Source organism: Cryptomeria japonica, chromosome 1 (genome assembly GCF_030272615.1).
Source record: "Cryptomeria japonica chromosome 1, Sugi_1.0, whole genome shotgun sequence".
Classification (NCBI taxonomy): domain Eukaryota; kingdom Viridiplantae; phylum Streptophyta; class Pinopsida; order Cupressales; family Cupressaceae; genus Cryptomeria; species Cryptomeria japonica.
Window position 1 is genome coordinate 601878387 of NC_081405.1, and position 72089 is coordinate 601950475.

General features: G+C 37.9%; 1 protein-coding gene across 6 annotated transcripts; it reads left to right on the plus strand.

The window, feature by feature from the left end:
* Positions 1–10439: 10439 nt before the first annotated feature.
* LOC131048135 (crossover junction endonuclease MUS81) lies at positions 10440–48298 on the plus strand. Of its 6 annotated transcripts, none has more exons than XM_059220161.1 (14): positions 10440–11161; positions 12141–12219; positions 12306–12484; positions 12613–12738; positions 14092–14380; positions 15513–15603; positions 15776–15882; positions 16073–16236; positions 17755–17815; positions 25060–25218; positions 40042–40121; positions 40228–40465; positions 40566–40652; positions 47806–48298. In XM_059220161.1, exons 3-14 carry the CDS (start codon positions 12327–12329, stop codon positions 47926–47928), a joined length of 1683 nt encoding a protein of 560 aa, XP_059076144.1. In that variant the 5' UTR covers positions 10440–11161; positions 12141–12219; positions 12306–12326; the 3' UTR covers positions 47929–48298. The 6 variants fall into 6 exon arrangements, with proteins under 6 accessions (XP_059076144.1, XP_057837987.2, XP_057837988.2 ...); XM_057982004.2 differs by having other exon boundaries at positions 12380–12484; XM_057982005.2 differs by having other exon boundaries at positions 10441–11161; positions 12398–12484.
* The last annotated feature ends 23791 nt before the right edge of the window (positions 48299–72089 follow it).

Here is a 72089-nt window from a genome sequence, read left to right on the forward strand (position 1 = left end):
GAGCCATCAAAGGACAAGCAATTGCAGATCAGTTGGCTGAAGCACCACTACCAAGCAAACACACCATGGAGATCGAATTTCCAGACAAAGATGTTCTTGCTCTTTCTACTAAACAATGGACCCTATAGTTTGACGGATCCTATACACAACATGGTTTAGGGGCTGGCATTCTGTTCATCACTCCTGAAGGACACACTATACCAAGATCGTATAGGCTTATGTTTCCATGCACAAATAATGTGGCTGAATATGAGGCATTGGTTATAGGCATCAAAATGGCCGTAGAATGGAAAATCACAGAGTTAAAGGTCTATGGAGACTCGCAACTGGTCATCCATCAAATCAACAACAACTATCAGACAAAGGATGACAAGCTACTACCCTACAAACGAATGGTGGATGACTTCAAACAGTATTTTGTGCACATCACCTTCGAGCAAATACCAAGGTTGAACAACAAAGCAGCCGATGCAATGGCTACAATCGCTTCATTACTACAAATTCCAGAACAATAGAGTCGTTACAAGTTCCTGGTAGAGCAACTGTTCTCCCCCGCCTATGACCACTCTGAATCCCAGGTTATCTATGCCTTGACTGGTTCAGATTCTCCGTTATATGGACCAATATACGACTACCTCAAGCACAATATCTTACCCATTGACCAATCCCGTAACCAAAAACGTAACTTTATCCGACAAGCTGCCCGTTACACTCTTACCGCTGATACTTTGTATCGTCGAGGTCTAGATGGTACTCTTCTTCGTTGCCTTGATCGTAATGATTTCGATTCTGCTTTACACGAGCTTCATGAAGGTATTTGTGGCACACATTCAAGTGGCACTACTCTTGCTAAAAAGCTTCTACGGATGGGATACTACTGGCCTACAATGGAGAAAGACTCCTATTATTTCGCCAAGAAATGTCCTAAATGCCATATCCATGGTAATCTCATACATGCACCAGCACAGGAACTGCAACCATTTACAACATCCTGGCCTTTTTGTCAGTGGGGACTAGACTTGGTAGGCAAAATTCATCCTTCATCTTCAAATGGACACAAGTTCATTATAACAGCCACAGAATATTTTACCAAATGGATTGAAGCAGTTCCCATGACCACAGTGACAGGGAAACAAATTGCCTCTTTTATCCTAAATTATCTAATCTGCAGATATGGTATTCCAAATTCAATCATCACAGATAATGGAAGACCTTTTAAGAATCAAGATGTCCAAGAACTATGTGAAAAATTTAAAATCCAACATAGGTTCTCTACACCATATTACCCATAGGGAAATGGTCAAGCGAAAGCGACAATACTGAAAATCCTCAAGAAAACAGTGAATGATGCAGGCAAAGATTGGCACATACAACTCAATCCCGCACTTTGGGCATACAGAACCAGCATCCGCACACCTAGAGGAGCAACACCATACTCATTGGTATATGGATCAGAAGCCATTTTACCCCTGGAGGTAGAAATCTCATCTCTTAGAGTCTCTTTAAAAGGCTTAATCCTAGATGAAGAGTATCGACTTAACCGACTGCAAGAACTTGAACTATTAGATGAAAGACGCCAACATGCTTACACTCATCTCAAAGCATATCAGCAACGCATGTGCAGGAGCTACAATCACAAGGTCATTCCCCGCAACTTCAAGATTGGTGACCTAGTCCTCAAAGAAAATCCAAGAAATCAGCAAGATCGAGAAAAGAAAGGGAAATTTAAACCTAACTAGTTGGGTCCCTATGTTATCATATCAGTTTATGGTTCAGGTGCCTATCAGCTAACAAATTCTGAAGGAGATGTGCTCGATGAACCAACTAACAACATCCATCTAAAGAGGTACTACACTTAAGTGGCCTAGTGCACGGAAAAAACCAAAATAACCAAAAAAAAAAAAAAGTCCAGAAAAAGCAAAAATATAAAGTACAAATAAAAACAAATGGTGAAAACCTGGTAAACAGGCGCTCTTGTGAAGGAACGACTCCTCTATCTATTTCCATGCCATTTTATCCATCAAACACTATCGGCCATCGCCCGACACTTAGCACATATCCATTCAGGACATACTTAGCGTAGTCACTATCCTAGGTTATCCATCTATATCTATCCTCTTACCGCATTCCATAATGGCTTGAAAATCACTGTACAGATTCCTATCAAGAGGCACACTCAGCTAGGGGCATTAACTTGTTCAAAAACTTGCAAACATTCAAGACATCACAACTATTGCAAAAACTCAGAAGCATGACATCCAACAAACAAAACTACGCTTCATCGCAAAAACCAAAACAAAACAATTCACAAAAATACCAAGGATGGATGATTTTCTGAAGTACTAAATGTTGCATTCTTGCATAAAGTCTTGCCTAGTTTTGCATTTTGAACTTTTTGAATTATTGGATTCTCTTCCTTGTCTCACTAAATGCTTCACAGCTAGAGGTCAAGGGGAACTTCCAATATTTTCTTAGTCTTCTGTCTGGGAGGCGATCACTTGTACTGTGTGAATCCTTGCCTCGAGACGTGATACATCGAATATCACTGAAGGCCTGATTCCACTTCACACATACAAATGATCTAATCTGGTCTGTTTACGCAATACACACTCAGGTCGTCCTGGTTCAATTATACCTTGACGCTTGTGCTATCTTGCAAAATAAAAAATCATGTAAATTTTTCTCAGGTCATTATGGTTCAATTATACCATTATGCTTGTATAAATTTTCAACATATCCTAAACAAATCAATGCTCAATGATGAAGCCTACAAAGAAAACAAACGAATGGCTATATCGGATGGCAAATACAGAATGAGGGATGCTCCAAAAACATTAGTTGCATATCATTTAAGCATGTTTTCATATCATTTTAACATCATTCCATATCATTTTAACATCATTGCATATCATTTTAAACATCATTGCATATCATTTAACATGTTTGCATATCATTTTAACATCATTGCATATCATTTTACATTTAGTTGCAAATCAAATCATTTATGTCATTTCAAGATATATCACACCGCATATCCAATCATACATCTCATTTTCAAGATACATCTCACAGCATATAAAAAACATACATCCTGCATCATACATTATATCACCTATTTAAAGCATTGCATCACATAAACAAAATAACCCAAATAAATGCATCCATATAAACACCCCACATGATCAACAAAAATGGTGCCGTAGATATATATATATCTCAAAAATGATCCAAATGTACAAAATGTGTCAAAAATTGTGTCCAGTACAAAGAATACAATGCTAAAAAATACAACAGAGACCATGTCTCTCAAGTATGACTATCCCCTGACGGAGATGGTCTCACTCCAGATGCACCCGCCCCTGGATCCCCAAGAGGGTCCTGTCTCGGTGGCCCCGTGACACCTCAGCTCTCAGACCGTGACCCGGTAGCTCGAGATCGACTAGATCTCGACTGTGCAAAACTCTGTACTCGGCGATCCCTGGGTACTGCAGCCTCATAATGCCACCTATAATACTCCGCCTCCTGAGCTCTCAGCGCCAGCTCTCTCAGGGTGTCTCTCATTGGACCACCCGCTGCTGCTCTCTGCATGCTCGACACCACCTCCTCTGCTCGTCCCCTCCGCTCTATCTCGGTATCTCACTCAGTGGTCAACTAAGAAATCTGCCGCTGATAGGTCAAAATCTGTGTCTGCAGCTGCTGAATAGTAATCTGCATGGTCCGGATCTGAGCATCCTCCATATGACCAGGGACCCGAACCCGTAGTGGTACCTGTGCTGGAAGAACCCCCCCCACTCGGCCCGTCCTTGGTGCTGGAGGTGGAAGTACATCCGTCCTCCTCCTCTGAGCTGGTCGCCTAGGCTCATCATCACCCCCCACCGCAGCTAGCACCTCCCCCACTCTCCCCTCTCCACCGGCTCCGATAGCCAATCCACCTCTCCCCCTATCTATCCTCGCCTGTCTCACCGCTCTATCCACACCTCTATCCCCTCTCCTCCCTCTATCTCCCCGCCTCCCTCTAGCTCCTCTCCCTCGTCCTCCTCCTCCATCATCCCCATCATCTCCGTCATCCCCCCCATCTCCCTCCTCCTCATCTGAATCAAAAGCTGGCCTCATCTCCTCAGGATCAGATATCTTGGCCACCGCCCGCGCAGCAAACAATCGAGCAAACTCATCCGTCATGCCTGCATCGTGAATCTCAAGGGCATAATCCCATATCTGCCCTACTAACCCCACAAACTCCTCCACCGCCACTGCACTATCAATGGTCGGTCCCCAATCTGCCACATCCTGCCGCCGCCGTGCATATAGGCACGCTCCCTGTGGAATACCATGCTGGCACCCAAACTGCCTCAAAACTCGAGTCACCACAAACCGCTCAATCACGAACGGGGTCCTCCCAATCAGGTACCTGGTCATAAATACAAAGGGCATCTCCAGCCCATCCTCGGCCCACACCTCACATCCTGTATACGGTCGCCATGTGACCGTATCAATGTCATCAAGTACCCTCCTCCAGTGCTCTAGTTTGCTCAGCTTGCGCTGGACAAATAAACCCCTGTATCCGTAGGCATATGCTGCTCCTACAGGCCTGTCCCTGTCTGCTAGTGGCCTCGCTGCTGGAATGTGCTCCCAGCACCATACTTGTAATAAAGTCACGCCAGCTGACAAACTGTCGTAACCGAGGTATACTACCTCATGCAGACCCCTGTATAAATGAGCCAGCATAGCTGACCCCCATGCAAACCTCCGGCCCTGAGTGACCATCTCCTCCAACACCAGCCCCCATCCCACCGAAAATCCCTTTGACCTGCGATCAGGACAAAGGAATCCACCAATGAACCCTGCTAGTACGGATGGCAGCGGTGCATAATCTAGGTCCAAAAACTCCTGCCATGGGATCTCATAGCCGCAGACGGTATCATCCTGAAAAATACGGCGCAGTGCCTCTGTACCACCCTCCTCTGACTGCTCGTAGGGTAGTAGTGCCCCTACTACAAGGATGCGCAGGATCCTGTAACAGTCCTCTGGTGTGACTGTCATCTCTCCCGTGGCAAAATGGAAGGTGTTCGTATCACTGTGCCACCTCTCCGCAAGTGCTGTTAATAGCCCCCGGTTCACAGTGAACCGAGGCATATCCAAGAGAGAAGTCAATCCACATCTCTCAATAATGTCAAGGTCGGCCTGCGACAACCGCGGTATCAGTGTCTACGGTCTAGGAAATCTCTCCCGTGACTGAACCACACCCAATCGCTCCTGTCAAACAAGCAAAACAAATCCAATATTAGTTTCCACATCAAAACAAAGATATCAAAATCAAACTTACATCAACAACATGAAACAATTTGCTCATCTATATCAAAGTTCAAAATCCTATCATTTCATATCAACTTGTAAAACAACTCAAGTTCTCAAAAACCATATCAAAACTTGTAACACAACTCAAGTCTCCACAATCATATAAACTTGTAAAACAACTCAAGTTTCCCACCCATATCAGCTTGTAACACAAATCAAGTTTCCAACCCATATCAGCTTGTAACACAACTCAGGCTTCACACATTGAACTTGAAACAAAACATGCAAACAAATCATATTTTGATCAACACAACACATTGATATCTATACATAACTTGGAAAATCGCAAATCCAAACAAGTTATATCAACACTCATATTGGACAAAAGCATAAAATCATGACAGACAGACCAAAACAAATTTTCAAATCAGCTCATCTCGCAAAATTTTTCCAGATGCGCTAAAACAGATACCCAATGCGCTAAAAAACCCCCACGCGCTAGGCTGTCTTTCCTACGCACTATTCTTTCTACCCTATGCGCTAGGTTAACCCTACGCACTAAATCTGTCCCCCCATGCGTCACCTAACCTACCCTATGCGCTAGACTGACTCTACGCGCTAATCTACACCTCCTAGGCGCTACCCGTTTAACCCTATGCGCTAGGTTATCCCTACGTGCTAAACCCCCTTACCTATGTGAACCCCTGCGACCCCTATGCGCTAGGTCTACCCTATGCGCTAACCTATTGACCTCACGCGCTACCCGACAGCTGCCATGCGCTATTCTACCTATATGCACTACCCTATTATTTCTATGCGCTATCTTATCTATTTCGGACGCGACCCCTGAAATTCGATTGGATGCGCTACTCTAAACTTCGTATGCGCTAATCTACGCCCTAGACGCGCTAAACCGTTAAACCCAAACTTTGAAAATCAAAAAATGACTAAAAATGACCAAATGAAAAGTCAAAAGAGGGTAAAAAATGTTGACTTACTGGTGGTCCACGCGCTGCAGGTCTCTGGTACCTCCGAATGCGCTCAAAACGGTGTCTATGATACGGAATAGGCATTTTCTCTGCAGACCAAATTCTCTTTCTCCAAAGTCAACAAAGCACAAATGAATCTAATTCAAGCCCTTTTCCCCTTTTATAGGAGAAAAATGAAATTAAGGTTAGCCAAATGGACCTGTAATATGGTCGCGGTCTCCCCTATACCATAACATTTGTAACTTATCGGGAGATGAATCAATTTGCACACATTTCACATGCATGAAATCATACACATCATACGCAGCTCATCACATTAAAACAAAAATTTTCAAAAAAATTGATTCATCTCCCGAGGGGGCATCACCATCAAATATCGAATCTGGGGCATCACACATCAAATCAAATCTGGGGCACGACTTGCAAATCAAAAGAGCGACACAAAAATTGCATTTGATCATAAATCATGATAAGGCATCATTTTCTTTGAAATAACATGTGCACACACGTCACTTCAAAGAGGGGCAAAATGTAGACGTATAAAAATGACCATATTCCTAAATGAATATTTTATGTTCATTTCTCTATTTGATTAAATCCAATTTAATTAAATTATCCACATTCCTCTATTTAATTAAGTAAATTACTCAATTAAATTCACTATACCCATTTAATGAATAAACCATTTTATTCAATTAAATTCCCCCTATCCACTTTTAATTAAATTCAAATTTAATTAAATAGTTATCCTAAATTGAATAAATCTAATTTATTTAATTGCAACCAAATTGAATGAAATTCTTTATTTCAATTAAATCATATTATCCCTCCATCCACTTGCAAAATCCCAAACCCCTTTCTAATCCCTTCTAGAATCTTCTAAATCACTTCTAATTAGCCTAACCCATCCTCTAAACTTTGTCACATTCCTAAGCAAGAGGAGGTCACTTCTCAAAACCTCAAAGTCTTTGATAACCATTAAAGGCTTCAAGTCTTCAACCACTTAATTCCTCAAAGTCTTTGATAACCATTAAAGGCTTCCAACTTTCAACCACTTAATCCCCCAAAGTCTCCAATAACCATTAATGGTTAACTCAAACCCTCTTACATGGTTAAAACATTTGTTTTGACTCAACCTTCATCCAACCCAAGGGTCTCATCAGGCCTTTAATGCTTTGACCATGATTATCTCTTAATCATTTGCACAAAGGTTTATCCTTGAATTAACTCTTAATCCAGTGGGTAATCCTAATTTAGACTTGATCCTTACCCTTTAGATAACCATGAGGTCTTCCCAGGCATTTAATGTCTCCAACCCCTTCTCTCAACCCAACCCTATGTTGACACTTGTCACCATTTCATTGGTGCCAATTACAAATATGGATCCCCAACTTTCAAACTCAACCCTTGATTAAACCATTCAATCCTGACCATCCATTGCCCTATTCTTGCTATAAATAGAGCTCTCATTCCTCCATAACAATCAATCCAAGTTTGTAGTATCTCACTTATGTTCAAATACATTCAAGCTTTCTTATATCATATATGCTCATCATTTTAGTCTCTCTTTTAACTAGAAATTAGTCTAAATATGCATGTTTAGAATACTTTCTTTATCATTTAGCTCAATCATAGACTAAATATATCATGTTAGGATAGTACTCATACTAACCTTGTCATCTTATCATCTAGTTTATTGCATTTTAAAATCATGCATAGCTTATAATGCATCTCATACTAAAATCTATCAAAACATCCATCGTTCTTGCATTTGCCATCCCTAAACCATTTTGCTCAGTGATCTGAGAGCAAAAACATTGGTTTAAGGGACATTGTAGGATAGAGAACCATGGGACCAACCTTGGGAAGCTGAGTAATATGTCGTTACTCCATAGCTTGCACCAAGAAGTCCTGTGTGTGTGTGTGTGTGGACTAGTATTTAACAATATTTTCACATATTAAGGTTTATCAGCCCACTTTTCCCGCATACAGTTGTCAATGGTAGAATCCAAGGGGTGAATTACAAATTTTTAGCGAAGTGGGATTTTGATATGGAGAAATCTTGGTCCTTCAAGTAGATTAGTGATCACAGATTAAATGATAGAAAAGCTCTCAGAAAAAAACGCCTCGTGGCAGGTCTTGCCGGTAGGTTGGAAGAAATTAAATTTCGATGGAGCTAGTAGTGTTAATCCAGGTCAGAGTGTTGTGGGAGCTATCATAAAAAACAAGGCTGGGGAGGTGGTGCATGCCCTTTCGGGTTCGGTTGGCATAGCTACCAACAACGTGGCAGAGATTGCTACGTTGGAGGTAGGGCTGCAATTGAGTATTAATAATGGGATAGATAAACTCATCATCGAAGGAGATTCTCAGATCATCCTCAATGGTGTGTCCAAGTCCATATTCCAGAACTGGCGTTTGGCATCCTGGATCCCAAGGATAAAATCTCTTTTGAATCTTCTTGGTGAATATCACATTCAACACACGTTTCGGTAGGGAAACAAAGCCGCAGACCAATTGGCGAATATGGGGATTGAGGAGGGTTCTGCCAGAGAATTTGGCAGGGCAGAGTCCATGCCGATTGTACTTCAGGAGATCATATCCATGGATAGGGGATCTATCACGAAGATAGGAGTAGGATAGTTGTGCTGTTTTTGACGACGTAGGCAGAGGGTGATGGGATCCTTGGAGGAATACTAGTGGATTTAAGGGAAGTTCGGGAGAGGCGGTGGTAAGTTTTCATTCATGTCAGTACGTATGGAATCAAATTGTCTGATAGTTGGATCGATCCAAGCTTCCTTGGATGGGGTGGCGTTGACAGAAGACCAGCTAAGATTATTATTTATAGATCCATCCTTGGTCTCATGTCCAGAATCAGGGAGAATAGTAGATTATTTAGGAATCGTTTGCAAGTGTAGTAAGATTACTAGTTTGGAGGAATCGCCTAAGGAGCAAGTGGAGCGACTATTTAAGAAGGCAAATGAGTAGGAGAAAGACACGGTAGTCGACATTCTGGGACCCGACTACTGGTTTGGGGGTCATGTCCACGACGGCTGGCTGATGGAAGATCTGTTTCAGCCAATCATCCAGGTGCTAGGCCACGCTATATCGGCAAACGAAATTTTGCGCAGGACGGTGGAGGATGGGATCTACCTAGAGGTAATGAGAGCTTTGGATGGAATAGTTTCTAATCTCGCAGATGGGTGCATGCTGGGTTATTTCTATTTGCAGGTAGAAGGGAAAAAGAAGAAGATGCAAAAGGCTTGGTCCATCTTCAAGGCTGGCATTGTGAAGGAAAACAACATGGAAAGGTTTGAAGCCTTCCTCCAGGAAAATGGTGATCTCTTTCTGGAAGGAGTAGGAGACAGGTTGGTGGTAATGGGTAATGGGATTAAGTATTTGTATAACTGATTCCTTTGGGATGTAGTTTAAGGAGTGCATCTCCTTCACCCTTTGTAAGTTTTTTGGTGGAAATATAATGGGTACTGCCCCCTAGGCAGAACTTGCTTTAAAAATAAATTAAAAAAAAACAAAAAAAAAAAAAAAATTTCAGCAAATGCATTTGCCTTATCTATTAATATTGTAACGTCCCCATTTTTTCAGGTTCTTTAGCAAGCTTTAGTAGCTAACACTCGGGGTTCACGTTAGCTTGTTCAGATGAGTAATTTGATGTTTTCGATGAACTCAGTTGGTTTAGTGGAGTTATATGCCACTTTTCGAAGTGATTTTTGGCTTCTGGATTGGTCTCCAAGAATCTTGGAGAAGCCGTCTATTTTTAGTAAGTCGCCCAATTGACCTCGTTTTCTATTATTTGTCATCAGGATCACTTCGGTGTGATCGGAACTTGATTCTGATGTATTCTGACAAGTTTTCGCAAATTTGGTGCATTAATGAGTTATTTTAATTATTTTACTAAGGTTGCTTAAATTTAATTAAAATATTTAATTCCAACCTTAATGTTATAGCTCATTGAAATCAGAGCAAAAAAATTTAAATTTTGAACGCATAAAACAATGACCTTAATTGTCAAAATATTATTATATTATTGAAAGAATCATTTTCGAAAAAAAAGAGACTATTAAATTAAAGTCCATTTATATATAAAATCATTTTATTTTAAAAGGTTCACTTTATTCACGAGAAGTGATATTTTAAAATGGAAGTCAGGAAATGAGAATTATAATGAAAGCATTATATGCAGATTAGAACATGTTTCTTGATAATTGTGTTTTGGAAATTCTTCTTGGCTTTTGAAGGACGAATCCCCTTGAATCACCGTGAAGGCAGCATTCTCTACGCCATAAATACAAAATTGAGCATTGAATGAGTATGAAATAGGTCAATATATGATCAGCTGGAGAGAAGAATCGCAGGGTTTGTAGCTAAAGATTTGTTAATACATAGCGCTGTCAGGCAGCACGATTTTGAGAGGGAGACATTGCAATGCCTAACAACTTGTGGGAATCATTTTCATTATTGAGCCAGCGTGTTATACTTGGTTTGCTGTCAACTCTTCCAGTTCGACAATGAATGAGCATCACTGCAGAAAACGTGAGGTGTTGCTGCTGGAGACTGCGCCTTAGGCATTGCAGCATATACAGAAAATTTGAGACCTTCACACATAACAGCAGCACGTAGTGGAGAAAAAAGAAAGTTCAGGCTATCGCAACCCCCAGGCACAGCGTGAGGCTCTAATGCTGAACGGATTCATTCCATCTGACTGTACATTTACCATAATATCGCTGCAATATGGAGACATGAGAGGGAATTGTTTAGGCGTTGGAATTGATAGTTAGTGCATTGCGTGACCATTTGAGAAGCTGTCGTGCGTGTTACAAGAAGGGTGTTCGCAGTGGTGACTTACATGGAGAGCAGTCAAGGCAAGCCGACTCAGTCACAAGAAATCCCATGTTCTCTGTATTCGCTTCACTACTAGTTGTTCCACTTCAATCTGAAAACTCTTGTATTTTCACGTATATTGTGTAGTGACCAGAGGAAATAATATCTGGAAGGAACATGTAACTTGGGTTATCTGAATGTCAAAAAACTTTATATTAGAAAATTCATTCTGTGTTAAATTGTAGCAGATATTTAGTTATGTCTGGAAAGTTATTAAAGATTTTATCATGTTAAAAAAACAAAACACACCAGGTATCAACTTAACATTCAAATCAGAACAGGGTAGTTGTATGACAACTGTTTGACATAATTACTTCTGAGTTGTAGCAATCAGTTTAGAGCAATTACAAATACTTTCGCATGATCTGTCCTTATTTTAAAATCTGCTTATTTCTTCAACATAAAAGTTTGAAAGAAGACAAAAAATCCATGAGAATCTCCTTTTTCTTGGACAGTTATTGAATTCCATCATTTGGATGCTGAGGTGGATGATGAGCTCTGCATGGCAAGAACGTAAAGGTGTTGGAGACGTGGAATTTAAAATAGCTCAAAAATAATGCTTAAGAATTAAAGGGATGACAGAAGTTAGTCGATGTGACCTAGTAATTGATTCTTTGGAGCAGCTGATATTGATAGAATTTGCTTGTTTACATTTAAAACTTTTTCAAATTTCCAATTCTAAAGTGCTCTACACAAAAACAGTACAAATCTTTTGAATTTACTTTAAGTTTATATATAAAAGAATTTGAAGCAATTTTAAATATAGAATCTACAAGTTCACTCAATGAAGATTGGAGATACGGAGCAGTCACTAATACTAACCACTTGGATTTTCTCAGGGGTTGTGAAAAGGACAAGTAATTTTATTCATACACAACTAACAGTTTGGAATTCAGGTAGCAGTTTTTAAAGCATGACCTTTTTGCAAGAGTTCTAACTCTTACAATGCTTTATCTGCAGCCAAAAAGAGCAGGGGTACGGGTCGATATCTACCTCAAAAGAGTTCTGCACCATATGCAATTTTGATTGCTCTGTACAGGTGAGATGCAGTCAGCTCAACATATTGTAACTAGATTGATCTGGAACAGTTTAATGTTTAAAATTACTTTTCCTATGCCAATGCAGAGATGTGTCTTGAAAAGTAGTATGGGAAGAGATTGGCAGTACAAAATCTTAATTAGCTTATTATGGGGTATGAGTTTTTGCATGGTCAACAGGGGAACTCAAAATGAAAAGGAGTATATGTTGAAGCAGGAACTTATTGATGCAGCCGAAGCTAGCGGGCTTTCAAAATTGGCTATTGGGTGACTTTGTTAACCTTCACTCATTGATATTGTTTCTTAAGTTTCATGTATCTATCTTGTAGTATTAACAGAGAAGGGGATGTTGATATTTATTCATTTTAATCTTAATGTTCAGCATCTGCCACCAGGCCATCGAAGAGCAGTGCAAATCCTGGACGATTTGGGAACCAGCCCAAAGAATGGTATTCTGGGTGGAGCTCGATGAAGACATTGATAGCAAAAGGACTAGTTGTGAAGTCAAGTTGTCCAGCAAAGTAAGTAACTGAATTTGGCAAGTCAGATGCTTAATGTTGGCTTAGTACATTTTCCTCATTTCCCCAAGTTCTTGCAAATTTATGTTTGATGATCATTTAATTTGATGCATAGTTTTCTATGTAAGTGTGTTAGCAGTTATATGTCAGGAACATTATTGTCTGTGGTGTTAGACTCAGGTATGAAGTCTAGGAGAAGGAAAACTAAACAAAACCATATAAACCAGCTTGAAAGGCACTATGGACAAAGAAATTATTTTGTGTTGTTACAGCCATTAAAGTTCGCATGCTAAGAACTAGGAAAGCAGTCAACAAACTGGCCGATTCAAAAGATGATGTAGAATGTTATATTTTTTGTGTTTTGAATGGCTCATGAGCTGTTTAAATTAGTTTTTGATTTTTCTCAGTAAGGATCAAGATACAATTTTGAGACATGACTCCATATTGGCATTTGTATTAATCTCTGAGAACTTGGTGTAAATTCACAGTGGCCTACCACATTTGTTATCTATATAATAGACTGTAGAGGTGCTCTGAACATCCTGTAAAAGAGGGACCGACTTAACTGATTGTGCCAAATGACTATACTAGAAAATGAAGCTAGATGTCTTTCTTTAGTTGCTTCTAATTATGTGACTTACAAATTATTAAATTTGCCAGCACTTGAGAAATGAGTGCTTGAAGAGTATCATGACCAAGACCTAGAGAATGCAGTGAGCAAGGATGACTTTGATTTTGGCCTGGATACACTGGTTCTGATTCTTGGATGTTGTGCAATTTAGGGGATGTTTTTGTCGCAATTTTTTTGCTTAGTTTACTAAGTCCTAAAAATTCTGTATTCACGTGTATATATCTATTTGACCCTATATTTTGGGATCCTTTCTCTCAGGAATCATGATATATTTGTCTTTATCATTTCCTTTGATTCTTGATCCCAGGAGTTTAGTGTGGAGCAATGTAAATTCAAAGTTGCAAAGTTCTGGCATGTGCACGTCACATGCACTTTCACCCTTGTAGTGCCTGATTTGGAATATGGCATATCTCTATGTGCACGCACACACACACAGACACCCTAGCAGTTTTGGAATTTTCAGTTTAGTGTATAGTATGTATTATTTTAGACAGTTTAGTGTCACATTTGTAAGATACAAGTCAATGAATATAAAATTGGCGTTAAGCAGCTGCTCTTGGACAACTGGTCTTTGTTTTCTGGTGATGGGTTTTCTTTGTGTACCTTCATTAAGGGATTGGCACTAAAGAACCATTAATAAAAATGTATTCTGTATGTGTTTTCTGGAAAGGGTCTTATGAAAATCAGAAAAAAGTAAAGTGATTAAATGTATGTTGCTTGTGTAGGTACATGCTTACAGAAGAAGGAAAAATAACAGGAAAGGAGTGCCTGGAACGATCAGGTTTACTCAACGATGGAGCTCCTCAAATGTGCAGTCAGCAGATTACAGAAGTCGTGTCTAGTGTAAAGGGTGTTTGTAATGGAACATCATCATTGTCCAAGCACAGGGAAGAAGATAATATAATAGTAGGAGCTACAAAGCCAGGAAATAATGCATGCCATGCAAAGATGAAGGCATCCACTTCACGGGAGATCAGGAGCCGGCCTTCCTTAGCAACTGAATTCGTTGATAAGGTAAGTATTCTGCTTGTCTTGTTATGTAGCATAAGGAATTTTAATCTTGGGTGCTGGTGGATTGCCAAGGCCTACTTTACTCCAAAACTTGATCTTGCAGTAGAAACCTTAGGGATATACAATATGAAAAATTATAATATATATAACTTGTAGGTGGATTGCAAAGGCCTGGTCTATTCCTGACCATGGTCACAGGATCAAAAACCAAGGGATATGAAATTGAACCCAGTCTACTCCTAGGCAGGTCAGGACTGAAAAATCTCTCTCTTACACACATAATTACATTGTGTGTGTGTCTGGGCATGGGTGTGTGTGCATGCAGCTGAAATATCCCTCTCACAGATAATTATATACATGTATCCATTTTGTGTGTGTGGGGGTGCATGTGTACCTTCATGTGAAAAATGTCTCACACATAATTACAAACAATATGTGTGTGGGTGGGTGTGTGTGCATGGTGCATGTTTTCCTTGATTTATTAAATGTATTGATTATTCCAAAGTTGCATGGACATGGATACGGTATCGGGTATGGATATGGCTATTTTTTAAGACTCCCAATATGGATAGGGCTGGATAAGTCATTCATAAAAAACACATACGCATATATTTAACACAATTTTCTAAGTTATCTGAGGAGATTTTCATTACTTCAAAAGCAATATAGACACATAATTGCTACATAAATAATGATAAGTTGATTTGACATTTTACAATATGCAAAAATAGTAGAGTTGCATTGGAAGATAACCCAAAAAATGCATGAATCATTTTTTAAAAAATTAAATTTAGGAAATGTCAAATTTAAAAAAAAATCAAATCACATTAGTATCTAGCATGGTTGGAAATCAAGGATTTTTGGGCATGCGTGGGTACAATATTTGATGTGTATCTGGGCTGTATTGGATATGTATCCATTTCAGAAATGGGAACGGATACGGGGATACGCATTCCCAGGGAGGGACAAAGGAGTTTCCGGCAACTCTGGATTATTCTTGTCATAATCACAAACTTTAAATTTATAGGATTCAATAAAAATGAAGCTCGTGTGGCTTCTAGGAGAGTCATTTATATTTGTGGCAATAAGGAGCTAGTAGCACTTTTTTATTGAATTATCAAATTGTTTATTGTAGGAACAAGCTGAAACTTCATCTCTACAATTAAAGCAATGTTTCAGAAAGGAGCCTCATCCTTGTTCAGTACCTAATAACACAGCAGATTTAGGTAAATTGAACAAGTTATAGTATTTCAGAATTGAAAGATTACACACTGCCAATAATTGATGGGATATCATATGTTATGCTTTGAATTCTTAATTAATGTGATATCTAGTCTACTGTTTTGCTCTTTTAGTCTGTATTGATAGGCTTATCATGATGCCTCTACTTGTTATCAGGGGAAGATGATTTAAGGAAAAGTTTACAGACAGAACCTACAAAAACTTCAAATTTGAGTCATGATACCGAGTTATTTGCTTCAACTTTAAGAGCTTTTACATTTTCTGTAAGCTACATCACTTCATGACTTTCATTGTATGCTTTGCAACTTGTTCTCCTTGTTTTAGATTTTCCTTTTGTGGATTTTCACCATAATACTCAAGGACCATTTTTATGGTCTGTATTAATATTTGTTTCTTACTGTAAGCTCTTGAATTCTTGCACTGATATTTGGTTTCTATACTGTTTTTGTGCAGAGTTTAAGCCATCACCACCAAAAAAATTCAGATCCAAATCCTGATAGAGTTAACACAAATGTCTTAGCGACGCCCCCCCTGGAAAATGGTGACAGATTTTCTGACTTGTATGATGTAGTTCTCATCTTGGATGACCGTGAGCAGTTTGGACGTGATAGTTGGGGGTCAGTAATTCATTGTAAAAAATATCAGTGATGTTTGCAATCTTGCTGTTTTGTATCTTTGTAAATTTTGTAGATGAACTTTCTTGTGCTCCAGTAAGTGGAGAGTTTTGTATGTGTACTACCTTTTTTGGTGAATATTTATGTTTCTGGATCTGGCTATCTTATTCCCAATTTATGTCCTAGTGTGATGACCCATTATTGTATGTCAAAGTTTTCCAATTAAATATGCATGGACTGGTTATGGATCTATCACATACTATTTTCTTTACTTTGGAAAAATGTTACCAGATCTATTGATTTTAACCTTGGATCGGGCTTTGATTTGTACTGGATCGAGATCTTGATTTAGTGCAGTTTTTGGCCCTAATGGGGTGTCAAAATATGAATGTGGGCTTGTACCAAGCAAGCATAGATCCCCACGAGGGGCGTTGCTCCTTGACCTTGCTAGGGTTGATGCCCCTTAACCCCCACCAAACTCATATGATACACACACACACATACATATATATGTACATGTACATATATATATTGGCTCTAGTGGGGTGTCAAAATGTGAATGTGGGCTTGTCCCAAGGAAGCATAGATCCCCACGAGGGGTGTTGCTCCTTGACCTTGCTAGGGTTGATGCCCCTTAACCCCCACCAAACTATACATATACATATATATATACACATATATACATACACACACACACACACACACACACACACACACACATATACAGACACACACACACACACATATGTATATGTATATATATGTATGTATGTATATATATATATCCACAAATTGAATCTGCTAACCCAAACCAAGATCGGGTTTAGAACTGGGAACTTAGCTCTGGAAATTCATTACTCACCAATGCAATTTTTTTTGGGTCAACTTAAATGGGTGAGGTGCACATCAAAATGGCGAATATCTTTGCTTGACTATTATATAAGACTCTAAAGTTATAGTAAATGGCTTTTGAATTTGTGATTGTGGCTTGATTGAATATTCTTGTACATTACATGTATCTTTGTTTGTTGTGGTATTTTATAAAATGATGCAAAATCTCTATTGTTATCATCCACCTTTGATGTTGTTCCTGTTTTCTAAGTTCCAACAAAAGATGTACATTTTGTTGAGCTCTATTGAAGCTATTGTTATTTTATTTGTCAAGATAATCTAATATATCCGTTTATTGATCCAATATCAAATGTACAGCAGGTGGTAGCAATAGAAACAAGTAACTTTTTGTGAAATCGGATTATTTGCTTTTGTCAAGCTCTCAAGTAAAACATACTAAGATGGAACTATAGCATGAGAGTCTACCAAATAGCTACGGGCATTTCAGTGGATCATTTTGACATAAATCCTTAAGCTTCACTTTGAAAACTTGCTTTCGCATTCCCATGATTGTTTTGTTGTTTACTTTATAAGGCTTACCCTACTGTGTCATATTAAATTTTTAGTATTATCATTTCTTTAAGATGAAAATCTGATGTGCTATTGACTTTATTTTGTGTTTTTGTGTAGGGCTCACAGTAGACAGAAAGTTGCTGACCGCTTGATATCACAATTCAAAATCCAGGTTGAGGTAAGGTCTAGAAATATTGGTATGCACGATTATCCTGAGAGGTTTTATATTTATTACATTTCAAAGTATTTTTGAAGCCAATATATATAATAATATATGTTGAGAGCATGATAGTTGCAGACAGCCTTATTAAAAACTTAACAATGAAATTGGACATTGCTGTTGTATATTTGATTTGATTATTTCAAGCCAGTGCATGGCTTTATCTGTGCATCTTACCACAAGTTTACTCTGCAACTATCATAGCTTGAAGTAATATTACTTGTTATTCCTTTTCTGTACTAACTATTAAGTCTTTAAGAATTTTCTTATTTCCTCAATGGAATTAACACTGGTATAGTTTTTCGTTCCTATAAAACTTGTGTATAACAAAGCTAAGGTTGATAACTTCCTTATGTTGATTTTAGTCTTTTAGATTAATACAATACTTAGAAAATAGAAATTTATCTTAATTTCCAGATTAATATTAATTGCTGTTAGTGTTAGGAATTTCCAGAATTAAGCAAAAGTAGAGAAATGAACAGAATGAACACACAACACACAAGTACCCTGGGAAAACCTCCTAGGAGGAAAAACCCAGCAAGAAAGATCCTCAGATCTGATTATGATTTAAACACAATGTTCTGATTACAACACTTATCTCTGATTGCTGTCTAAACAGCAAGTTGCCAAGGTGATGTAGAATGATGCCCTAGCTGTAGATGACCAAGACACCAATCAGCAGAAGATAACTTCAACAGGCTGAAGCAGCATATAACTAAATGTTCTTGCAGTTCACCAAGGAGCAGATTCGCCAAGTGTAGGAGGGCAGATCACATTTAGGAGCAGAGCAGATCGCATTGTATGAGATATGAATTACTCTACTTCATCTTGAAGCACCCACATATATATCTTCCTCTTGATGGTAAACCTCTAAGTCGGCTAGCATAATTATAATTTATTTATTAATTATTTCCTTAACACGTTTCATGAAAGCCACATCAAGTGGCGTGAGGTATAGGGTCTGCCCTATTTGGAGGGTGGCGTGTGAGAAGGGGGCCCAGCCCTATTGGAGGATGGCATGAGAAAGGGCCGCCCTAGAGGGTGGCGTGTGAGGATAAAGGGCCCAGCCCTAAAGGGCGTCTTCCAATGTTGCCTTAGGCAATTGGAATCCGCTCTTCACCCTAATTAAAAACTAACACCTTATATGTCAACTGGGTTTCCTCAACAACTTTTTAAATATATTTTGACTTTGACTACCAAACACCTTTGATAGAAGATTCTTGTTAAAGATTAAAATATTTTTAGAAGCATTGGTTGAGAAATGACTTTAGGACCAAAGGCTCAATGCTTGGAGATATGTTTTGATGTTCAAGAACTTTGGTAGTGACGATGCCCATATATGCATAGTAACTGCAAGTGCATAGCATGCATAGTAATGAAGGCGTTTGTTAATGATTTATTTTGAAAATAATAGTGGGTAATGAAATGAGAAAAAGCTATGGTCTATATCCATGACCATAGTTGACAAACCTTGCGAGTACTCATGGGTTTTTTTACCATGCAAGTATTTGCAGTTTTAATTCACGAGCCTGCAAGGACAGTTTTTGGCGAAAATTCGCTGGGTTTTTTGGTGAGTACTTGCCAAAACTCAGAGAGTCAGTGGTGAAAATTTGTGATGCAGGATTTTTTTTTCTTTTTTTCCCAAACATTTAAATTTGTAAAAAGAAACATGACAAATTTTCAAAAATTGCCAAACATGTTGAATGGCTAAAAATTGCCAAAAGTATTAATCAATGCTGGATAAAAAACCGACTTCACATACCAACACAACTTCAAATTATTATATTTTTTACTTTCTTAGATATGAAATTTATGATGATGATTTTCAAAGACAATCATCATAAATTTATAGTAGTTATCAGCCAGCAGCTAGCTATTGTATCCACTATCTGGCTTCGCATGATGATGTGATTTTGTAATCCATATGTATTGGAGAATTGAATGTAATAGAAAACACTTTCTTATTGTTTTTTAGATTCATTTGAATCATTTTGTAATTGAAATTTGCAAAAGAATATGCTTTTTTAAAAAAATTAATTATTTTTTAAGTTGAGTTGTTGTCCAAGCCAATTATTTTGGGCTTGCCGAGTACCATCCGAGTTCAAGTATGTAACTATTTTTATAACAATATGTGATTGTTTTCTTCTTTTAAACCTTATGCATGCTTGTCTTACAATCCCACACAAGTGTCATCCAAGATCATATTTTTAATCATTGAGTTGATACTCTCATATACCTTTCCCATGTATGGTTTATCCATGTCAATATAACAGATCATACTCAAGATAGGCTTGGTGAAACTCAAAAGATATTTTAAACAGTTCTCACTAATGGATTGCCTCTATAAAGGCTAGAATTGATTGATGACCATGCTATAAAGTGCCTCTCAAACCTTCACAAGTCATCTCAAGATGATTGTGTTGGAGATAATTGGATCTCAGCAATTTGTTTGAAAAATAAAAAATAAATTCAAAGAAGAAAACATATTGAGTTCAAAACACATTTTTTGAAGTGAAACACAAAATTGTATTGTTTCACTTACTTTAGTAGCTCTAATTTTGAGAATGATCTGATTATGCCTTGCAACATGTGGTGTTTGATGATGAACATTTGGATTAGTTAGGTATATATTTGTTTAATCCAACCATCTGTATCAATTAGTCATATACTTGTTTGATCTAATCAATTTCGATATTCATCTTTTATAGTGTAAGGTTGAATGAGTGGATAACACAAGTTGTCCAAAAGATGCATGGATAACATGCCTCAAACAATGTTCTAGTCAATTTAGAATTTTTTTGTTGTCCTTAATGACATGGGCAATGTAACTATTCTCCACTTCTTCAATGGTCGTTGTGAAGATGTCTTCAATAAACTGTGAATCCATTATATGCATCAAGATCAACAACTTTCAAAATCATTGCTCCTTTAGGAGACATTGCATTCAAATTTCACATTGATCAAGGGCTGATTTTTGGAATTCTTCCATCCATTAGGAATGGTGGACACCCTTGTCTCAACTAACAAATCTCTAATGTGTTTCAATACATCAGCAAACATTTTCACAACCTGAGCCCATGTATCCTTTTGGAGCTTGATTAATTTTACTCACCATTTCTTGCCAAAATGGCGAGTGAACAATATTGAAAGACAAACCATTTGTATAGATGCATCTTGTATTGTGTTGATCTACAATCTCTTAGGGTTCATTATAAAATGCCTTCTGAGATGATCCCTTTGTTTTTTTATGTGACACAGGCTCTGTTTGATGTGTGGCAAAAAATTGGTGACTTTCAACCATAGTAGATGGGGAGGGAGGGAGTCTCATTGCTAATGATCCTTTCCTCGCCAAAGGATGACCTGTTCTATGGTCAATTGCTTCATTTGCTTGCACACACACTCTAATAAGTTCCACCACTTTAGATGTTGGAATTTGTGCAACCTTTTTTCTTTGGCAAGTTTTGATATCCATTCTAGGAGTACCACACAAATGGGTTTCCACTTCACTATGTCAGTTTGTATACTTCACATCATACACATTGGCTGTCATTGTATAATCTATATGGATTTGTTTTTGGAAAACAACATGTTGGTACTCAATCGTACAATGCCAAATTTTTCATTGAGTCTCCAATTGCATTTTCGTGCTGTCTTTTCTAAATCCTAAACCCTTTGTGTTTTGGCCTTTTGCGTATTGTTGTCGTAAGTTTTCTAATTTCACGTCGACTGGTTTATCTACTGTAATCACTTGAATGTTACAACTTAATGCCCATGGAAGTTGTGGTCTTGTTGGCTCCGTGTCTTTTTCACTAGTGTGTTCTTGTGTTAATTGTTTATTTTGAATTTTCTTAAGGTTTCTTGGTTGCAGGCATTTTATTAATTTGTGCAACCCTCCTATTGGTCAAAATGTATTTCCTACATCCTTGGTGGCACCATGTGTAATGGCAAAAACAAATTTTTGATGCTTGGTTGGCTGGTTTTTGTAGCCATGGTTATGGTGCATTCATTTAGCTACCTTAATGATTTCTTGTTCCTCATTAATGGTTCAACTTGAATTGGGTACTTCCACCTAATATAGAAGATCTGATATCTTGGAAGTAATTATTAATGCATTTTTAATTGTTATTGTTGAATCCTAGAATGGGGTACGATCAATGCATTAGGTACATTCAAAATGTAGGATTTGCTGCTGAGCTTCACAATTTTTGAATGTCCTACTTGCTGCTATATATGAATTTTCTTTCATTATTTCCAGGTTGATCATTGTAAGTTTCCACAGAACCAAAGTGTAGAGTATTCTAGGGTTTCAAAATTTGCTGGTTTATTCACCATTAGAGCTGTTTCTTAAGTTGCAAAGAGGCAGCTAATGAAGCAGATGTATGTAACCATATGTCTACTTGGCTAGTGGTTGGCGTTTTGGAGAGTTCTTAGGTACTAAGGTGCAGTAAGCTTTCTTTCTTGTAAAACTTTCTTTCACCACAGTTGGTGGTTTTGACTAGAATAGGGATTTGATTACAGTTGCAACAGTATAAATTTTTGCATATTGTTATGTGTGATAATCTTTCTTGATGTAGATGAATGTTAACTAGTTTGGAGAAGATTATTAAGTAAATGTGATTATTATGCATCATACTGCAACTTTAATTTATTGTTTTTGTTTGTAATGGTTGAATAGAAATTTGTGACCCAATAGGGCACTAGCTTGAAGACTTTGACCTCCACATACATTAAAAATCAACAAAAAATTACCACTAGCAGTAGGTACTAGAGTAGGATTAATGCATGCTGTTTATGGTTTAATAATATAAATTAGGGACAAATCTCAAGTAAACTAAAACTGTTAAATCTTCTGTGAATAATTTATAGCATGTTTATGCTTTGCAAATGTCTATGAAATGTTAAATCAAACCATTTCAATGAATTGTATTGCTGTTAGTATTCGTAGATACATGTACAAAGTATCATATTAGCTATAAAAGAGGTATATTGCAGCTAGTTAACTTTGACCTAGTGACAAATATAGGGGTCAAGAGTGCATTTGGTTCTAGCTGCTGTTCATTCCATTAGTTTTTCATTTTATATGGTTAAAATTTTTTTAGGGATACCTCTAGGAATGCCTTCCCGAGTGTAAGTTGAGCTCAAAATGCTCGAGAGATTGCTCACTCTCACTGGTTGACTTTTAACCATCTTGAATTTATTGATATACCCCTATTTTCCTTATTGAAGATAAACCCTTGGCCTCAAAGGTGGAAAATAGTTCTAGGATATAGGACCTGCAGTTTTGGGACCTAACACAACACATTCCAAACAAATGAGAAAAACATAAACATCAAGAGAATTCATCTGTAAAAGAAAAAATGAAGAAAAAAACCAAATAAACTTACCTCCAATCCAAAAAAATGTTTCTAAAATTTCCCTGGTAGTGAATGGGCTCTTGCACATGTGTAGAAAATAGGAAACCAGTCACTTTGGAGACTTCAATGATCAATCTTCACCTCTATTTGTGTAATCGCAAGCAAGAATGCAAGTTCAATAAATGCATTTGGTTTTTTCCTTTTCCATTTAAAACAATGTAAAAAGAATCTGTTTTAGTGTTTCAAATGGTTAAGATGACACTTCTAGGCTAAGGGCTCACATATTTATATTTTTTACTGAACCTTGAAGTCAAAAAAAGAAATGCCAAAGGGTCATAGCTCAATTGGCTGAGCACAATTGGTGAGGGTGATGGTATGTTCCTTTATTATGCCATCCATCAAGGTTAAAAATGCTTGGAGGTATGATGTAAGGGATGAGTTTGGGATCATGCCTTGGGTGACTTTGGTAGAATGGATACCCCGCAATCTTTGGCTCTTACCAGAAGAGGTATCAGCATAGGTTCATGCTCCTATATCAGGTAGCAAAACAAATTCATAAAAGATAAATCAAAAAAATAAATTAATTGTCTTTTTTAGATGGGTTTACCTGTGTTCTGTTGGATCTTGCAAAACAGATCCAGATCTGTCCTGGTTTCCCCTTCATTGGACCTGGATGAATCCAGGTTTGTTTGGTAGAGCCCTAGACATTCCTGCAGGGGATCTGTGCCAACACTTGGATGTTGCTCAAACTGGACCCAAATTCAGGGTTCAGCAGAATGAATGGGTAACATAATGTTGAACAAGACTGTCACTGTAGTATTATCTCTCAAATATCCAATCTCTCAATTATTTTGATCCCATAATGTGTTCAATGTTGGCTACAGCAAGGATACTGAGAAAAGGATGGAATTTGGCTTCGTACTCAACAAGTGTATTTTGTTAATAAACTCCAAGGAATATTGACATGATTGCATTCCATGAAACAACACATTATTTGAGCGTTTTTTCACATGGCATGTTTAAGCAACCAAAATTTACATAAAAATCCATCATAGCGATTGTTATATTGGAATCCACATCAAACGGTTTTACATGGAATCATATATCATCTTTTAGAGTTGTTTCATTTGCGCAATACCTTCTGTTGACCTCATCTAAAACTGCAAAAAGAGATGCTAACCTCCCACTCCTACTGGAGTACTCTTCTTTCCATCACACATGCAGATTTTTACTATAAGAGAATAACATTTTGTTTATTAGATGTGGCAACAATCATCGCTTTAAATTTCTGACATCACCTGTTCAGATTCAGGGTTTAATCAGTGAATTATATTAAGAATTCAACTAAAGAGATATATTTTATAGGGGCTGAAGTTGATGGATTTGGAAAAAAAATCTCTACCAGTGGAGATTCTTTGAGTGCATTGTTAAAACGCCAGCTGGGTAACTAAGATTATCTTTGCATGTAAAGTCACCTTCGAGTTCCCTTCCACCTTGATTTCCTCAAAATCTGGGAAAGCTGTTGCCATGTTAATTATTATTGTTTTGGAATCATAGCATTTTTTATGAATTATACTGGGTTGTTGAATGAGATTATTTGATGATGAACTTCCGACAATTTTATGCAAATACAAGCTGAATAATGTATTACCTTTTATTCTATGAGAGAAAATTTCCATTATGTCAAGGATATGGGTTTTAAAACTTTTTACGTCTTGTTGAATTGATGTGTACAACATTTCTTTTGATTTTTTGTGGTTTTGCAAGTTGAGCATAAACAAAATAGAAAATACCTATGAGGCCTAGAATAATAATCCTTAAGGTTCTAACTATTTATTTTTTCTACAGATAAGGCGCTTACCAATTGGAGATGCAACTTGGATAGCTCGACATAAACACACAGAACAAGAATATGTGTTAGATTTCATAGTTGAGAGAAAAAAAGTAGATGATTTGAATAGTTCAATAAAAGATAATCGCTATAAGGATCAAAAACTGAGGCTTATGGTATGTCTTAAAGGTTTTTTTTGCTTCATTTGAGAGTTTGTCCTCTGTACATTGATAACATGTGACAACAGCAATTCTGCTTAGTCATGTTTGCAGTGGTCAGCAGGACATGGCACTTCAATATTAAATTTTAGACAAGGGAAGATTCAAGACTAGCCGGGCAAATTAATAATTTTTTTTTGATAATTTTCTAAATTTTAAGCGTGGTTGCCAATTATGTATGAAATTGTATTCCTGCCATGTCTGATTTGGTTCTTCCATATTTTCTGACATACAAAATATTGGGACCCCAAGGGACTGCCTTCAGTTTCTGAAGGGTATTATAGTAAAACTTTCAATGTAATTAGAGTTCTTTCTGTGCCTTCTTGATGCAAATAGGTCACTCAAAATGACCCAAATTAGTAATATAACAAAAAAAATATATGTTAGTGCCTTTCCTTTGCCCAAAAACTCGATTTTGAATTGGCAATAAACTACAAGTTTTGGTGAATCCATAAATTGTTTGTCATAGTGTAGCCTACAACACCCTTGTTTATTGTTGCCTCTATTCAAGTCTTTTGCACAAGCCATCATTGGATAGAGTTGTCCTTGGCTAGCTAGTTGCATGTGGTTTTTAAGTACAACAATTTACTGGCTAATGTAGCATTTTGAGGTTATTGCTTTTTGTATGGTTTATATAATGATTTGAGCATTGTAATGATTGCGTGACCATTAATTGCATTGCTTTCTAATATTTGTCACATAGTTTTTGCTTTCTTGTAAAATATTATACTAAGATTGATATTTCTAACATTCAAATTAATTGAATAATGGGCCAAAATGACATTGTTGGAGGAAAACCTAGTATGTTGCAGTGGTGCGGATTTTCCCTAGGCATGTACCCAAGCTAGGACCCACCCACGATTGGGCAACTGCGTGTAACAAGTGGGTTTCGCTTGTGATGGTGCTTTAGTTGGACAAAAACCTCACCATAAGCATTGATGAACACCATTCACTAACAAATTCTAGGTGATATTGTGTCTTCGGCCAAGGGGGTTTTTGTCCACAAATTTGAATAATTGAACACAAATTCCAATTAAGTTTTGTTTAGATATTTTTCATAGATGGCCTGTTTGTTCAAGCTTCAAATTCTTAATACCTGTCGTAGGAAGCTCAAAATCGGCATTAAGATCCACAAAAACAAGAGATGTATGTAGATGTGGATGTCCATGCCTTTCGAGCATTGTTTTCCCTTGGATTGCATACAAAAATTGTGCCCTCATTCACAAAACTTTATTGGAGAGATATGGAAGGAGATTCTCATTACTTGCAACAACCTTTAGAATGAGTGGTGCAAGGACTCACAACTCAAATCCTAACTGCCGCATTGAGGGTGGCTAAGGTCGTTTTTGCAACTTCTATTGTGGGAAGTACATGTCGATTCACGTCCCCATATAAAATAATGTTTCCAACAAAATAATCCCTTTTTAAAAGCCATGACATAAAACCAAGCCTTAGAGGCACTCTAACGTATCGGCGGTAGGTGTGATAGACAATGCGATAAGGCGCTCTAACATGTAGGTGACATGTGGGTTGAACAATGCATGAAGGTGGGAGTTTAAGACTTTGAAGGTCGAGGATTACAAGGGGCTCATACCTATAAGGCATGCAAATGAGGAGATGTTCGACTTCAATGAGATGAAAGAAGCTATCAACAAATTTGATACAAAAAGGGTACTTGGCAATGGGGAACTCTAACGCTTCAACTAAAAGAGAAGGAAAGACACGATTATAAAGGCAAGTTTGACACTTTGATAGAAAGGGAAGGAAAGGCATGATGAGAAAGGCAAGTTTGATAGTCTAGTGCAAAAGCAACTCAAGGGAAATTGGATTAAGGTGGAAAAGCATGTTGGAATGAGGAGCTCCAAAACTCCAATGACTAATGGACACTTGGAAGAATTTGCACACCCCAACACATAGGAATTTTGGAAGCCTCAGAAAGACTCAAGGGAAAAGAAGAGGAAGAGGGTGGACACAAAATTTGGGTGAGAGAAGACAAAGAACTATGAAATAGGCATTTTGAAACACGACAACATTATAACAAAAAATGGGGAACATGACAATTCCTCCCTGCTCGAATTTTCTTGTCGTCAAGCAATTTCAAATTAGGATGTTCTAGAATCCATGATTCTTCCCACATAGCATCTTCCACAAGAAGGACCTTCCATTGAACTAGATACTTGGTGATTTCTTGACCTCTCAGCTTCCTTTTTTAAAATGCATGACCAAGTCTAGAATCAAATTAGTTTGCCTTCCTCATCCAATGGAGGCAACTCAGTTGATGGAACAATGTGTATTCCAAGTGCCCATTTAAGACATGACACATGAAAAATGTTGCGAATCCTACTTTCTTTAGGCAGCTCCAACTCAAATGCAATTTTGCCAATCTGCCTTAATATCTTATAGGGTTTATAGCAATGAGGTTTGAGTTTTTCTGCTTCACTTTTCTTCAAGGAAGATTGTTTGTAGAGCTGCAACTGCACAAACACTATGTCTCCAACATAAAATGCTCTTGCTATGGCCATCCGTATACACCTTCTATTGGTTTTGTGCCTATTAGAGTTTATCCTTGAGTAAATTCAAAATGTCTTGGCTTTGTTTGATTAAGGTGCTTGCTCTTGGAACTCTATTGTCAACTAATACATAATGACTAAAACTTTGGGTGTCATGCTCCTACAAGGCCATGAAGGGTGTCATCTTGATGGACATGTGTTACGTAGCATTATAACACTACTCCCCCAAATGGGGTCGTTTTGTCAATGCTCTCTATTGACTTGCAACCTAATTTTTAGATAGCCTTCCGCCCACTTGTTTAGAATCTCGGTTTGCCCATCTGTTTGGGCATAGTAGTTGGCGGTGGCTGTGATTTTGCTCCTTGCCAATTAAAATAGTTCTTGACAAAACAAACTCAAGAATTATCTCTCTGGCCACTCATAGTGCTTTTGGGTAATCCATGAAGCTTAAACACTTCTTTGAAGAACAAGTCAACAACTTATGGTGCCTTAAAATCTATAAAGATAACAAAGAAGTGTGCATATTTCGTCAGTCTATCTGCCACCATATATATGTAGTCTTTATCTTCGAATTTGGGAAGTCTGTTATTAAATCTATGGAGATACTTGCTTTTGCTCAAGCATTGGTAAAGGCTGCAAAAGTCTTGCTGGGAATGTTTTATCTGTTTTATTTTGTTGACAAATTGCATATTTCCTCACGTCTAAGGATGCCATCTTTGAGTCCCTTCCACGTGAATCTCTCTTTGGTCTGCTTATACCTTTTGAAATATTGAATGTGCCTTGCTAAGGGAGTATCATGGGCTGCTTTTAAAAGTTTTTCTTTCACTTTTTAATTGATCACCAAATAAATTATATCCTTATAAAGAATGAGTTTGTGGGCCACAATGAATCTGTCGTCTAACAATTTATTTTCCAAGACATTAGTAGCAAACTCATCCTTAACATATTTTGATATAATTTGAGCCTTCCAATCGACCAAGTGTTGTGACACAGATTAGAAAGTTGTCTTTTTGAACAAAGTATCAACAACTACATTTTTCTTTCCTTTAACAAACTCAATGTCAAAATCAAATGTTTGAAGGTTAATCGCCCGTTTTTGTTGTCACTCTTTAGATCCTTTTGCCTAAGAAAGTACTTCAGGGTGTTATATTTTTTGACCACAAATGTTCTACCAATCCAGTATTGCTTGAACTTAGTCAGTGTGTGCATATTGACAAGCATCTCCCTATCATAGATTGAGAATTGTTTCTTTTGTGCTTCCTTGAGTTTTCTGGTCTCAAATGCAATTGGGTGCTTGTTTTGCATAAGCGCAAGTGCTACACCTCCGTATGAATCCCATGTAATAAATAACCCAGTTCAAACCATTTAAAAAAAACAAAAACAAATTTAGCAATGTTTATCAATGCTGATGGTAGGCATTCCATCAAACAATTTGTATGTTTGCTGTCCTGATTTTTGTTTCAACTTGTTTGAGAGAATATGGCATTTTCAAGATAACATTATTTCTATTTTCACATATTGGTAACAGCTCCAGATATTCAAAGCATTGCATAATATAATGCATAGGAAATTTTCCTTCTTTACATATATACTCCCGTTACAAAAATATAGTCATTAGACCACAGGGACATCACTATTTTCATTCTAAATGGCTTACCTGCTTGACTTTCTTGAGCAGCTTGAGTTGCTTGAGCAACTTGCAAGCCTGCTGTTGACTGGTCAATATTCAATTTTCAGACTTTAAACCCTGCTGATATATTAAATAAATATTACAACATCTTATGCCTCCTACAACATGTACGGCCCTCTTTTACTCACCTTTGGATTGTTGTGACTCCCTTCTTCAAGGTGCAGCAGCTTTTTGGAAGACTCGTATGCTACGTAGGAGTCAACAATCTCTTTTGGACCCTTCCACCTGACCAGATTTTGATTTTAAAAGGTGCAACGTCATGCTTTCATTTTTGTTCCAAACAAAGTTTGAACTCTATAGTGTGCTATGGCTGGTAATACAAGGTTGCAATTCCTCTTTTAAAAGCTATGGAAGGCTTTGCCAATGTTTGGAAAGGCTTCCAAAGCCTCCAATCAATTTAAGTCGGCACTTCAACCGAGTTTGAAGATGTACGAATCCTTTGGGGTTGGGAAAAAAACTCAACAATAATATTTCATTTTTTAATTTATTTCTGTTCTTCCACAACCACACACTATACACACAAAATTGCTAACTAGACTCACTGGCACACACTACACAAATAGAATATTATTTAATCCGTGCAAACTTTGTAAACAAATTGGCAAACTTGGAGAACTTGAATAGGTAATTCATTGGTCCAAATCCTACAAACCTTTTTAACACCAATTTGTAACTTTTAATGAGCTACACTGTATTAACCAGGGAAGATCTCTCACCACTTTGACTAATCTTCTTTGAGAGGGTTTCTGTCCTGTGGAAGGCTAAGAAGAACCAGGTTCAATCTCGCAAACCCACAAGGGTTTCACCAAAGAGAAATAACATAATCTACATAATTTGTGTTACATGAATCGAGCTCTCAAACTCCCTTTTTATAAGCTTTTCTGGGGACTTTCCAGGAACTTCATTATAAAATCACTTTATTAATTTGATAAGCCTTATACTGAGTTACTCGGTTCGCCTGTTTTGGTCCATGAACCCGAACCGGGTTCGCTTTCTCCCTAGGTATGTACCCAGGGGTTTGGGTTTGCTAGGTACGAACCCAGGTACAAACCCGAGCGTATTCAAAGGCTCTGAGCACCAAAACATAACAAAACAAACATTTTTGACCTTTTTTTGCATCCAAAAACTCTAAAATGTCCCTAAAAGCACCCCTTCTATCACTGGGTTTTCCTCACGCATTGATCAATGATGTAGCATACTATTAAATGTTTTTCTTCTGCCATTTTGCATTGTTCCATCTTCCAATTCAATTTTGAACTATCAATTGGCATTTGGCATTGATCAATAATGAAGTATCATACTATCAAACAGTGTTTGTCTGTGAAAACTCGCCAAATGGAAGCCCTAGCGAGCGGTTCGTGATTTAACTCGCAGCTGTTTATTAGGTAAAAAGTCACCGATTTATTTGCTAAAACTCGCTGAAAAAACACATAGAACTCGCCAAAAACCCTCAACGCAAGAAAGGCAAAATTTTTGCATGAATTCCGAAAAGTATTTTTGAGTTAAACTCCCAGTTTCAGATGCGATATTTCTAATTTCGGATGCGATTTTTCCAATAAATACCCTTGCACGATGCAGAACCAAAACACGGTTTCAGTACTTCACAGCGATTTAGGACGACTTCATAGCGACGAGATCAGGTAAGTTGAAAAAAAATTCTTAGCTTGTTTCCGTTTTATTTCTTTTGCATTTTCCTTTTGTTCCATTCAGCATCTTCCTTCTCCTGCATTTGTTCCATTCCTGCATTTCGCTTTTGAGTTTGGCAACATAAAAAAATATTTGCAGATTAAAAAAAATTAAATTTTTGTTTTCAACTTTAGAATACTTGACATGAATTAAGTTTATATTTATTAGTTTCCATTTCTTTTAAGTTTATATTTATCAAAGTTTGTTTTTATTAAGTTTGTATTTATTAATTTTTTATTTATTTTGCACATGATAATAGTTTGAGAGTTTTCTTTTAAATTTTAAATTTTTAGTTTTAAACTTTAAAAGTTGTAACTGTCATGATTAAGATATACTCAGATATTAATTAATTTATATTTATTTTTTGATAATATCGATTAATTAAAATATAATTATTTTTTAAATAATATAAATTTATTAAAATTTATTTATATCAATTATTAAAAAATTACATATTAAGAATTCAAATATAGTTTTGTTTTTATTATTGAAAGTTTTATAAGCTAAAAATATATATTAAATAAAAAATGAAAATTGTTTATTATATTTATAAATTCTTCATAATCATAATAAATTTAGTGAAAAATTGTAAATTTAGTTGCAATTTACAGCTTTAACTCGCTGCTTAATGCTTTTTTTTTTTGTTATGTTGTAGGTTGATTTATAATCACAATGGCATCCAACTTCGCTCTTGCTTCCAATTCTGCAAGTGCAAGTCAGCCTGTCGGAAGGAAACCCCCTTATAGCCGTGACCCCACTTGGAAGCATGGCATAATAGGACCAGTATGGGGGTCTATTATTTGTACTTAGTGCACAAAGAAGCATAGTGGAGGCATCAATTGCCTCAAATACCATCTAGCAGGCATTCCTTGCTGTGATGCCAGACCATGTACAAAAGCTCTGGAAGAGGTCAAACGAGAGATGATAGCCCTCCTTGCAGCACTAGATGAAAAGAAATTGGAGAGGGCAAGGCAGCAAGCAGCAATACAAGAGGCCATTGCTCCTAATTTGGCAATAGGATATGAAGTGGGTGTGCAACACATTGTTGGTTCTAGTCGCGGTCCACATGTATGTGGCCAGTCTTCCTCTTCCCTTACAAGAAAATTCAATTTTTTTGTGCCCAGAAATGAACTAGGATCACAACCTTCTTTGGAAGCTACTGGGTGGAATAGGGAGGTACACAAGGAAGTAGAGAAGGCTTGTGCAAACTTTTGGTATTATAACAACATTCCCTTCAACGTGGCAAGGAGTCCATATTGGGAGAGTTTGGTGATTGCATTGACAGTTGCAGGGAAAGGGTTCAAAGCCCCTAGTCCAAGAGATTTAAGTGGCAGGTTGCTCCAAGATGCTATTGTAGCTGCAAAAGGAATTGTGGAAGCTGAAAAACAACAATGGCAAAAATTTGGACGCTCAATTCTTTCAGATGGCTGGACAGATGGAAGAAACCGTACTCTTATCAATTTTATAGTGGTTTCAAATGGTCTGTTGGTTTTTCTAAAGTCAATTGATGCCTCCAACATAATAAATAATGCAGAAAATTTGAGCTTGATGTTGGAGGAGGTTGTTTTAGAGGTGGGCATAGAAAATGTTGTCCAAGTTGTCACTGACAATGCAGCGACATATGTGGGAGCTGGTAGATTGCTTCAAGATAGGCATCCAACACTTTTTTGGACCCCTTGTGCAGCTCATTGCCTTGACCTTCTTTTGGAGGACATACGCAAAATAGATTGGGTGAAACTAATTGTAGAAGAAGAAAGAGATATAACAAAATATATACACAATCACCCATGGGTTCTTCAATTGATGAGAGAGCATGCCAAGGGCAAAGAACCTGTGCGATCAAGAGCTACCAGGTTTGCAACAAATTTCCTAACGTTGCAAAGCATTACTAGTTTATTGACTCCCTTGAAGCAAGATGTTTGTGAGTCAACCATGGGTAGACTCAACTTACTAAAAAAAAGTTGATGGAGAAAAGATTGTAAAAATAATTTTTGATGGTGAAATTGCTAAGTTACTGGGTTTGCCCTTGGACCCCCCTGGTACTAGTCTTCGTTCGAACGGGTTCCTGGTTCAGGTCCGGTTCGGACTGGGTTCGACCAGGGTTCGAAAAACCACCTCGTCCTTGGTTGAACCTAGTCGAACCCGGGTCAAACCTAGTCGAACCCAAGTCGAACCCAAGTCAAACCCAGTCGAACCCAGGCGGACCCAGGCGGCTGGGCGGCCCAAAAAAGCAAATTATATGCAAAATTTAATTTTTATTTGAATTCCGCCTACTAAAAAGTGAAACTTATATCCTAAAAGTGACTTCTAAAACATTATATTCACTCATTTCACCTCATTTGTGTTGCAAACATATGTTTTATGAGAGTAGGTTGAAGAAAGGGTGAACAAAATTTGGCTTCCAAGATCAAAGAGGAGTTAAAGACTGATGTTTGTTTTGTTGTTTATATGATGCTATGTGACACGCAAATTTTTAATTCATGCTTATAGGCTTCACAAATATCAATATCAATATCAAAATATATATATATATATATATATATAAAGAATTTACATGTTTTTGTGCTAATGAACCCAAACGAACCCAAACCCCTTTTCAAAATTTTGCCGTACCGGCTTACCGGGTTCTTCGAACCCGAACCGGTAACTTAGTGAAATTGCAATGAGAGCATTAGAGATTGTCAAGGTAACTTCAACTTAATAAAAATTTTCAATTTGAATCCTTTATTTTTAATTTTAAAATTTACAAGTATTTTGTTTCATTGTAAGTTGTAATTTGAATTTGTTTCTAGTTTGTACTTTGTAGGTGACTAAACCGTTGGTGAGGGTCTTGCTTTTGGTGGATTGCGAGAAAAATATGATGGGATATATTTATGAGGCAATGGATAGGGCCAAGGAGGCCATCCAACACTATTAGCCATCCAACACTATTACAGGGGTGATGCAAATAGATTTGCCCCTATTTGGGACATTATTGATCGGAGGCGGAACAATCAACTCCACCAACCCATTCATGCAGCGGGGTACTTTCTCAACCCCAAGTTCTACTTCTATAGTAGCTTCACGGATATTAATGGGGAGGTTATGGAGGGCCTATTCACATGTATTCAGAGGATGACACCTATAAGTGCAACAAGAGACCTCATCCTTTTTAGAGTTGCAGAATTATAAGGCAGCTAGGGGGCAATTGTTTTCTTCTAAAATATGTATACAAGGAAGAGAGATCCAAACACCAAGTAAGAAAAAGTGAAGCCTTCTATTTTTAAAGTTATAAATTACAATTATTAATAGAATATTGTTTATTCACAAAAAATTGAATATCTTATTTGCAGGTTCTTGGTGGGAAGATTTTGGTGGAAATACCCCGAATTTGCAAAGGCTAGCTCTCCGATTTTTGTCTCAACCTTGTAGTGCTTCTGGCTGTGAGTGCAACTGGAGTTTGTTTGATGCCATTCACACAAAGAAGCGTAATAAGTTGAGTCAAAAATGCCTCAATGATCTTGTATTTGTGCAATATAACCTTTGACTTCGCACAAGAAAGGTGCAGGACCAACCAGATGAATTCATTGATTTGGATGACATTGATCCCTACAGTGATTGGATCGTGCAAGATGATGATCATGAGGCCTCCTTATTTATAGAGGATGAGATTGTTGATTTTGAGAGGCAAGCTATGGAGGATTTGGCTGCAACAGAATTAGGGGAGATTGGATTGAATGACATTGATATGGTAGAGGAGTCACTACCACCTACCAACATGGTGGAGCCACAGGCACAATCTCCTACACCAAGCAGGGAGCCAGATTCGAGTGTGAGGACCATACCCTCTACCTCCCATTATTTCTCTAGGGCGGGGAAGAGGAAGATGTAAAAACTTATAATGTCTAAGTTATCTAGATATGGAATTTTTGATGTTGATTTTCAAATGCAATCATCATAAATTCATAATAATTATTAGTTAGTATCTAGCTATTGCATCTAATTCTACTATCCGACTCCATATGATGATGCCATTTTGTAATCCATATGTATTAAATGATCAAATTTGATAGAAAACACTTCCTCACTGTTTTTAGACTCTAATACATTTTTAGATTGAATTTTGCAGAAAAAAAAGTGTTTCTATAAGAAATATTAGTACTTTTTAAGAAGCCAAGTTCTTGCCGAGTCAAAAAAATTGGGCTTGCCGAGTACTCTCCGAGTCTGAGTATGCGATCTATGCTATCAAATGTATTTAGTTTTATAATTTTGTATATATATACGGATGAACCCAATCCATGAACCCAAAGGGCAAAAATAAATTTGCCCGAACCCACGAATCGGGTCCGTGTGCTCGAACCAAATCTGGAACCCGAACTGGTATCTTAGGCTTTATAACTCGAAAAAAGATTTATTTTATTTTTAAAACATTTTTGGACTGCAAGTCACTTTACAACATCTCAACATTTAAAAGTTTCCATTCTCTTCCCAACGAGTTATAATATTGAGGTGCTTGATAAATTATTTTAATTAAAATGGCAACCTTAGTGCAATTAATTAATATAGCTCAATATTACACCCAGTTAGTGAGAATGGTCAAAATGCATTGGAATTGAAAATTGACTGCACAAGAGTGATACTAATGATGAAAGATAATAATTAGACTTGATTGAGTGACTTATTGAAAATAGAAACTCCCTCCAAGAATCTTGGAGAACACACCAAAAGTCAAAAATAACATTTTAAAGATTCAAACTAGTCCTTTAAACCATTTGAGCTCATAGGTAACATCAAACAATCCCTTTGATCAAGCTGACACACGCCCAAAAGGTTAGTACCAATTGCACTGCAAGAGGATCTCAAAAAAGGGACATTACAACACATTCTAAGAGAAAAAGAAGGGAAAAATTAGGAATACCTAGTATCAGGCATTTACCTCTTTTCATTTTATAAAAGCTTGTCATGCCTCCTCACTCCTTGTGAAACCTCATTTCTTTGTTACATCAATTAGTTGAGAAAATCCCTTAACAACCTTTGTTATTAGCTACAACTACTGATTAGTCCTCATAGTTGTGTTAAAGTCTTTAGGGGAGGCCAATCCAAAATGGTTTTGATCTTTTCCATGTCTACCTCCACTTCCTTTGTGTTGATGATGTGTCCTCAGTATAACATTTTTGTCATGACAAATTCACATTTTGATTCTTTTGCAAATAGAGATTGTGGTCCCAAAACTCCTAACATCTCATCAAGGTGCTTTAAGTGCTCTTTCCATGTTTTGTTATAAATGAGGATGTCATCAAGGAAAACAAGAACTTTCTCAGTTGTTTGATGGACGCTTGGTTCATACACAACTAGAAGTTTGTAGGGGCATTTGTATAGCCAAATGGCATGACCAGAAACCCATAATGTTTATAGTGGCACCAAATGGTTTTGTGAAGGTCTTCCTCATGGACTCTAATTTGATGGTAGCTCGACTTGAGGCATATCATAAAGAAATAGAGTTCTCCATGAAGTTCATTTATTTGTTCGTTGATATTGGGAATTGGATAACAAGTTTTGATGGTCTTCTTATTAAGAGTTTTATAGTCGATGCACATTCTCATTATGCCATCTTTCTTCCTCACAAGGACTATAGAGGAGGCAAAAGGACTCAAGTTTGGCCGAACATGCCCCATGTTTAATAGTTGTTGTATTACTTTCTCAATCTCCTCTTAATGCCTTTGGGGAGGGCACTAAGGGGTGGTAATGATGGGCTTAGTGCCTAACTCTAATTCAATAACATGTTCAAAACCTTTGCCAAGTGGTATCCCAAGGGGGGTGTCGGTGAAAACTTTGTGTTTATGCAAGATATGTTGCACCTCCTTGTGGCATGCCTTTTTGCCTTTGAGAGAGTTAGTTGCTTGAAAATTACCTATCCAATATTGAAAATACTCTCTATCCTTTGTGGTGATACAATTCTTGGCAACACATTTGTCATTCCATGAAGTATTACTTGCTTTCCTTCAAATTGGAACTTGAATTCTATGGTTCAAATGTTTGGTATAATCTCCCACAATGAGTGCAGCCATTTAACTTTCTTTCTGTGAAATTGGGCACCATTATAGATAGCTTTTGGAATTCTGTCACATAGTTCTCCACAAAGTTAGGTTGTTTGAGCCAAGCTAATTCTTTGAAATGTAACTTAGGGTCTTTTTGATCAAACCTCTCAAATAGTAACTACAAAACTCATTATATGAGTTGATGGAGCCATGACATTGAGTGATCAGTCCGTGGTACCACATTTTGTGTGTAGTGCCCTCCAGATGCAAGGATGCAAATTTAATAACATTGTCCTTTGTCATAGGCTTGAGAGTAAGAATTGTGTCTAATTTTTGCACCCATGCACGAGCAATGCATTTGCTAGATCCATCATAGGTGGATAGCCTTATCTTCCCTAAGGCATGCTATGTGTCTCCTTGTGGAGTTTGTTATTTAGGTTCATTTCTAGGGTTCTTATTGGACTTATTCAAATTTGTAATATTGTTAAGGGTCATTTTGGCTCGGATTTCTTTTGGAAGGGTTTGGTACTTAGTGTAGGGAACTTGTAACGTCACCAATGATTTAATTATGGGCTATAGTTTTTGGATCCTCTTCCTCCATATGAGTGAAGGTATGTTGGAATGGCCTTGTAGATGAGATATTAGCTTCGGAAGAGTTGCCTTCACCATTCTATGGTTTGGGTACAGTCATTTTATCATCCATTTTGTGCAGCATTTGTGCCAACATGTCCAATATAATATCGAAATTTCTCTCCATCCAAACATCTGGGCTTTCTCTTGTGTTAGATGCTTATTTCTTGTTTGCCATAGTCTTCTGTCTTGACTACTCTTTTACATTCACATGATTGTGTAAAAATAACAAATGCTGCTGCAACAACTCTAATGGATTGTGGATTCTTTTCACAACCTTTTGCACTGCGGTCAGGCTTGACCTTGTTGACAGTTGCAACCTTGAAAGTTACAACACGACTTTTGAGTGAGATTATTTCTTTGGCCAAAGACAGTTTTTGTCCTTCAACGTCCTACAAATTTGCAGGTTTTTATCCACAAATCTATTTGCTTGAACATGCATTCTCACAATAAATTCTAGTGAGGTTTAATCTTTTTGAATAATTTCATAGATCCACAAAAACTAGAGAGGTAGGCAAATGGAAATGCCCATGCATTATGGGTTCTGTTTTCCTTTGGATTGCACACAAAAATCAAGCTCCCTTGCATAGAACTGTACTAGAGATGTATGTAAGGAGATACTCGCTACGTACAACTACTTTCATAATGAATGGTGGCTAAGGATATAAAATTTTTAACTTCTGTGGTTGGAAGTATGTGTAGATCCATGTCCCTTGTATAAAATAATGTTTTTGGCAAATGAATCCTTTTTTTGAAAGCCATGATGCTGAAACCAAGCCTTAAAGGTGCTTTGACATGGTGGTTGGTGTGATGAATAATGTGAAAAGGTGCTTTGAAGTGTTGGTGGTAGGTGGAATAAACAATGTGGGAAGGCATGAGTTTTAGACTTTGGGGGTTGGGGATGACAAGGGATTCATACATAAGGTAGGTGGATGAGGAGAAGTTTGACTTTGATGAGATGAAAGAAGCTTTTGGAAGGTTTGATATGAAAAGCGTACTCGGGGACAGGAAACTCAAACACTTTGATAGAAGGGGAAGGCAAGGCATGACTGGAAAGGCAAGTGTAACACTCCAATGGAAGGGAAATAAAGGCACAACAAGAGAGACAAGTTCAATAATTTGGCGCATAAGGAACTTAGGGAAATCTGATTGAGGTGGGAAGCCATGTTAGAATGAGGAAGTCCGAACTCCAACGATTGATAGATACTTGAAGAATTGGCTCATGCCAACACATAGGGACTTTGGAAGCCTAAGAAAGACACAAGGGAAAAGAAGAAGAAGAGCACATGCACAAAATTTGGGTGAGAGAATACAGAGGACTATGAAATGAACATGTTGAAACTTGACAGCATTAGCAAAAGATGGGAGACATGACATTGGCCAATTGTAAATGTAGGCAGAAATTTCTTGATGCAGGCTGGGATTCTATAAGAGAGAATGTGGTATGCTTGTTTCATGCTGATGTCATGATTCTTCAATGAGTAATTCTTTCCTTGCTTTAGTTGTTTAGAAATATCTTTTCTATAATTTTTAATGCTTGCTTCATGTCTGAGGTTAACTGAAAAATTTCAGATGTTGCAAGCTGCCTCTCCCCCATGTCCCCACTTTCGGAATTTTTTTTTGCAACTTTGTTTCTAGGGTTTTCTAAAGTGAAGTTGAGTAACTGCTTTTAGAGTTTGAGAAAATCAGCATATTAATTTATTTATTTTTTTGAAATTACTTTCTTGGGTATAGTTTTAAGCCACTGAAAGAGATGAATGCTGCATACCTGCTGTGGTGTAATAACTAATAATTTTCTCAACATGATGAACATCAAATTGTGAGCCATATGAACAATTCTCTTCTTTCTGGGTAAATAGTACACTTGATCCTTGATTAATTATTGGACTGGATGATCATTAGGTGCAATTTTGTTTGTTGAACTATTTTCTTACAGACTGTCATATTGTGCTAATGTAAAACTTCGTGGGATTTGTAGACACACACACACCCATTTTCAAGTACACGTTGCTTATTTTTTCTTAACAGATGTAATATATCATATTTCTACAATCTATGTCAATTAAATTTATAATGCTTTTGGTGAAAACACTCGTGGTTTTTACCAGAAGCATTCTAAATTTCATTTTTCTTCTTTTAGTTTGCATTTTCAATGAAACAGGAAAATAAGAATAGACGGACATGAAATGCAAAATTGCATTTGTTATGTGCATATATGAGATAATCTAATTAAAATGCTTTTCTACAGAGGTGTGGACTCCAAAGATTGATTTATCTGATTGAGGGAGATGCAAACCTGACAGATGCATCAGAGAGCATTAAATCTGCGTATGTCATGTTTCATTTAGTGACATAATGACTTGCTCAAGTTCTCAATTATATGTGGCTGGTAATCTGCACCTTTTTTTAATGTTACATATGTATATATATGCAGGGCTTTCACCACAGAGATACTTGAAGGATTTGATGTTCAGAGAACACGGGACTTAGCAGACACAGTAAGAAAGTATGGCTATCTGACACTGTCTATAGAGGATTACTATAGTATAGCAAGTCACGTGACTAGAAATGAAACGTATAAGCCATGTATGACTTATGATGAATTTGTCACAAAATGTCGTGACCTTGACAAGGAAACTGTCAGTGATGTATTTGGTGTACAGTTAATGCAGGTATTTATTAATTTCTTGGAAATTGGAAATTAAGGTTATGTTCTCTTTTCAACTATGTATGCTCCAGAATAAAATATCATGTCGAAATATTTTGATGTAGGTGCCACAGGTTACAGAGGATGTTGCACTTGCAGTGTTGGATCGCTATCCTTCAGTGCTTTCTCTTGCTCAAGCTTATTCTTGTCTTGTGAGTTTTTGATTCTGACATTTTTTAATTACTTTTCCTCCTAAGAAATGCTATTCATTAAACTTCAAGAAGTGAAGCTGGTCAAAATTTTGGATGCTCTATCATAAATCAGAATCCAGATCACCTATCTATAATATCATTATTATTTTCGCTACTTTTCCTGTCTTGTTCCAACATAATCAATTACCAACTGATATAAAAATCTAATCAAAAAGCACAGGACCAAACACTTACTTGCACAGGTCAGGGTAAGGGTAAGCCATTTTTGAATCATTTGCACTGCAAATTAGTAACATCAATTATCTCATGATTTAAAATGAGTCGGTTAATAAAAAACTTGTACATATGATAGATAGTCTAGACTCTAAAATGACTCTTAACATCAATTATCTCATATGATTTCTATGCCTGGTTAGTCGCTTCAGCATTGATGGTCTTCATATGGCCATCCTGTTTAGTTGCAAGTTGCAGTTTTTAGTTTACAACAATTGATAATATTCCCTAGAGTTATGGATCATCCTATTGTGGTGAAGAGGATTTGATTTCTTACTGTTGGTTGAGACCTTAACACTCAACCCCTTGAACTGTATGTCTTAAAAGATTTTTTAATGCCTTTGTTATTTCCTTTGATGCATATTGTATCACATTCCATACCATCTCTAGTCTTTGCCATTTATCATGTCTAATCTATGGATGTCTGAGGTAAAGTTAGAATTAGTATTAATTATTATCATTCTTTTGCATGGGATAACTTCCTAATTTTGTGTTCCTTGCACTACTTCTTTCTGATGCCTTTGTCTTCTTTTCTACGTTTTTCTCCTCAAGGCTTGTTCTTCCATATTCAGCATCATTTTACCTGTCCAGTGTTGTTTTTCACCGTCAGATTTTGCTTCTTTCTGTAGAAATGCTAGCACTAGAAAATGGATTAAATGATTTGATAATAATATGGAGTTACATCGATTATCTTAGGAATTTTTTTGTTATTCAAGCATGAATTATATGTGTTGCCATTTGGTCACGTCTTGTTGAAGAGGTGGTGATCCATTCTTAAAGCCTTTGTTTGCCCTCTCGGGTGAATAACTTAAAGCACACAGATAAAACATGTAATGCAGAATAATAATGCCATAGATATCAGATGCAATATATCAGATGTTATTCCATTCATAATTGTTGTCGTCCACAAGTTACATTCGGAAGTATATAAAGATGCCGAGGGGGTGCGAGCTCCAACCGTCGCACCGCAACTACCACCCCTCGGTTGCCAACTAACCAACACAATTACAACTTAATTAACTAGTTTTATTTCCGTATACAATATTGCCGCCAACATCATCCCCCCCAAAAGAAAAGAAGTCGTCTCCGGACGACTTAATACAAAATAGAGATGACATTAAACAGAACTGCTGACGCAAGTCGAGCCCAGAACTTATACACCTGTTGTGTCCTCGCTTAAAAACCCTTTTCTGCTACCATCTTATGCTCAAGTGCGGATTTCACCATTAGTGCTTTCTTTGACATCACAATCCTCTTGTGCCTAAACCAAACTTGTCTGCAAAACATGCTTTTCGGTCTCAGCCTCCACCAACTGCTACTCAAATGATACTGTCTCCCTAACCAATTTGTCTTCGATAGCCACCTGCGCTGCCCTCTCGGCATCCAACTCCTGGGTACGCTGGGCTATGTCTCACGCTAGTACTGCCTCCAACTTGGTGGTCAACTCCTCCTGAGCCCTCTCTGCATCCACCAAGGCAACCTCACGTCCAGCCGAGACCTACTCCAAGTTCCTCAAAGCGTATTATTCCTGCCTGGAGGTGGCCACAACCCGCTAGCACAAAGGCTACGAGACACCTCAAATTCTCCATCACACTCCCCAAAGGCTAACAACTGAACTGAATAACTCCCTGGTGTCATACAACTGCGCGGACCTGCACTGCCTTCCCTCAAACTCTGTTTGTTCGCAACCTCCAAATCCATCTCCCTCTATGGCTTATGGCTTCCCCGCCAATGCTTAGCTGCAGGCTTCTTTCTCACAGTACGGACTACCACAACACTTACCGTGACATCTCTAATGCCCTTCGCCCAACTCCAACAAGTGTAGTGTAGCTCAAAAATAAACTGGGTCTGGGGGCAGTGCCCCCAGCGGGGTCAAGGGGCAGCGCCCCTCGCGCCAACACCAATTTACAACCTTCAAAACCATACGAAAGTCCATGGCGCGCATCATTTCTGTGATATTTTATGATGTCAAAACCCTTCTTCTACACTCTAATATTTTCAGGTCGAGGGGCAGCGCCCCTCGCGCCAACACCAATTTACAACCTTCAAAACCATACGAAAGTCCATGGCGCGCATCATTTCTGTGATATTTTATGATGTCAAAACCCTTCTTCTACACTCTAATATTTTCAGCGTCTTGGCTCCATATGTCATCGAATGATTTTTCAATCTGGTCGTCGTCGTGTTTTTTTTTTTTTTTTTAGTTTCCTCTGTCCCCGATGGCACCCCGGCCATACAACCTCTTTGTACGGTCAACAACAACACTGACACCTCCAATCGTATGACCACCTTCCCGTGCGGTCAACACCCCTCCACCGTACGACTGTGTTTGTGTTTGTTTGTGCGGTGCTGCGTTGCTGTGCTCGTCTCTCCTTTTTTTTTTTTTTCTCTTCGTCCGTTTTTTTGTTTGGCGTGGTGTGGGGTTTCTTTCTCCTTTTTCCTTGCGTGGTGCGGGGGTTTGTTTCTCCTCCTTTTTCCTTAAGTGTGGCGTGCGGGTGTCCACCGCACGGTGGCATCCACCATCGGTGGCCCCACCGTCGGTGTGACCACCGCACGGTGTTTCCACCGCTGGTGGCCCCACCGTTGGTGTGACCACCGCACGGTGGTTCCACTTCTTTTTTTTTTTTTTGGCTGCCATACGGTGGTTTTTTTTTTTTTAAAATATATAATCTAATTGTCGAGAGTCTTCGGCTCGGGTCCCATGCTGCTGGGATCGCCCTTCATCCTTCTCAGTTTTCCTCGCCTGAGAGTTTTCTGCTGTGGTCCTGTGCCTCTTGAGTCGCCTGCCCGGCCTCTCGAGTCCCCTTCCATCCTCTCGGGTCCCCCTCCGGGCTCTCGAGTGTCCGGCCGGCCTCTCGGGTCCCCTGCGCGCTTCGTGTGGTAGGGTTTCAATTTGTACCCATTGGTGGCCAATCTATTTTCAATGTCCATCCGAAGACTTGGAACCACATTCTACAGGGACCACGGTCTCCTTCCAGTACATAAGAAGAAGAAGAATAATAAAGATTTTGAAAGTTGCGGCCTTCCACACAAGGTTCCAATCGTTGCCGACACAATTGATCTTCGGATTATCTACGTCACCAAGGTTTGGGGCGTCTCCCTTCCAATATTCTATGTATTCTGGCAGGTACACCTCTTCTGTTACTTGCTCTGGTTCCTCTACTTCGAGCCTGTAGCTCTGGAACATTTCATAATCCTCCATCTGCCAGTGGAAGAGCCCGTTCAATGACCCTGTCTCATCCTCGGAGCATTCTCCTAGTTTGAGAATCCCTTCGTCGTTGGGCTCCCTGTAGCATCGTCCTTTGTCCCTCGGGTAGCCTTTTCCTTCACCCTCCGATTCCGAAAATGATGTCAGTTTCTCGTCAACAACCTGGGTCCTCAGATCAATGGTGTACTTCCGCCCCCCTTTCTCCATAGAAAGGGTGTTATTTTTCCAGTCGTGGTTCACCTTTGCTGTAACCAGCCACCCTCTGCCTAAGATGGAGTCGTACCCCTTCTTCTTGAGTGGGATTACCACAAAATCTAGTATGAAAGGTTGCGTGCCGATGGTGACCGGCTGGGCCATCAGGGTACCGAGTGGCTTGATGCCGTGTTGGTCTGCACCTACCAAGTTGAACGTGGGTGGCTATAGTTTTGGCTTCCCCAGCTTCTTCCACGTATCCTCTGGCAGTACATTCACCCCTGAACCTCCGTCCATGATGGTGTCTTTGAGGATAGCCCCGAGAATTCCCATCTCTACTACAGCAGGATGCCGACCACTATTCAAGGCCAACAACATTGGGTCAGCCGAGGGGTTGACCGGAACTTCCGCTCGTGTGGCACGCAAAGGTGCCTGTGCAGTGGTTTGTATGGAATTAAAAATGGCGGTTCTTAACTGTGGCATTGTTTCTAGAAGGTCCTTTACCCTTATAGGTACTTCCATCTGCAGTACTTGCCCAATGATGTTATTTTCCGCTTTCGTACGGGATGATGTACTCGCCACCTCGTTGTCCTGTTGTTTGGTCGTCATCTCACGTTCAATATTGGCCTTTGCCTCCCGTAATCTCTCCTTCTCCGTACGGGGGTCGGGATAAGTGGCCTTTTTCGTTTGGGCGCGGGTGATTGCCAGTACTTCTTTCTCACCAGTCTTCTCAATGTTGAGGAGATTAACCCCTGCCTGTGGGCATTTGCGTCCTCATGGTCGCCTGGCCCACACCATCGACAGAGGTGCTGAGGGGTGGCTTCCTTCGTGCAATCACGGGCGAAGTGCCCCCACTGATTACAGGCCCTACATTGGATAATTGGCCGGCCCTTGGCGTCATACTGGATACGGCTTCCGTTATTGTTATTGTTGCTATTCCTTCCGCCACCGCGTCTGTTGTCTTGGTAACCTCTAGATGATGCCGTTGTTTTGGTTTGCGAAGTTTTGACGGCCGGCTGCTCTTGCGTGAAGAGAACTTGTTGGCTCCTGGTTTTCATTTTGTCAAATGTCCCACAATCTGACAAATGTTGCAGAAAGCCTTCTTGGGGCAGGACCCCTTGGTGTGTCCGTCACTCCTACAGTCGGTACACCACATGTCGTTTTCTTCAGTCTTACTTGTACTCCCCTTCATGGCTTTGAATTCTTTCAACATTCGTTCCATGTCCTTTTGGAGAGCGTGCACCTTTTTACTCGATTCGCCACTGCTGCTGCTTTCCCCGTCAGAGTCTTTATCATCGTCAGATGAATATTTATTACTTTTCTTCTTCTTTGACGTTTTGTATTCGCTCTCTAGGTCCATCGCCCTATTATAGGCATCGTCATATGAGGTCGGGGGTACAATTTTCATCTTTTTTCGTAGGGAGGATTTCAATCCTTCAACGAACCAGCGTTTCTTCTATCCCTCTGCTGGTTGGCTTTCCATTTTACCCAGCAATTCCTTCAGCCTCCTGTTGTATGCCCGTACTGTCTCCTTGGTACCTTGTTTGGTACTGTATATCTCCGTTACAATTTCATTGTCATCACGGAGCAACTGAAACTCCTCCGTGAATTCCTTCTGTAGGTTGGCCCACGTGGCCACTTTTTGCTTGTCCACATCGAAGTACCAATTTATGGCAACTCCACGTAACGTGGCTGGGAACTGCGTTACCCATTCGTTTTGGTCAGTAACACCGTTCGCTGACCATATGGTTTCGCACGTTCGACAATGGCGGACGGGATCTTCCTTCCCCTCACCGTTGAACTTCGGCAACTTCTGTTTACTGGCCATCCCACCGCTCGGTCTTGCTCTTCTGGTGCCTTGTGTGCTTGTACCTGGTCCGCCTCCGCCTCCTGCACCTGACCCTCCACTCGTGGGTCCTCCGGAGAAGGTTGTTGACCCCGCACCGAACAAATTGCCTCTCGTACGGTACCCTTGTGCTCCCTTGGCACCGTCGGCCGTACCGTCACCTTCAGTCGTCTCCCTCCGGTTGTCCTCCGAAATGGACAAATTCTTTAGTAGGTCTCTGGTAGCGTCGATCAGATTTAGATTTCGCCTTGTTTGTTCCACCAACTCTTCGTGACTTCTTACCCTACGGTGGTGGTATTCAGGCGAACTGTAGAGGTCGCCTTCGGCACCCTCCGTGACTCCTAGGTTCCCTTCGGGCAACCCTACGACAGTGTAGAGAGTGTACTTCTCTCCGTCTATCTCTGCCTCCGCAACCTCCGTGACACCTCCTGGGTTCCCTTCGAGCAACCCCTCGGCCAGTCGTCCCTCGGCAAGATGCCTTAGCCTATGCCATCGTTCTACTTGCTGCTCCAGAATCAAGGCCCTTTGCGCGACCTCCCACTCGTCTGTTTCTGTTTTTTTTTTTTTCTCTATCTTTATTCAATTGATTGGGCATTAATTGCCGTACATTTCCATAATTCACAATACATTTCCTCAGGTACAACTCGTCTCAATGACACTTTTATTTGAATATAGAAGATTCAAGGTTCAATTCCTTCTTGGTCTGGCGCCATCCCGCACCTCCAACGCTGTCCACACGGCACTTGGTGGGATTTCTGCCTCCGTCGCCTCTCGTCGGACGTAGGTCTGGATGGCTACCGGAGCAGAATTGAAAATTCTCTTGTTGCCGTGTCTTCTCCTGTGTAAAGTTCTGTTTGCGTGTCGTCGGCCTCTGGGTTTATTTCACCAACGGGTAGGTCCATCGTGTCCGTGCGCCATCCGCGTCTTCCGTTCCCGAGTACGTCTAGGCAACGGCGCCAAATGTTTGCCCTCTCGGGTGAATAACTTAAAGCACACAGATAAAACACGTAATGCAGAATAATAATGCCATAGATATCAGATGCAATATATCAGATGTTATTCCATTCATAATTGTTGTCGTCCACAAGTTACATTAGGAAGTATATAAAGATGCCAAGGGGGTACGAGCTCCTCGGTTGCCAACTAACCAACACAATTACAACTTAATTAACTAGTTTTATTTCCGTGTACAATATTGCCGCCAACAGCCTTTAGGGAGTTTTTTATTTGATTTTGTAAGATGATTATGATAAATTTTCAGTTTTCTATACTTTTTACCAAATCCACTTCCTATTAATGCCAATAATAGTATTTCCTATAGGTTTTTCTTGTACATAAGCAGTTTTCCTGACCACAATTTGGAGTGTGTATTTTAACAATTTTGTTGTTGCTGAGAGACCAAACATCTTAAAGTTATACACAAGGCTTTCATTGATTCTCTTAAATTACCTTTCCTTCTGAGCAAGTTTTGCTGCTGCCTGATGGATTTGGGTAAGGTACTTGCAATTATGAATTAAGTGGTAGGGATCTGAAGTTTGGGAAAATGATATTGTTTATTAGAACCTTGGGAACTCTTCATTATGTTTAAAGTAAAAATTGATATTCTTATGATTTCTCTTTTTGCTTGGTAACAGGAGGGGAATCATGATGCTCAAGAAAAACTGTTAAAAGAAATTCCTATACATAACCAGAGCAAGATAATTGGTGGAATAATTAGTAAGAACATCTACAAATTCATTTGGGGTGAAGGAACATAACTGTTTTATTTATTTCTGACTGTTATATAACAATGAGATGACTGTTATCATCATAAAACCGGGTTGCACCTATTGAGCAAAAGTACTAGTTAAATTGCAATTCAATTAGTGGATATATCTGCTAGACACCTATGGATATACTTCTACAAGGAAAGCAGCTGTTTGTATCCAAAGGGCTTTGACTTCTGTCCATTTTTGCCTTTTCATCTGTTCATTTTGCTAATTATTCCATTTGCAAAAGTACATTCCACTCTTTTGCTTTGGCTTCTATCCATTCTTTGATTATATCTGTTCATTTTCTTCATTTTTCCACTTGCAAATGTATGTTCCAGTCTTTTCTTTGTATCCAAAGGGCTTTGGCTTGTATCCATTCTCTGACCTTTCGTCGGTTCATTTTGTTGATGATTCCACTTGCAAAAGTACGATCCACTCATTTGTAAGATGAAGCACAGATCAGTTTTTATTTGGTGCATTCCTAGTTTGTGGCTTTACATTGATATTTCCATTTCTACAATTTGATATTGCATTGTGAGTTTTTTCCTATATTGTAAGAGTTCAATGGAAAAATCTATACTCATTTTGTGTTATAGAATATTGATTTCACTTATTTTCAAAAATATTATCCTTGCCATGGTATTCTGATGCTGCATAGATTGAAAAAGCAATCAAGATCTTGATTTAACAATTTTGAACTTCAGACTTTACTTTTTATTGGGCCAATCTATGTAAAGTGTTAAGTATTTTCTCACGTTATCACGTCAGCTAATACATGTAAAAACTAGGATACTACAATTGATGCCTAAGAGGCAAGCTATTACAAAGTGAGTGAAATTCAAGTTCTTTGGGATCCTGGCTTCCCATGGTTACCTGCCTAATTTTCAAGAGTGGGATTTCTTTCTCAACTTTGTCACTTTGCATCATAATCCCTTATCCAAGAGTCAAAAAAATGATGGAATGTACAGAGCGTGCTGGAGAGATGGTAAATCCTAAGGAGATATGAGATCACTTGTCAAATTTTTCAACAAACCAAATAGGTCACGACTTTTTGTATTGGATCAGGATTTTCTTAAGCTTGATCCCCGACACTTTGTTATATTAGGAGCTACTTGGCCCAAGTGAAGCATATTATGTGGTAGTTGAATACTATGAAACTGTGTTCAAATGATGCAGATTATGCCTAAAACATGAAGCTTCTGTATGATGTGTTTCTCTCCACTTCTCTCCACCAGATATGTTACAAATGATTATGGAAATCTATCAGTTTTATCAGTAACCGTTCAGTACTCAACTTCAAAATTTCATTTTGCAATTTCTCTACATTGTTAGAAAATCTTAAAAGCTTCCGATTTAAAGTGAAATTGTTGTGTTAAAATCACTTCTGGTAAAGTGTTTAAGTTTTGTGGGTGGTTGCATTTGAGATTTCTCTTTCTTTTAATACATTTTTGTTTAAAAAAAAACATATTATACATACAGCTCCAGCCAGCAGTCAAATTCTCATGTCTGTCAAAGCTGCACAAACAAATATCCATGCCCTGCAACTTCCAGCTGACCTATGCATTCCTCGGCATCTGGTGCCCTTTGTTTCTGCACTCCACCAGGGCTAAAACAGCCCACAATATTTTTAATATTTTTTTTTTATTTGTACAGCTTGTAAGTCAATTTTACAGTGCTCCTTCTGGGCATGTACACACTGTCAGCGGCACACACGCCCTGCTTCAAAGAATTCTGTGTTTTTGCTGAAATCAATTAAAAAACAATGGCTACTGAGTGCCAAAGCAACATTCTGCCCACATGTGATATCTATACATGATGCAGCAAAAACAGAGAGATGCAAATGGTACCAAGACAACACATCACAGGAATAACAAGATGCCACAGATCCACAACCTACAAATGACAATGATGCACACAATGAGCATAACTCATAGACTTGCCCAACACCAATGTCAAAGACCTCATAACATGTGAAGTGATCGAAATTACATCCATGGAGTATTGCTGTGCCAACACCATGCCTAAATCCTACACAATTGTAGCGAGATCGAAAATTGCATTCACCAAGCATCACTATGCTAATACTTGACACAAATTGTGGATTTCATCACACAACTACATGCTTAATACCATGTTAGAAAAACACATAAACAGACAAGCACATGATTGTATTGTTGAAGGACAGGATGTATGCTTGAAGATTAAAATGTTTTCAAGCAGGTACATTGTGTACCTTTTACTTCATTGACATGATTGTATTGTTGAAGGACAGGATGTATGCTCGAAGATTAAAATGTTTTCAAGCAGGTACATTGCGTACCCTTTACTTCATTGATTGGATACAACTTTTAGGATGTTTGCATTGTATACCAACCTTTTTGATATAATGTCACTTGACCAATGACCTATAAGGTACAACACGAGGGATAAGTCCACACTTCAGTGTTGACACATTTTATTCTTACATCATTAGTTGATGCATATGGGATTAAATCCTCACAATGCCACATACATGGATTTACTTGTCCATATACACTCAAACCTACTTCCATAAACTTGTGAATGCTTATCAAATCCACAAAAAAAAAATTGCAACCAAGAGCATGCCATCAAGAACACAAACTATATATATATATATATATAAAATTGTCAAGCTTTTTTATACTTCTTATGTACTTGTACCATTAGATTTTAGAAGCATGCAAGGAAATGGTATAAACTAGTCATAGAAAGCAACATCTCATGAAAATAATACAATATGAGTTGCCTTGAAAATAACCCAATTGGTAAAAAAACTTCAATAAAACTTTACTATTTATCAAATAATACAAGTGGGATTCCCTTCACAAAGTTCCTCAAGGACATCTTACACTCCACAATGAATCCTCACTTAAGCCTATTTCCCATGTAACATAATGAAACTACTTAATGCACATGGTCCCTTGAGGATTGCTAGGAACATCAACAATATAGCATTTTGTCAATCACAACTCAAATGACTACATACAAACATAGTTCAACTCTGACAAACAACTTCGACCTTTAATTATTGAATATCTATAATGGGAATTTATTAATATACTTTTTTTCCTTAATGAGATATCATCACTTTGGCACATCTTGTGATGGGATTTTTTGTTGTTGTTGAAGGATGAGCATAAGAGTTGATAAGAATAATTGACATGTCTCCCATACGAAGAGATAGGTGGATAATGCATTCAATGCCTTAGAAGAATTTCAACTCTATTGTTTTGTTGTACATGATGAGGCATTTTCATCTCTATTTGATTGGTAAGATGTGCCTTGTCTATTGTGTGATGTTGTCCTCTACCAAAATGGAAAGACCATGTTATGTTGGATTGTTTGTCAATGATTGGATAACACTAATTATTCCCTCTATTTTGGTTCCACTTGTGCACTAGCCTCACATTTGATGGTTGATCCACTCAAGCAGCCAAAATAAAATGTGTATTTGATTGATTTCATATTGCACCCACCAATTTAAGGGCTTTTAGTGCCACAAAAGCCCACAACAACGATCAACTTCAACTTTTTCCAATGAAATACAATTGTACTCTTAAAGTCTAGCTCAAGTTGTGGATTCACTCAAAACATTTTACCATTTGAAAACAATTGTCACAACTTTTAAAAACTACTTGAGTCTTACAACTTTAAATGCAATGTACATGCACATACAAAACTTATGAAACAAAAACCTTTGAACAAAGCTTTCGATTTGTGTTGGGTCTTATCACTTAAAACATTGTATCAAGATGTGACCTTTTACATATAAATACGGATGCCAAACACATCCGTTAGCCAACAATCTTTTTGTGGGGTGCCTTTTCATAACCACTTCCTAACAATGACAATGCCATGTTACTTCTTTGTCATAATGGGAGAACATGACCTATGAGCACACTTGAGGTGCCCAGTTATTGGGCTATTAACTTCAAGTTAGTTATAGGAAAATTGTAGCATGGTTTAGTGAATACAAAAAAAGAAGAAAACTATGTGACAAAACTTGTTATATCTTTCTATACAGTAATTGCTAAAACATTAGGTCATATAGGTATAGTATTGGAATCTATTTTTAGACAAATCACTATGACACCAACACATGTTATCACAAATTTGAAGTTGAGATTAGACTAACCATGATATCTTATTATAGTGAAATGCATTCTAAAATAGATAGCTCAATAAAACTTGAAGATGCATTGAAAAATTAGACAAATCATTAACAACTTTGTGGCACATTTTTAAATCTTTTTTAATGTTAGAATCAACTCTACACTTATCAATATGTGAGATTTCAATCTATTGTCCACTTTTTGAGGATATTAGCTATAGTGGAATTAGTGTGATAATTTTAGAGCTCATCGAATGTGTTAGAATTCACATTTTCTTACCCCACGTTGTCTTTCCCTCACCTTATGCAATTTTTGAATGAATACCAAGTTCTACTCTTTTAGTTTTCTTCTTACACAAAAATTGGTATGTGATATCATGCAACACAAATAGATATGAAATATGTTAGCAAATCCTATAAACATTAAGAAAGCCATTTTAATACCATCTAATTCATAATTGATGTGAATATTTCATTTTGTACAAGTCATCAACATCAAAATATTTATCTATACATACTCAAATTGTGTTGCTATGCTATTCTTATCCACACAACAATAATGCAATGAAAAAATTGCCAAGAATATTAAATATGCTTGTAAATTAACATTATTTTATTGACCTTGCATGTGGCAAATTATTATCTATTTGTTTATGAGATGTTAGAAGTTTGCAAGGAAATTGCATAAATAAGAAATATAAAACGTCACTTGAAAATAACATTATACCAATGATTTACCTTAAAGAAATTTAATTACTAGAAAAAAGTCTAGCAAAACTCCACTATCAATCAAATAGTACAAGTGTGATTATCTTCAAAAAGATTGGCAAGAATGTCTTTAATTCCACAAGTCATCCTCTCATTGAGTCCACAAGGCTTTTCCATTGACAATATATTGAAATTACTTAACATCCAACCTTCATGCCTTGTTTAGGACCATTAAGAACACCGATAACATATCTCTTTCTTGCACATAATTATCTCAAATGACTTTATTAATCATACTAAATTTAGAAACGTGGCTATAAATTGCAACCTATAGTTGCAAACATCTAGGGTGGAAATGCATTATAATTCATTTAACTTAATGAGATCCCATCACTCTAGTACGTCTCTCAATGAGCTTATTTATGCCAAGGGGGGTACAAGAGTGTGTGAAAGGAGGTGGAATATCTTCCATATTGTTTTCCCTCTAGTGAAAATGTTTTAAATAAAAGTTACTACTTGATAACAACCTAGTACATTTCCTAGTTTTACTGTCAACAAATCTTTGGAAAGTAATTTTTGTTAAGGAGTCTTTGGATGATTCCTAGTATTGCTTTTGTTAACAACTTCAATCTTGTGAATATCAACAATGCTTAATCATAACTCAATATATTCATCTCTCAATGCTTCTACTTAACATGCCTTATCAGAGATTAACCAAATCAACAAATAAAGTCACAACCACAAAAGCATTCACCACTTGACACAAATGTTTATACGTGGAAAACCCAAATAGGTAAAAACCATGGTGAGATGGGACTCACAAGGATAGCTATCTGAACTCTTTTGAAGTTCGCCCTGTTAGGAGCCAAAGCCTGTTAGAGCTTTACAATAAGTCCTGTTAAGAACTAATTCTGGTTAGGAATCACCCGGTTAAGGGATTTACAAATATGCCTTGTTAGAAGTACAATACCCTGCTAGGAGTAACCTCGCTGGAGGATTTAAGAATCCAAACTAATGGATCATCTTGTTAAAGGATTTAATGAGTAACCAAGCTCGTTAGAGCTTACTCGGTTAAGGGATTTTACTTATGCTGTAATTGTTAGAAAACAACAGTTTTTCTTGATCTATCTGAGTAGCACTACTTTTGCTTGATCAGATCCTTCTATAACCTTCAGTCTGCCTTCACTCAAAAGTGCAGATCCATTCACCGGTTTGGCAACTACACACTCAACAGGTTTTCTACCAACCTTGCCAACAACCTTTACAACAACTTCATCGACCTTAAATAGAAATCAATTAGGTTGGTAACACAGCAAAAACCTAATTCTCATCATCGAGATTACAAACAAGTCGGTTCAATCTTGACCGTTAGAAATCATGACAATCTCTTCACATTCTTCAAGACAATTCCAACCGCTCTATGATCACTGCTTCATTGGACTTTGTAACTCATCACACATTGTGCATTAGATGCAATCCACTTTGCTCCTTCCCTAGACAAGAACAAACGTGCCAAAACAATATGAATATATCCTCAATCAAATGATCACATGTTTCTCCATCATTACTGCTTATCAGATAATAAACCATCAAACTTGGTCGGTCAGGGTTTAACAACTGATAGGGTTTACCGGTTACATTACATAGAAAGGTTTAACCCTTTACACCGGTTCTTCTCACAAACTTAACATACCAGTTACTAGCCAATATAAAAAAAACAACAATATCAACAATAACATGAATACCATTTACCGGTTCAATTGACATCAATGACAACATATCATTAATGCAATCTCTATGCAAAATGCCAACACACTCAAAATGCCAACAATCTCCCCCTTTGGCATTGATGGCAATACAAATATCAACGCCTTTGATTGCTGCTGAGATTGGTGAATAAGAATCTTGGTTTACATTACCAAGTATTCACCTTGGTCTGTCTGTCTTCATCTTGTCGTTGGTGAATAGGAATCCTGGTTTACATTACCAAGTATTCACCTAAACAAACACACAATTCTTCTCCTCAATCACATAAGTCTTCTCCGCCTTTGACAACAATGCCAAAGTGAAAGTAAAACATGTAATTCTGCTCTCACTGTGATGTTGATGCTCCCCCTGTGGAATACATCCACTCCTTCATCAGTCCATATAGAATGCTACAAGTGGTTTAGGGATTGATGCAATCAACATCATGCTTAACTAACTTCATGAAGAGGGACAACCCCCAATTGACTTCTAAGATACTCGAAAGTGGTCTTACAGAGGTTTGGTAAAGATATCTGCAAGTTGCTCCTTGGTAGAAACATGCTCCAAGATAACATCTTTACTTTGAACTTTTTCTCTCAAGAGGTGATATTTCAATTCAATGTGCTTAGTCCTTGCGTGCAAAACAGGATTTTTGGAAATGTTTATTGCACTTGTATTATCACATAGAATCTTTAAAGGTTCAGAGATTTCCATCTTTAAACCTTTTGAAATGTGCCTCATCCACATAGCTTGTGTGCAATTCATATAAGCTGCTACATATTCAACTTCAACAGTAGATTATGAAGTGCAACTCTGCTTTTTTCTACTCCAAGAGACTAGCCTTCCTCCTAAAAAGAATGCTCCACCGGTAGTACTCTTCCGGTCATCAATGTTTCTTGCCCAATCAACATCTGTGTATGCTTTCAAATCAAAATTTCCACCATATGGATACCATAATCCATAGTCAACAGTACCTTTCAGGTATCTAAAGATTCTCTTAGTTGGCATCAGATGTGCCTCCTTTGGATTCTTCTGAAATCTAGCAACAATACCAATTGCATGGGCAATATCCGGTCGACTGTGAACAACATAGTGTAATTTGTCAATCATTGACCTGTATTCCTTTTCATCTACAGACTTAGATGTATCATCTTTGGACAATTTACAACCTATAACCATTGGGGTTCCAACTAGTTTACAGTCACTCATACTGAAAGTCTTCAAAACCTCTTTCACATACTTGGATTGAGTAATGAAAATACCATTCTTCATCTGTTGTATCTGTAAGCCTATGAATTTTTTTATTTCTCCTACTAATGACATCTCAAATTCATTCTTCATTTCATTTGCAAAACAATTACTCATGTCATCATTACCTCCAAATATAATGTCATCTACAAATACTTCATTGGCCAGTATTTCATCTCCTTCAAACTTGAGATAAATGTTGTTGTCATCACTAGTTCTAGTAAAGCCTATCTTCATCAGATGAGTATGAAGCCGTTCATACCATGCTCTAGGTGCCTGCTTTAATCCATACAAGGCTTTATGCAATTTGCATACCATGTCTTCCTTGTCTGTCAATGCATAACCATCAAGCTGCTCTATATAAACCTCTTCTTCCAGTATCCCATTTAAAAATGCAAAATTGACATCCATCCAGTATACCTTGAACTTCTTATGAGCTGCAAATGCAAGCAATGTTCTTACACCTTCCAGTCTTGCTACTGGTGCAAAAGTTTCTCCATAGTCTTCTCCTTCTTCTTGCGCATATCCTTTGCATACTAATCTTGCCTTATTGCGAACTACAACACCATCTTCATTTAACTTGTTTCTAAGCACCCATTTAGTACCTATAACATTCTTGTTTACCGGTCGGGTACCAGGGTTCAAGTGTTGTTCTTCTCATTTTGATCTAACTCCTCCTCCATAGCTTTTACCCAATGATCATGCAAGAGTTCTGTCTTATTCTCCTTCTAGTTAGTACTCCAACATCCTTATCCCCAATTATCTGTTCAGGACCGTGATTTAGTCTCACATACCTAGGAATAACATGATCATTCTCTTCAGGTTCAGTTTCATCATTGTCATCTTCCTTTGAATTTATTTGTTCAAGTTGAACAACTTCATCTGGATTTGCTTTATCGGTTTCTGATTTAACAGTTTCAGGTTCCAAAAGTAAAATGCAAGAATCTTCATCCTTCTTCTTAGAACTGGTTCCTTCTGCTATTTCAGGACATTCATCTACACGAACATCAACACTTTCAACAATTTTTCGTGTCCTGTTGTTGAAGCATTTATAGGCCTTACTCTTGGTGGAATAGCCAAGGAATATACCTTCATCACTCTTAGCTTCAAACTTGCTTTTGTAATCACCTCTTTTAATAAAACATTTGCTACCAAATATCTTAAAATAGCTAACATCAGGTGATTTCCCATACCAATACTCATATGGGGTCTTGTCCTTACCTCTTTTCACCAGAACTCGGTTCATTGTGTACACAGATGTACTTACAGCTTCTTTCCAAAATGTTTTTGATACACCTCCTTGTATCAACATAGTTCTAGCCTCTTCAACCATTGAACGGTTGTTTCTTTCTGCTATACCATTCTGCTATGTTGTCCTTGGTGCGGAAAGCTGCCGCTTGATACCATTATCATCACAATATTTAGTGAATTCTGCAGAAGTGAATTCACCACCTCGATATGTTCTTAGACATTTTATCTTTTTGCCACTCTCTTTCTCAGCTAAGGCTCTGAATGCCTTGAATTTACCAAAAGCTTCATTCTTATCCTTCAAGAATGTGACCCACATCATCCTTGAACAGTCATCAGTGAAGATCATAAAGTATCTGTCACCTTGAATGCTTCTTGTTCTTATTGGTCCGCATAAATTAGTATGAACCAAATCTAACAAGTTCTCTGCTGAGAAGGACTTGATCTTAAAAGTTGAAGAAGTCATCTTCCATAATTGACATTCTTTACAAAGAGCATTAACCGATTTGTCTAGCTGAGGCAGACCTCTTATTGTCTTAGACTTGCTAACTTTAATAATATTGTCAAAATTTATATGACAAAATCTCTTATGCCAAAGCCAACTATCATCAATTTTTGCAATCAAACAATTGCTAACTTTAGGATTGAGATGAAACAGATCACCTCTGGTCTGTTTACCGGTTTCGATCAATTCACCTTTGTTGTCAAAGATTTTGCACATTCCATTTCTGAACTCTAGTGGGTATCCTTTGTCATTAAGTTGTGCCACACTTAACGGATTGTGCTTTAGGCCTTCAACCCAATAGACATCGCCATCACTTCTCTTCCCATTAAGAGAAATTACTCCCTTACCTTTAACCATACAGGGTGAGTTATTGCCAAATTTGACAACACCGCCATCAAATTCCTTCAGGGAAAGAAATTTTCTTCGATCACCGGTCATGTGATGTGAACAACCACTATCAATGATCCAATCATCAGAGTTATCCATTCTGGATACTAATGCGTTCTGTTATGATATATCTTCCTTAATTGGTACAAACACAATCCCTTCACTAGCATCATCATCAGATTCTTCATCAGTAACACCACTGTCAATAGCTACAAGACAATTTCTCTTGCCTTTGCCTTTGTACTTCTTAAATTTGTCTCTCTTGTATTCATTTTCACCATTAGGGCAATTTTCTGCTATATGACCAATCTTGTTGCATGCAAAACATTTTAAAGGTAGCTTACCTTTATATTTACCAATGCCTCTAGGCAGTCATTTTGCCAACAATGCTTCAAGTTCCACTAAGCTGTCTTCATCTTTAGTATCTCTGCTGGATCTAGATTCATAGTTATGGCCGATATCTCTACTTCTTCTCACAGATGGGTTAGAGACAGAAGCTCTAAATGCAAATTTTGATTTCTGTACACTACCATCATAGCCATTTAGTTCAAAAGTAGTAAGTTTGCCAATAATAGAGTCAAGAGTTACCTTTGTCTTATCAATGGATTTCAGCTCTTGAATAGATGCAACTTAGATAGGATAGACCGGTAGCAAGGTTCTTAGTACCTTACTGATTACTGTGGCATCTTCCACTTTCCCTCCTGCACTCTTTATCTCGCCAACTATCTCTTTAATCCTTTGACCGTACTGCTGGATATTCTCACCTTCGGCCATTCTCATGTCGTCAAACTTTCCTCTTAAACTCTCTTCTTTAGCAATCTTGACATTCTCATCACCGCTATAGATATCTTCTATTTTATTCCATACTTCATATGCAGTTTCAAGACCACGAACATCTACATATTCAACATCAGACAGGGAACTGATAATAGCTTCTAATGCCTGGTGATTTTCTTGTTGTTCTTTCTTTTGATCATCAGTCAGGGGTCCAGTAGGTGTAGTATACTTATTTTCTATAAACTCCCAATACTGACTACCAAGACTCTTAATGTAAATTTTCATTCTGTCACTCCATATTCTATAGTTATCTTTGTTGAACTTCAGACCTTCTTTCTTCATCATGATCTACAAGATCTTTTCCTCAAGCTATTAGGCTTTTAGATTAAGAGGACCTGAGATGCTCTGATACCAATTGATGGTATGATGAAAGAATACGTATCTGGTAGAATACTGAGAGGGGGGGGGGGGTGAATTAGTATACTGAAAAAATGATACAAAGTTCCCAAACTCAAACTCAGTCAAACAAAGTAAACATATCTTAGTCAAGATCAATATTCATAAGAATACTTGACATCAACCGGTTTAACTGTTATGACAACTTTAACAGTAAACAACTTCAATCTTGTGAATATCAACAATGCTTAATCATAACTCAATATATTCATCTCTCAATGCTTCTACTTAACATGCCTTATCAGAGATTAACCAAATCAACAAATAAAGTCACAACCACAAAAATATTCACCACTTGACACAAATGTTTATACGTGGAAAACCCAAATAGGTAAAAACCATGGTGAGATGGGACTCACAAGGATAGCTATCTGAACTCTTTTGAATTTCGCCCTGTTAGGAGCCAAAGCCTGTTAGAACTTTACAATAAGTCCCGTTAAGAACTAATTCTGGTTAGGAATCACCCGGTTAAGGGATTTACAAATATGCCTTGTTAGAAGCACAATACCCTGTTAGGAGTAACCTCGCTGGAGGATTTAAGAATCCAAACTAATGGATCACCTTGTTAGAGGATTTAATGAGTAACCAAGCTCGTTAGAGCTTACTCGGTTAAGGGATTTTACTTCTGCTGTAATTGTTAGAAAACAACATTTTTTCTTGATCTGTCTGAGTAGCACTACTTTTGCTTGATCAGATCCTTCTATAACTTTGATCTGCCTTCACTCAAAAGTGCAGATCCATTCACCGGTTTGGCAACTACACACTCAATAGGTTTTCTACCAACCTTGCCAACAACCTTTACAACAACTTCATCGACCTTAAATAGAAATCAATTAGGTCGATAACACGGCAAAAACCTAATTATCATCATCACGATTACAAACAAGTCGGTTCAATCTTGATCATTAGAAATCATGACAATCTCTTCACATTCTTGAAGACAATTCCAACCGCTCCATGATCATTGCTTCATTGGACTTTGTAACTCATCACACATTGTGCATTAGATGCAATCCACTTTGCTCCTTTCCTAGACAAGAACAAACACACCAAAACAATATGAATATATCCTCAATCAAATGATCACATGTATCTCCATCATTACCGCTTATCAGATAATAAACCATCAAACTTGGTCAGTTAGGTTTTAACAGTTGATAGGGTTTACCGGTTACATTACATAGAAAGGTTTAACCCTTTACACCGGTTCTTCTCAAAAAATTAACATACCAGTTAATAGCCAATATAAAAAAAAAACAATATCAACAATAACATGAATACCATTTATAGTTATTCAATGGGTGCGGAGCGACAAGGAGACCAGCGAGCAGGAATCCCAAATTTCAAATTTGGGAATGGCAGATTTCCTGGGGAAGGCAGTATCCCCGAGGTCAGAACTGGCAATCAGGCAAGCGGACAGTAGTCTCAAGGCACAAAAGAGGAAAAGGATTTAGGTAAATCGGTGGAGGACAAAGATTCCAAAACTGGGGACCCACATGATAGAGGTAAAGGAAAAAAATGGTCTTCACTTTTTGGAGTGAAGCCGCTGGCTAAATCAGGGCTTCCGGAAGTTACAAATATCTTTGATTCAGCTTCAAGGTTGGTTGTTATTTCTGTTCCAGACAAATTGGTAGATCTGACTGTCGCTGGTTTAACTATGACTTTAGTTGGCCGATTTTCTGGATTTAGGCCTAACATTGATGTTGTTAGGAGTTTCATAAGGAGGAAATGGGTTTTAAAAGGTCAAGTGGACGTGGCAGTGCTGCCCAGGGGTTTTTTTTCCTTTGATTTTAACTCTGAAGAAGATATAAATAAGGCTCTATGTGAAGGTCCATGGATGTTTGGCAAGTCAACTTTGGCTCTTCAGAAATGGGTCCCTAACCTTTCTCTTGATGAATCCTTCTTTGTATCAGCGCCTGTTTGGACATGCCTCCCGGGTCTTCTGCTGGAATTCTGGAATGAGGAAGTCTTTAAGGGTATTGCGAACTGTTTTGGAGAACTTCTTTCGATTGACCCAATGACGACTACTAAATCAAGGTTAGTCTTTGCTTGCATCTATGTAAATGTTAATCAAGTGACAGATATGCCCCAATCAATTGAGATTATTTCTAAGCTAGGGAAATGGACCCAAGCTATTGAATATGAATCACTCTCGTTTGCCTGTTTTTATTGCAAAAAATCGGGGCATTGGGCAAAATCATGTCCGCTTAAGAAGAGTAAGGAAAGCAAGACCGACAACAATGTGAAGTATAAAAAGAAATGGCAAACGATTGAGAAAAAAGGAGACCCATCAGTTGAGTGTGATCCAAATAAGGAAGTAATGGAACCAGAAAATGAGGTTAAGAAGGGTGAGAACAATAATAATGAAAATCAGGATTGTGTCTGCTCTAATAACCAAACAAAGAGCACTAAAGAAGGGGAGCAAGGAAGAGAGTTAACAACAAAAATGATCCTGAGGACCAGGAGGTTGGTTTTGTCAGTCAGAAGAAGGAAGAGGTAAGTCCCAAAGAAGCTGTGCATATTTCTTCAGTCTCAAAATTAATTGAGGAAAACTTCAATGAAGCTCAAGAGTTTAACCCTTCTAATATTGAGCCCTTATTGCTTCTACCCAATGGAAGCCCAAAGCCTCTTCAATGTAAAACCTCATCACATAGTGTGGTAATGGATATCCTGGAAGGAAATCTTAGGATTCTTGGTACGCAAGAGGGTAAATCGAATAAGGAGGAACCCAATGGAGGTATCTCAACTAGAAGCAAGAATAAGAAAAAGGCAGATGTTGGTAGTCAAAACAAAAAGCAGGGGAGACCATCTCTAAAATATCAGAGGGAACAGGAAAGCTGGAAGAACCGTGCTGATGGAACACAGTGTTCTATCGAGTCAACCCTATCTCCGGTTAAAATATGAAGATAATCTCCTGGAATATCAGAGGGTTGAATGCCCCTCATAAGCAAGATGTGTTACGAAATATCATAAGAGATCATAAACCGGATGTGGTCCTTGTTCAGGAAACCAAGATGTGTAAGGATAAAGTGGAAAAGATTAGAATTTTTAAAAATAATGGAGTTATAGGATCTAGCTCAGAGGGAGCTTCTGGAGGAACTACGATTTTCTAGAACCAAAAAACCATTAAAGGTAAGGAAATCATCTCTGCTTTTAATAGGAACTCTATGCATCTTGAGCATATCAAGGATAACTTTGTATGGGTGTTAACTAATGTCTATGCAACTAATACCAAAACTGGGAGAGCTAAATATTGGAGAAGCCTTGCTGAAGACAGACTTAAGTTTGCTAATCAAAGTTGGATAATAATGGGAGATTTCAATACTCCGCTAAAAGAGGAAGAGAAGATGGGAGGTCTCCCCTTGCAGCTTGATGGAAAACAAGACCTTATGGAGTTCATTAATGATCAAGCTCTTATGGCTGTGGATCTTCAAGGGATTAACTATACCTGGACTAATAGAAGAACTGGAGCTGATCTGATTCAAGTAAAGTTAGATAGAACCTTAATTTCTCCTAAATGGTTAGCTAAGTATAGTTGTTCTCTTGCTTCTGTTATCAAAATTGGTTCTGATCATTATCCGATCTCTTTTACTGCCAATTCTTTTTCGGCTAAGAGAAACTTCCCTTTTATATTTAAAAAAGTGTGGTTATCCCATCCTTCCTTGGAAGCTTGTGTTGCTGATTGGTGGAATGCTGAGGTTGAGGGTACAACTCTCTTTAGAATAGCTAAAAAGCTCAATATTATAAAGGCTAAAATTAAAATCTGGAACAAAGAGATTTTTGGGGATATCTTCAAGAGTAAAATTCTAATTAAAACTGAAATAAAAGATGTTCAGGATAGAATCCAAGAGAATGGGATGTTTGATGAACTGAGGGCTGTGGAAAATGGTCTGTTGTCTAAATACCACACCATTATTTCTAATGAAGAGACATTCTGGAGACAAAGATCTAGAGCCTTGTACTTGAAGGAAGGTGATAAAAATACCCAGGTTTTTCACTTAACTGCTCTTAAGCATAGGGTGACTAACAGGATATCTAGATTATCCTGTAATAAAGGGATTTTAACGGAGGACAATGATATTAGAAAGGAAGCTCTAGAGTATTTTGGCATCCTTTTGGGAGAAGTGGATAACTTGGATACCAGTAATCAAAACATCCTGTTGCAAGCTATTCCTTCTACCCTGAATGTGGAAGATAATAACTATTTATCCCGAATTCCCTCTAATCAGGAAATCAAAAAGGCGGTTTTTTCCTTTCAGGGAGACAAGTCTCCTGGACCAGATGGTTTTCCAATGTTCTTCTTCCAATTATTTTGGCATATTGTGGAGACTGACATTTGTAAAGGTGTTAAAGAATTCTTTGGCTCTAGAAGTCTTTTAAAAGAACTAAATGCTACCTTAATTGTCCTAATTCTGAAGATCCCAGGAGCTGACTCTCTCGATAAGTTTAGACCTATTAGTCTCTGTAAGATCTTATCCAAGGTTCTTACTTCCAGATCGCTAGAAATTCTTCCAAGAATAATTTATGTCCAGCAGAATGGTTTTGTCCCTGGTAGACAGATTCTGGACTCCATTATATCTGTTCATGAAAATATCCATTCTCTGAAAGCGGCTAATAATCAGGGTTTCTTTCTGAAGTTAGATATGGAGAAAGCTTATGATAGAGTGAATTGGCAGTTTCTCTTAAGGATTATGAAAGCATTTGGTTTTGGTGAAAAAGTTATTCAGCTTTGCTCTCAACTTATTGAAACTTCCTCTTCTACTGTTATTGTTAATGAATCCCCTTCAAGTTTCTTCAAAAGTTCTAGAGGTCTTAGACAGGGGGACCCCATTTCCCCTATCTTGTTTACTATTTTAGCTGAAAGTCTAGGTAGATTTATTTTTAAAAATGTGGAAGAAGACAAGCTTAGAGGACTGAAACCCTCTTCATCCAATTTCACTTGTACTCATGAACAGTTTGTTGATGATTCTATCACTATGGGGGAAGCTACCATTAGGGAAGCTAAAAATATGAAGAATGTGTTGAATATTTATGAATCTACCTCTGGTCAAAAAATTAATTAGGATAAGAGTTCTTTGTTCTTTATCAATACCCCTATTCAAAGACAATTAAGGATTGAAAGAATTCTTGGCTGTAAAATAGCTGAGCTTCCCTCTTCTTATCTGGGGCTTGCTCTGTGTATTAAGCTTGCGGATAATTTCTAGAATAAGTTGGTGGATAGATTTAACTCAAAACTAGTTGGTTGGAAAGGTGTAGTCCTAAGTCAAGCGGGCAAAGTTACTCTACTCAAAGCCACTCTCCAAAACTTGCCTGTTTATGCTCTCAGTTTGTTCAAAATCCACAAAAAGTTTGCGGAAGCAATTGAAAGAATCCAAAAAAAATTTCTTTGGTCGGGGGTGGAAGTCAAAAATAGAATTCCCCTTATTGCCTGGAATAAAATTTGTTCTCCTAAGGCCTCAGAGGGGCTAGGCTTAAGGAATATAAGTTCTATGAATAAGGCTTTACTTGTTAAACAAATTTGGAGAATGAAAGGGGAGGAAAGAGAATGGAATTTAATCTGGAAAAATAAATATCTTCATATGCAACCTTCTGAGGAAGAATTTTTAGATGAATCTTTTATTGCTGAAGGTCCTACTATATGGAATGTAGTCCAATCGGTGAAAAGTTGGGCATCTACTGGTCAAATGTGGAATCTGGGGGATGGTAGGAGTATAAGATTTTGGGAAGATAGGTGGATAATGGATAAACCTCTAGAGGAATTTCCAATCCTTAATGACTGGAAAGATTGGTTCAAAAGAAGGTTTGGGGAGTTGGTCAGAGACTACTGGAGAAATGGGAAATGGATTGATTTTAGCCAGTAGTGTCCAGAGATAAAATTCCTTCAGATTGCTCTCTCTGCTAAAGTTCCTAGAGACAACAAAGAGAACAGATTGATATGGAGGGAAACCCCGGATGGGAAATATTCCGTGTCCTCAGCTGTGGCTATCCAAAATGAAGTTGTGGAAGAAATTCCTATTTGGGCTAAAGTCTGGAACAAGAAGTTAGTTCCTAAGGTTAATATCTTTTTTTGGATTTTCATCCAAAATAAGGTTTTAACTTTGGACAACCTTCAAAAGAGAGGTTTTGTTTTTCCTAATATATGTTCTCATTGTTGCAGGGAAGAAGTGATTGCTTGCCATATTCTTAATCAGTGTACATTCAGTCAGGAAATCTGGAAAATCATATTAAGCAGGTGGAATTTGAGCCGGGTTTTTCCAAATTCCCTAGGGGAATCTTGACAACAATGGAATTGCCCTAATTCCAATCCAAAGATTGTGGAGACTTGGAAACTTACTCTCCCGAATGTTATATGGAATATATGGAAAGAGCGCAACAATAGGATTTTTAGGGATAAAAGTGCTATTCCTGAAGTGGTGGTGGATAAAATTTACAGGATTATATTTGAATGTATCTATGGTACTGATAATGGACCAGCTGCTAAACATGACTTCAATGATAGGTGGAACCTCTCTACTACCATACCTAGTAAGGAGAAGGGAAGAGAAGGTCTAGCTTGGTGCTTTCCTCCTCAGGGATGGATTAAGGATAACTTTGATGGGGCCTCTAAGGGGAACTCGGGTAAAGCTGGATATGGGGGCATTGTCAGGAATTTTGTTGGAAGTTGCATTGTGGTAGTGGCTGGTCCTTTGGGGAGTCAAACTAGTCATTTTGCCGAAGCCTCTGCTGCTCTGAATACCCTAATTATAGCTAAGAACCTTAATCATGATAAAGTATGGCTTGAGGGAGACTCACTTAATATTATCAAGTGTTTGAAGGGGGAGTCTGAGCCATCATGGTCAATTGAAAATATTATTTTGAAAGCTAGGGAAATCATCGCCAATTTTAAAGAAATAATTATTCAACATGCCTTTAGAGAGAAAAATTTAGTGGCGGACTGTCTGGCGAACCTAGGAGTTAATTCTGATTCTCAAATGATTTGGCATGGGGAAGATATTAATATTAATATTAAAGAGCTCCTTAGAAAGGACAGATTTACAGGGAGAGAAGAACCGCATAATCATGATAGGGTATATGAATAATTTATGCTTTGATGGAAAGGTAATGATTACCTGGCAAAGTGGTAGAATCCCAACCAATTTTAATATTACATCGCACACTTTGTGGGTCATCCTTTTCAAAATCTCGAGTAACTACGGGAAATAAGTGTTGAGTTTGCAGAGAAACAAAGCTGAAAGTTTGAATTCGAAAATGGGAGGAGATTTAAGGAGGGAGGAACCAGAAAATACGTCAACATGGAAGGCGATGCCAAAAGTGTGGGCAAAGCTGGAAAAAGGGTCCCTCACAAGCTTTATGGAGAAGCTGGTGGATTACAACAAAGCTACCGTGACTGGTATGCCCCACTCTGGGCTCAATTTTTTCAGAGACCTTAAAGTTTCCAACAATGCGGTTAATCTTTTCCTGCGTAAGGAAAAAGAGAGGGCTAAAATTGGCAAAGCCACATGGGGTTACTATGAAGCATCCAAAATCAAGAAAATCTGGGGCTGGGTTCTGAATGCCTTAATGGAATATATCACTGTTGAGGGCCACTTTTCCAGGGCCCACACTTATCACTTTGTTCTTTTAAACCATTTTAGACATGACAAAAGGGTATCCCTGCCCTACTACCTCTTTAGGTCCCTTTCAAGGTCCCTCAACAAACATAGTAAGAATCCTTCAAATCCGGTTCTCCATTGCGGGCTTTTGCTGCTTATTTATGAGCATTGTAAAACCCTCGCCTTGCTGGAAAACAAGAGGTTATCCGCTTCTCCAGGGAAAGCCAAGAGAAAACTGGAAGGAGGTGATTCTAGCATGGAGAAGGTGACCTCTAGCAAAAAAAGTAAGAGTGCCTCTAGGATGGAAACCCATGAAGAAAAGAATGATATAGAGGAAACTGGTAAAGATGACAGTGAAATGGATACAGATGATTCTGATGGTGAAGATAGCTGGAAAGATGAGGAGGTGGGTGTAGAGGATGAAGGTGGTGAGAATGAGTCCGATAATGACAACCCAATCCACAGTGCTAGCCCTAGCAATTACAACAACAAACCTATGGTGGATATGGAAGACAAGGATAATGAGGATAAAGATGTGAATTCTGAGAGGGAGGAGAACAAGAAACCTGAGAAGGATATTACTAAGGGTAGGTTAAGTGAGGATAAGGAAAGTTCAGGTAAAGGGTTATTCCTGGGTAACCTTAAAAAACTTACTGAAGCTAGATTGGATTATGATAGATGGACTTACGAACTTTTGAAGAACTTGGAAAAAAATGGGAAACAGACGAATGAGAAAAGGAAGGATTATGACAAAGATTAGATAAAATGGAAGCATGATATGGAGGAGAAGGTTAAATCACTGGAAGAAGGGAATGGAGCGATACAAAATTTGCTGGGCATTATCTCGAATATCCTATCAGGTGTCACTAAAAACCTTGAGGATATTGCTAAGGTCCTCGATAATTCCAGCTCTCCTAAACCGGTGGTGGACCTTGACATGGATGAAGAAACTATCGAGATAGGCAGTGGGGAAGCTACTCCAGGTGGTGCTGCAAAGAGGACCAGGGCAAGTGTCAAGAAAGCTACGGCTGCTTCTGCTAAGGATAGCCCCAATCTTAGGGAAAATATCAAGGATTTGTATGGGATTAGCAAAACTCTGGCTAATGCTCTGAAAAAAATCAATTAGTTTCTTCTCTCGGGTCTGGCTGGCTTTTGTTGGCTTTAGCCGATTTTCTATGGTTTTTTGCTAGCTGTTCATTGGTTTGTTCCTTTTGGTTTCTTAACACTATATCTTTTATGTTCCTTTTGTAAAGGGTTTCGGGGTCCCTTCAAAACCTATTTTTACCTTAATCAAAAACATGAATACCATTTACCGGTTCAATTGACATCAATGCCAACATATCATTAATGCAATCTCTATGCAAAATGCCAACAAACTCAAAATGCTAACAAGAAAAACTCCACTATCAGTCAAATAGTACAAGTGTGATTATCTTCAAAAAGATTGGCAAGAATGTCTTTAATTCCACAAGTCATCCTCTCATTGAGTCCACAAGCCTTTCCCATTGACAATATATTGAAATTACTTAACATCCAACCTTCATGCCTTGTTTAGGACCATTAAGAACACCAATAACATATAACTCTTTCTTGCACATAATTATCTCAAATGACTATATTAATCATACTAAATTTAGAAATGTGGCTTTAAATTGCAACCTATAGTTGCAAACATCTAGGGTGGAAATGCATTATAATTCATTTAGCTTAATGAGATCCCATCACTCTAGTACGTTTCTCAATGAGCTTATTTATGCCAAGGGGGGTACAAGAGTGTGTGAAAGGAGGTGGAATATCTTCCATATTGTTTTCCCTCTAGTGAAAATGTTTTAAATAAAAGTTACTACTTGGTAACAACCTAGTACATTTCCTAGTTTTACTGTCAACAAATCTTTGGAAAGTAATTTTTGTTAAGGAGTCTTTGGACGATTCCAATATGAGACGTATTTTTTAAAATATAATATGAGGCCTATATTGTGTGAGTAGGTCTCTATACTATAAATGTTCTCCTTAGTTTTCTTGGGAGGTGTGTATATACTAAGACTATATTTTCTTATGCTTAACAAAGGTTGAAATGAAGATGTAGAGGGCTCTAAACCCACTAGCAACACATGTGACTGAATAAAAGGGAGTCACAAAATGTGTAGAAACTTAAATTCATATGGATATGCACAAGTATATTCCTTGTAACGTCCTTATTAAATAAAAAACTACAATTTGTAGACAATTGTGCTCAATTAATATTTCTATTTGGTGCAATGGAGTGTCTTTGTGTGATTTGCTAACAAAAAGTAGAGGTTGAATTTTAAGAATGAATTTATAAGCATGTGATTGAGAGTCACTTTGAGTCACCAAGAAAGGGTTAAATATATGAAATGTGGACTAACTAGAAGAGTACAACCTATAAATCTAGCATGGGACCTAAAGTTTGTGATCTGCCTTGGGGGACAAATCAATGCCAACTTATAGACCATTGCCTTGCTATTTTCTTGCATGTTTTCTCTCTACATAATTTAGGAGTTTAAAATTTTTCTATTTCGTCCATTGTATTATAGTGGACCACTCCTTCAAACAATTTCTCCATCTATTGCCAAGTTAGCAATACTGTCTCCATCTTTGTTGGCCTCGTTGTAGACATGATTAATTGTGAATTCCTCAAAGAATTCTACTAATTATAGGGCTCTCCCTAATAGTGTTGTGAGTTTCCAATTGGGTGTTGATCTGGTTCTAACTGCATTAACTACCATTGCAAAATTGCCTTCAATCTCTAACTTGGTGATTTCCAAATCCTTACATAATAGGAGCCTTTCATTTAATGCCCTGAACTCAACAATGTTATTAGTTGCCTCTTCTAATGGTGCTGCAATCCTTGCCACCACTAATACATCCCAAAAGTTGACTATGCTTCATGCTCTTGACGGTCCTTGGATGCCACGAGATGCCCCATCAAAATTTAAGTTGAACCAACCATGTTGTGGAGGTTTCCAAATGCACTATTGCCTTTCCTCTCTTCTTTCCTCACCCCCAATGCAAAAAAATGGGGGAAACTTCAAACCAAACCATTTGTTCCTCATTTTGCTATCCTAGTCTGTGAATTGAATCCCTTTCTTAATATGTGTGGAATTTTTGCTATTGACTACTTCTACAATGGTAGATTCAATTTTGTTTAACAATGCCTCACTATCCTTTTTCTTGTCCTAAAAGATCCTTCTATTCCTTTCCTTCCATATATCCCACAACAATAATGAAACGCTACTTACCCATAAGCTCCGAAATAGGTCTGTCTTATTCATATATGGCCAGCTTTTAAACAAACTCGTTATATCATTTGGAAGGGTCGTGACCCATTCCAATTTGGCACATAGCCACCGCCAACATGTTTGGGAGTAGGGACACTCAAGTAGTAAATTATTTATTGATTCTTCTTCTCTTTCACATAGGGCCCACCTTAAGGGCCCTTCAAACCCTATCTTTCTAAACCATTTTTAAATAAGTATTCTTCCTTGAAAAGAAACGCATCAGAACACTCCTACTATGGGCATTCATTGCTTACTCCAGCAACAATCTAGTGGTAATTTTGTCTTTTGGAATTGCATGTTTTGAAAAATAGTTTCATACCCATCTCTTGTGTTGTATTGGCCTGCGTTTGACCTTGTCCATACTAATTTATCCTGCCCATGTTTGAAGACTAAGATTCGGTCCTTGAGTATCTGATTTAGTTGGTCAATATCATTTTCTAGTAGAGAAAGTCCCTCCATATTCTTCCATTTCCAACCAATGGATGTTTGATTATCATCTTTCTCAACATAGTCCCTAACCTTTGTTCCCCAAACTTGCGTAGTTTTATCTTTGATCCTTGTTGTATCCATCAAATTGTCTATAGCAGGGTATCCTCCCCATGAATCTTCCTAAAAGAGGGAAATCATTGCATCCAAAATGTCCCTAGAAAGGTGTTCATTTTATTACTGATCCACAACTCAATATGAAGATCCATACTCTAGACCCTTTAGGTGGATTTGGGGTCCTGAAGATTCCACAAGGCTCATTGCTCTCTAAATACTTGTTTTGAAGAATTTTGACCCACTTCTTTTCAGCTAATCGCTACAAATAGAATTTCTCTAAATAATTTTTTTTTCTTTTCAGCTAATTGCTCCCTAAATAGTGATCATAGCTATTTTCTTCTTTTCAACTAATCGCTACCAATAGAATTTCTTCACGATCTATGTTAGTTTTATGTTTTCTCATGTTGTGAGTGTAAGGCAAGAAGGTAGATAGATGAGGAGGATAGATATCACATCTTTCAACAATATCGTTCTTCAAACCCAAGCGAGTCACTTGCCTTTCTAAGAGGATAAACATTTTTCCATTTTTTCTTTCAATGCGTCCCATAGTTTTGAGGAGCGAAGTCCCTTATCCAAAGGTAGTTCAAGATAAATACCTGATTTGAAACCCAAAATATCTAGATTTTTGCTTCCTTCCTAGGCTCTACTGAGAAGAAGAAGACCTATGATTTCTCATGGCTTACCATTTGTCTTGAAGCCAAGGCATATTATCTTAAAATTTTCCTATAGCAGAGAACTTCTATCTTCTTTCCTTCTCTAAATAGCATTGCATCATCAACAAACTTTTGATGGGTGATGGCTACCATATCATTTGTGATCTTCACTCCTTCATTCCATCCATTCTCCTATGAAATCCTAAAAGTTCTCCCTAATGCCTCTGCCATGATTGTGAATAGAAATGGGGAGAGAGTGTCCCCTTGTCTTAGACCTCTTGAGACCCCAAAGAAACCCTATGGGCAACCATTGATTATGATGAAAAATATTGGGCTCAAAATGCTGTAAAATACCTAACTAACCCAATGTTTGCTAAAACCAAAAACTTCAAGACACATACACAAGAATCTACAATCCACCTTATCATAGGCCTTTTTGATGTCAAGCTTGATGAACATACTTGATGGTTTATTATTTTGAATTGAATGTATAGTTTCCTGTGTAATGATTTGTCCATCTAGAATGGATCTTCCGAGAATGAAACTAGTTTGTTCTTCAGAGATGATGTATGGGAGAATCTGTTTCAATCTATTTGCCATTGCCTTGACCATGACCTTGTATATGGTATTGCAAAGTGAAATGGGTCTGAACTCATCCAGAATTGTTGCATTCTCTTTCTTGGGGTTGAGAGATACAAAAGTGTTGTTAATTTCCTTCAAGAATCTCCTAAAGTTGTTTGTAGATTAAATAGCCTCAACCAAGTCAGTTCCTAATATATGCCAACACTTCTGGAAGAGCCTAACCGAGAATCCATTAGGACCCGAGGCTTTTATCTGTAAGGAAACTTGCAGCCATCTATATGACAATTTCCA

Coding starts and splice junctions, on each gene's coding strand:
- LOC131048135 (XM_057982004.2), top strand. Junction 16,237..17,754: donor TTTGGACGTGATAGTTGGGG/GTCAGTAATTCA, acceptor GTTTTTGTGTAG/GGCTCACAGTAGACAGAAAG. Junction 40,653..47,805: donor CTCAAGCTTATTCTTGTCTT/GTGAGTTTTTGA, acceptor GCTTGGTAACAG/GAGGGGAATCATGATGCTCA.